The 72089-nt window shown below is 40.4% G+C and overlaps 1 protein-coding gene and 1 non-coding gene across 2 annotated transcripts; one reads left to right on the forward strand and one right to left on the reverse strand.

Moving 5' to 3' along the window:
* Positions 1 to 54256: 54256 nt before the first annotated feature.
* On the reverse strand, positions 54257 to 54812 carry LOC116749691 (FUN14 domain-containing protein 1-like). Its single transcript, XM_032624335.1, has one exon. It carries the CDS (start codon positions 54810 to 54812, stop codon positions 54345 to 54347), a length of 468 nt encoding a protein of 155 aa, XP_032480226.1. The 3' UTR covers positions 54257 to 54344.
* A 2599-nt stretch (positions 54813 to 57411) lies between these two features.
* Positions 57412 to 57518, forward strand: LOC116750035. Its single transcript, XR_004348781.1, has one exon. It is a non-coding gene; the product is annotated as a U6 spliceosomal RNA (small nuclear RNA).
* Positions 57519 to 72089: the final 14571 nt, after the last annotated feature.

The raw sequence follows: 72089 nt of genomic DNA on the forward strand, positions 1-72089 counted from the left end.
TACTGGGTTCCACGTTCTCACTAGTCTCTTCTCCTCCCTTCTACAGCACCCCTCCGCTCATGTCTTTCCTGGCTCAGAACTGTTATTCTTGGCCGTCCCCAATGACTTGCAGTTGTATCACATTGCACTCCTGTGCCCTTCCCAGACCACATGTAAAAGTAGCTCTTCCCCAAGCAAGCTCTGTGCTTGCCTGTATCTTTTCCAATGCAGTTTTCTCTGCCCAGAAGATTCTTCCTCTCTATCTTTACCAGGCAAAATCCTCTTCCCTTTCAGAGGACCAGTTCAGATGCTACTTCCTCCACAACTCCTTCATTAACTCTCCTAAATGAAACCTATTTCTCCCCTCTTTGTCTCCCTGCACTGTATACTGTGGACCTCGAGATTTTCGTAGATATCACATTGCATCTGACGTAATTCTGTAGTTAGTTATGAACATTCGGCTTCCTCCCACTAGTTTATAAGTTCCTGTAAGTCAAGGACCAGATCTCACTTACAGCCCCAGCAGAGTTATTTGCTCAGAGTAAACATTTTTATTAAAATGAATATAACAAAACAGAAACAAAATCACAGATAAAGAGAACAAGCTAGTGGTTACCAGTGGGGAAAGGAAAGGAGAAAGGGGCAAGATAGGGGTAGGGGATTAAGAGGTACAAACTACCATGTATAGCACAGGAAATATAGCCAATACTTTATAACAACTTTAAATGGAGTATAATCTATAAAAATATTGAATCACTATGTTGTACACCTGAAACTAATATTGTAAATTAACTCATTCAATACAAATTTTAAATTTTTAAAAAATTAAATTGGATTGAAATCCATTATTTTTAGAAACCCAACAGCATTTAGACATGCAATTCTAAAGAGCAGAATTTAAGTATTTTATATACTTCTATTCTTGATGCTCTTAGGTACGCTGAAGGGCATTTTTATCTCCTATAATGTGTCTTGGATAAAAATAGGGAGGATTATTTTTCCTTTGCTATTTACTTAGATCATGCTCAGCAAAAAAGTTCAACTAAACATATATTTGTTGAACATGTAACAATTGCCAATCGTTCCTGTCTGCTATTAAAGAACGTTACAATAGACTAATAGCTTAAGGAATTACCTTTGATTAGGAATCAGAAGACCTTGGGTCTACTTCAGACTATACCAAATTTCTATCAATGTGACCTTGGACAAATCAGTTAATCTCTATTCATCTTTCCCATCAGTAAAAAGGGCTGCTTATAAAAGGTGGGTTCTTTCGTGGACATGGATGCCACCCATCTAGCAACAAGGTTGTAGACCAATTTTGCAAACATAGAGTATGAGTTAAAGCACTGGTTCTCAAACTGTAGTCCCCAGACCATAGCATCTAGTGGGAATTTGATAGAAAGTCACATTCTCGGGCCCCACCCTAAATGGACTGAGTCAGAAACACTGGTTCCTTGGTCTGGGGAACCTTGGGCTCTGATGCTTCCTCTCCTCCAAGTGGAAGGTGGTGCTGGTCCTATAGGAGGCTGCGTTGGGGCAGTTCCTCTCTATCCTACCAGCTCATAGTTCAGGCAGTCTAGAATGATCTTGTGCATCATGTTTAAACAAGTCTGCTTACCAAAGGCACCATGGGAAAATAACATTTATCCTAACTTTCTTCACAGAGGTAAAGCTCTGTCTGAGGCTCAGAGGACATGATTGTGAAAATACCTTGAAAACTGAGAAGGACCATACAAATGTAAATATTGTTAAAGCTGCCAAGTCTCTGGGGGAGTTGTATAAGGGATGAAAACAGAATAAATGGAAGAGACATGGATGACAGATTATATAAACTACTCAGCTTCTGAAGAAATCATCATTTTGATTGTATACATAGCTTTCCTCCCTTGATTTTTATCCTGCTTGTCTGTTTATACTTGAAATGCAGGCATACCAACTGGATAGAGTGAAGACACAGCAATGTAAAAGGGAGCCCAATACCCCATGACCAGTATCTGGCTACTTCACTTGCTTCTGCAAAGAGAGATTAAAACCTCTAGCGCCCTCTTGAGGGTTCAACTGGAAGGAGCATGGCATTTGATTGTGGAGCAAATACTGTTTCCCCCCTATTTCCACAACTGCCTGTCACTTGAGTAAAGAATCTGAATTGTTTGCACGTAGTTCTGCTCCATAACCTAGCACAGACAAGAACCCCTCTTCAGTTTTGCCTAAGTGAGACAGATTGGGTCTTTTCCAAATGCAGAATTGCTTGCCCTCTTAAATTTTCCCCCTCCCTCCTCTAACAAACCTCCTGTGGGAACTACTTTCCAGAGGGAGCTGTATAATAGGGCAGCTAATGACCTTGAATCATAAAGCTGGAGTTTTAGTTAGGCCTCTGCTATTTACTATATGGCTGTGGGTAAATTCCATCTCTTGACCTCATTTTTCTCAGGGTGTTTAAGTGGACTGTTTGGTATTTGTTAACTACAAAACATTTACAACAGAAGGTGATATAATCGCACTGCTGTTAGCAAAGCATAGTAGCCAAGGAAAGTTATCTTGGTCAAGATCTGTTGTTTTCTAAAGAAGATAGTTTGTAGACAGAGAAGGAAGCCATGTTTATCTGCAGAAATTAAATGACAAGGGAACAAATCAAGACACCCATTTCCTTGCATGTCTATTCAAAACACGGTAGAATTAGTTATTAGTGGTTATTGGAGTCTCGTATCTGCTTTTGCATTCAGTCTGCTGTGAGATATTGTTTTGGCTGAAGTATGTGAAGAAAATCCAGCCTCACACAGAGAAGGAGCTGAAAATGAGAGAGGTATTTCAGCAGCTTTTCAGATATGCTGGTGGCTATTGATTTTTGTACTACACCAAACTGCCAAAATGATCGTTTCTTAAAGAGTAGCAACAATATGGAATCTGAAACCATATCAGTGACCTTTTTTGTACTCTGTTACACTAAAATCCACTGAGCAATCTTGTGGTTTGAATAAATCTTTTACTCACGCATAGGGTAATGGTGGTTCACTGAGTTACACAGAACTTCAAAATTTTCACACATTTCACTACGCAATACCAAAATTCATTAACATCACCACCAAATTCATCAGAAAAGTTTTCAAATACAGAGAATTTGTGAAGTTAACTGTGGTAGATACAAGTTTTCCAGATTTCTAATTTTCACTTGAATGCTCAAATTTTATCTTTGGCACAAATACTGATAATTGATTTCCTTAAAGGGATAAGTTCACCTTATTTTTGAGAAAGGATCTGCCAGATACTGAAGTCTGAAAAACCGTAATTTGTCTGCCAGATTTTTTTTTTGAAGTAAAAATGGTGTTCCAAAGAAAAGGGACTCTCATTCAGGTTATGCAAGTGCTTTCCTTCAAGGTGACCTTCCTACTTTGACATTCAGTAGGACTGCTTAATGGGTATTCCCGTTTTGTCACACTGAATAGTAAAAGGACATGAATCTAAGGGTCAAAATTTAATAAAATTAAGAATTTTACTGTTTGATCAAGGACATTCTTAGGTGAAACTGGTAATTAAAAAAAAATTATTGCAAATGTGTGATGGTGAAGAATACATTGACTACTAATAGTTTGGTGCCACTATCTTGATTCTTGCTAGGGTGCCAGCAGTTTTAACGACCATCGTTTTTGCACCGTTGGTTCTGACATCAACCCAGGGGAAAAGGCAAATAATGACTTGTTATTTATCTGAAAACAGTTTACTTTATGGGCTGCCTGAAAGAGTCTCAATGACACTCAGGAAACTGGGAACCACACTTTGAGAATCAGTAAGGTAGACAACCTTCCTGCCTCAAAGATTGCACTGTAATTTCCTCTAAAACTTCTCTTGAGAGAGTTAGCCTGAAGTAGATATAGAGAGAAAGCTAGAGAAGAACCAGAGGCCTAATAGTATTGATACTTCAGTAGACCAAGAGGCTTCTGAGGAAAACTTATCCTCTTCTGCTCCCTCGTGGTACACTGTCAATAATGCAACAGATTACACAAAGGAGGAGTATGGTTTCCTTGTGGATGTGTCAGTGGCATTATTTTACAGCCACACTCCCTACATTCACATTCAAGATCTAAGTGTGCTTGAAAGGGAATGTAAAAGAAAAAAAATCCCTTTTAAAATCATATCAAAAAATACTTAGGAATAAACCTGACCAAGGAGGTGAAAGACTTACATGCTGAGAACTATAAAACATTAATAAAGGAAATTGAAGATGATTCAAAGAAATGGAAAGATATCCCATGCTCTTGGATTGGAAGAATTAATATTGTTAAAGTGGCCAAACTACTCAAAGCAATCTACAGGTTTAATGTGATTCCCATCAAATTACCCAAGACATTTTTCACAGAACTAGAACAAATAATCCCAAAATTTATATGGAACCATAAAAGACCCAGACTAGCCAAAGCCATCCTGAAGAAAAAGAACAAAACAGGAGGCATAACCCTCCCAGACTTTAGACAATATTACAAAGCTACAGTAATCAAAATAGCATGGTATTGGCACAAAAACAGACATATGCACCAATGGACATGAAAAGATGCTCAACATTGCTAATTATTAGAGAAATGCAAATCAAAACTACAATGACATACCACCTCACACCAGTCAGAATGGCCATCATTAAAAAGTCTACAAATAGGGCTTCCCCGGTGGCACAGTGGCTGAGAGTCCGCCTGCCGATGCAGAGGACACAGGTTCGTGCCCCGGTCCGGGGGGATCCCACATGCCGCGGAGCGGCTAGGCCCGTAAGCCACGGCCACTGAGCCTGCGCGTCCAGAGCCTGTGCTCCGCCGCAATGGGAGAGGCCACAACAGTGAGAGGCCCGTGTACCGCAAAAAAAAAAAAAAAAAAGTCTACAAATGACAAATGTTGGAGAGAGTGTGGAGAAAAGGGAACCTTCTTGCACTGTTGGTAGGAATGTAAATTGGTGCAGCCACTATGGAAAATAGTATGCAGTTTCCTCAAAAAACTAAAAATAGAGTTGCCATAAGATCCAGCAATCCAACTCCTGGGCATACACCCAGACAAAACTATAATTCGAAGAGATACATGCACCCCTATGTTCATAGCAGCACTATTTAGAATAGCCAAGACATGGAAACAACCTAAATGTCCATCGACAGATGAATGGATAAAGAAGATGTGGTACGTATATACAATGGGATATTACTTTGCTATAAAAAGAATGAAATAATGCCATTTGCAGCAACACGGATGGACTTAGAGACTATCATACTGAGTGAAGTAAGTCAGAAAGAGAGACAAACACCATATGATGTCACCTATGTGGACTCTAAAATATGACACAAATGAACTTATCTACAAAACAGAGACAGACTCACAGACATAGAGAACAGACTTGTGGTTGCCAAGGGGGAGGAGGGAGGGGAGGGAATGACTGGGAGTTTGGGGTTAGTAAATGCAAACTATTATATATAGGATGGATAGACAACACAGTCCTACTGTATAGCACAGGGAACTACATTCAATATTCTGTGATAAACCACAATGGAAAAGAATATGAAAAAGAATGTATATATGTATAACTGAATCACTTTGCTGTACAGTAGAAATTAACACAACATAAATCAACTATACTTCAATAAATTTTTTTAAAACTTATCAAAAAAAGATCTAAATGTATTTAAGCTTTTAGTGACTAAAACCCAGGAGAATAAATTGTTATCGTGATAAAGGCTGAGGATAGGCTCTCTGGTGAAAATAACTGGCACCCACTTAATTCTCAGGGGTCCTCCTGCCACCCCTTTTCTCCCAGTGGCCCCAAGGCTTGGCTCCCTGTGTCAATGAAAATCTTTGCTACCCACCATTGAAGAACAAATTATTATCCTAGAGTTATTCTCTCTTCTATCCCCAAAGCAATCTTAAAAAAAGAGTTCTAAGGGTCTTCCTGTATAATAAGAATCGGGAGGTGGGCCAGGGATTACAAAGGCTGTCCTCTGTGCCTCATTCTGTTTCCATTAGGCTCTCATAGAGGCGGACAAAATCCACACACAGAGGTTCCAACACGGCCGTCTTCACACTTCGGGATGGAGTCGCAGATATGGATACGTGAGAGAAACCCGAAAGCCAGAGTTACCAGAGGCGTCATGTATCACAAGAGCTGGTGCGCAAGTGGAAACCTGAGCGGAACTGACGGACGGGGGAGGGGACAGGACCCGGGGCTGGCGGCCCGGGCGGCAGAGAGAGAAGCAGAGCCTGAGGTTTTTACTCCCCCTCCCTCTCCCTTCCCCTCTTGCCCAGCTCCCCCCGTGGCGAGGTGAGAGCTACTGCCAACCAAGCCTCCTGGACAGAGGCGAGCTGCAGCCTACGCAACTTCGAGAAAGCGAAGATAGAAAAGGGAGGAACAGCCCGGGGATTGGGTGCGGGGCGATTCGCTAGGTGGTCTCCAGGAGGCCGTTTCCGCGAGGTTATCCATTGGCAAGGAACATAGAAGGACGTGGAAACCCAGAACTCTCTGTGAGGCTGAGTTGAGAGAGTAGGGATTAAATAACGAGCTAGAAGAGAGCGACACCCGGAGTCTTTTGTCGCGAGCCTTGAATTCATCTCTGCCGGATTTTACGCCAACGTCTAAGGCAGAGGGTGGGGTCAGGTTCAGAGCTGGGGCCACCCCAGCTCCTTACTGCGCTGTTCCGTGCGGTCTCCAGGTGGTCCCGACGTGTTCTCCTACTGCCCCTCCTGGCTCCAGCCCTCCTGGAAATGCTCTAGCAAACAACCTGCCCCTCCCTCAACCAGTCATCTCGCTAGTCTCCAGGACCGGCCTCCACTGCTCCGCAGCCTCTCAAGAGTGCCCCCTGGTGGCGCTCCCCCCTCTCACCCATCAGATCCCGTCTGAGAGGTTCCCGACCGCCTAAGGCTGCGCCACCCCTACGTTCCCCAGGCGCCCTGCACTTGCTGGAGTTTTACGCGCGTCACTCACTCTACCTTGCATACCCTTGTTGGTCTGTCTATGCCAAACTGTAAGCACTGTGTGGGCGAGGACTCTGTCTACATCCCTGTTGTATTCCGGGTTCCCAGCAGTGTCTGCAGCTAGCAGGCAAACCGTGAAACCTAGGCTCCAGTTTTGACCGTGAACTCTTAGATCACCTGAGGATACATTCTTCTGAGGAATTCTTCTCCTGCTTCAAGACTTAGCTCAACATTTCGCCCTCCTTGAAGTCTTTCTTCCCTGACGTACCACCCCTACTAATACTTGGCCCTTCTTCTGTGTCTGTAGCCCCATTGTTGGTGCTGATAGTAGCATATATCCAACTGGCTTGGAAGAGATTTAGATCACTGTATGTGTATCTTCCCCACTGGAGTTCAAGCTACTTGAAGGCAAATGCCACTCCCAGACCTATTCCTTCATCGTCTACCTCGCATAGAAGTCACTGTAAAATACGCATTAATTCCATGTTTCCCAGGAAAGAAAACCAAGTTTTTCTCTCAGAAACAAGAACACTGGTGTGACGTTAGGCAGTTTGAACTTGAGCGATATCATATAAAGCACCACTTCGGGTTGTAATTTTCAAAAAGGATTTGACCCACGAAAGATGTTTAAAGTGGATTTTGCTAAATTAATCTATTTATTCACTGACTTTCATCATAATGTCAAAGATGCATTCAGATGGAAAACATTGTTACCTCAAGCTGAAGAGGAGGCTTGGTGTAGTAGAAAACTCACAGATTTTACAATCAGACAAACTTGCGTTTGAATCCCACCTCTGCTCCTTATTCCTTGAACAAATCACTTAACCTAATCATTGTTGTCAGGCTGGCAGAGAGATCAGGCATAGGTGGAACTACTGTTATTATTATTTTTTGTAAGCAGTGAACAGACAAAAACTGTTCTGTAAGTAATAAAACACAAAATTGGAGTATACCCAAAACTTAGGGATATATTCAAGTAGCATTTATAACTAGTATACGTGGAGTACTCTTTCAATTACAAAGATGAAAAGTGAATTCAAATAGGTTAAGCAAAAGGGAGAACTATTAAATCAAGTCAGGGGCATCCAGATGTGTGTCCAGTTTCAGGCACATCTGACCAGAGGTTCAAGCGACCTCCTCGGAGCTCTGACTGGCTCTCCACACCTTGGGCAGGCTTTCTCCATAGCATGGGTGAGAATACTGTCAGGAACCCAGCTGCTCATCTTATGAGCTGAGCAAATCCAGAAAGAAACAGAAATGAGTCTCTGTGGCCTGGGATGAGGGACCAGGTCAGAACCCCATGGAATGGGGAAGGGCCATTTCCCAAAGCAAAGCTGGGTGGTTTTACCAGAGGAAGAGAGCAAATGCTGTCTAGGCAAAGGCAAGAGATGCACACTACAACCAGTCTGAATTAACTGGGTTTCAGTTGTTCCCAAGTACTTTATAAGTATTACCTCATTTAATCCTTCCACAGCACAATGACATATGTGGTGTTATTCCCATCTTACAGTCATATAAGGGGAATTGATAAGAGTAATTCACCATCACTCGTATTAACTACATATATATATTTAAAAATTTTTATTGGGGTATAATTGATTTACAATGTTGTGTTAGTTTCAGGTGTACAAATACACCTGAAAGTGAATCTGTTACACAAATACATATATCTACTTTTTTTGGATTCTTTTCCTACATAGGCCATTACAGAGTATTGAGTAGAGTTCCCTGTGCTATACAGTAGGTCCTTATTGGTTATCTATTTTATATATAGTAGTGTGTATGGGTTAATCCCAATCTTCCAATTTATCCCATAGTAACTCTATATTAACTTATACTATCATAGCATCTGCTTTGCTCAAAAACTCTATTTGACATTATGATGAAAGTCAGTGAATAAAGCATGCCCAGAATGTTCTACTTTCTTATCTCCCAAGATCTTGGAGCTCACCAACCCCTTGATGCCTTTCCTAACAAATACACCATTCCTTTGAATTATGGTTATAATGACAAACACGTATTGAAGTTACTATGTGCAAGTGCTGTGCTAAACCCTTTACATAGATTATCTCCTTTCATCCTCCCCACTCTCCTATGAGGAAGTCACTATTATCTCCTGGATTCAGATGAAGACAGAGAAGCACAAAAAAGTGAAGTCAATTGCCCAAGGGGGTGGGGTCAGGATTCTAACCAGGGCTTCCCATGCAAGAGCTCGCCCTCTCAACCACTACCACGCCTGCATGTGACCCCAGGCACATTATACCATTTAGAACTTATTGCACGTACTTCTTTACACACTAGTCTCCAGCATCTAGCAGAGTCGCTGAGCAAGGCAGCTGTGATGGTAGTATAAGTTAAGACAGACTTAATGTAAGTGATGGTGAACTACTTTATCACTTCCCCTTTTATGACTGCAAAATGGCAATAATAAAACCAGGTATCACATTGTGTTGTGGAAGGATTAAACAAGGCAATATTTGTAAAGTAGTTGGGATAGGGCCTGACACACAGCAAGTTAATGTTATTGTTAGTGGCAGTATCATCACCATCGCCAAGCTAATCAATTATGCTGAAGCCTGGGGATGGGAGACCTGGATAAGAAGGGGTGTCTGTGTAGAACAAGTCTCTCTTGGATCTATGACAAGAGAGACACCCAAACATCTGGTTTTCTGTTTCCCAAGAGAAGGTTCACCACAGCCTGGGTGCTCCAGGAGATGCTAGATGGGTGTTCCAGAAGTGCCAGACCCAAAGGTTGGGGAATCAGGTCTTGCCTGAGGAAGCAGGTGAGCAATATTTTTTTCTCTTATACCTGGTCAGTGCAGTAAGCCATAGGTGAGATTTGAGGGGAAACTTCTGCCAGCACAGCCCCTCGCACCTCTGTCTGCCTCACACTGTTTGAAATTCCATCCATTAGTGGCTTATGTGAGTTAGTGAGGAGGACTTCTAGAGAAGCAGGAGTTAGTTACATCTTGGAGTGGCATCATTAAGTTAGACAATCTACTTAATACAAGGATCCTTAAGCTTTTTGTGCCCTAGCAACTCTGACAGCCTGGTGAAATTTTCTTAGAATACTATTTCTAAATGCATTTTTAAAAACAGAGATTACAAAGGAAAGCAATGACACTGAAATATAGTTAAAAATAATTTTGTAAGTTTTGATACAATATATGTGCTTCTTTATTAGTTTATAGCTGCCATCATTTCAAATTAGTGATAAGGGCTTATGATCTTTCAAGATGTCTGCAACAACTGTAATGTGCTATGAAAATATCTGTGCTTTCTAGGGTAAAGAATCACAGGTCCTGCTATTACTACTGGAGTGTGTTGCCTATGCTCGTAATGGAAGGAAATGCTTGATTTCAGTTTGAGGTTAATGAAAAGAAGTAAATATTTTCTTATCCAAGTTCAAAGAACTCTTAAATTTTTCTCTCCAAAGAGTCCAGATCCCTAGGTTTAAAACAAACAAACAAAAAGATGGTTGCTTTAAGATCTCAAATTAAGAATTTACCTCAAGAGCCTGATGTTAAGAAAATGGGAACTTGGATGGAAAGGGGCAGAGAAAGGGAGAACCCTCAGGCAGTGGTTCTTACATTTTAGAAAGTCAAAGAAACCTGGAAAGCTTATTGATGATGCAGGTTCTCCCTCCAGAGGTGGATTCAGCAGGGTTGAGGGTGGCATCTGGGATTCCTCCCAGGGCCCCTTAGCTAGGAAATGGTTCCACTAGCATCAAACCCAGGTTTATCTGACCCCAGAGCATGGGATTCTAATTAATACGCTCCCCTACTGGAACAAGACAAGGATGCCCACTCTTGCCACTTTTATTCAACATAGTATTGGAAGTTCTAGCCACAGCAATCAGACAAGAAAAAGAAATAAAAGGAATACAAATTGGAAAGGAAGAAGTAAAACTGTCACTGTTTGCAGATGACATGATACTAGCTAGACACAGAAAATCCTAAAGATGCCACCAAAAAACTACTAGAGCTCATCAGTGAATTCATTAAAGTTGCAGGATACAGAAGTAATATACATAAATCTGTTGTATTTCTGTACACTAACAACGAACTATAAGGAAGAGAAGTTAAGGAAATAATCACATTTACAATTGCATCAAAAATAATAAAATACTTAGGAATAAACCTATCTAAGGACATAAATGACCTGTACTCTATAAGGAAAACTATAAGACACTGATGAAAGAAATTGAAGACAACATAAACAAATGGAAAGTTATATTGTGTTCATGGATTGGAAGAATTAATATTGTTAAAATGACCATACTACCTGAGGAAAGCTACAGATTCAATGCAATCCCTATCAAAATACCAAATGGCATTTTTCACAGAACAAGAGCAAATAATTCTAAAATGTATATAGAAACACCAAAGACCTGAATAGCCAAAACAAACCTGAGAAAGAACAGAGCTGGAGGAATCATTCTCCCTGACTTCAGACTATACTGCAAAGCTGCAGTCATCAAAACAATATGGAACTGGCACAAAAAATGACACTTAGGTCAATGGAAGACAATAGAAAGCCTAGAAACAAACCCATGCACTTATGGTCAATTAATATATGACAAAGGAGGCAAGACATACAATGGAGAAAAGACAGTTTCTTCAATCAGTGATGCTGGGAAAACTGGACAGCTACGTGTAAAAAATGAAATTAGAAATTTGCTAACACCCTATATAAAAATAAACTCAAAATGGATTAAGGACATAAATGTAAGACCAGAAATCATAAAACTCCTAAAAGAAAACAGGTGGAACATTCTTTGACATAAATTAGAGCAAAACCGTTTTGGATCTGTCTCCTAAAGCAAAGGAAACAAAGGCAGAAATAAACAAATGGGACCTAATTAAGCTTAAAAGCTTTTGCACAGCAAAGGAAATTATTGACAAAATGAAAAGACAACCTACTGAATGGGAGAAAATATTTGCAAATGACATGATCAACACAAGGTTAATATCAAAAATATATAAACAGCTCATACAATTCAACATCAAAAAAACAACCCAATTTAAAAATGGGCAGAAGATCTGAATAGACATTTTTCCAAAGAAGATACACAGATGGCCAACAGGCACATGAAAAGATGCTCAACACTGTTAATCATCAGAGAAATGCAAATCAAAACTACAATGAAATATCACCTCACACCTGTCAGAATGGCTATCATCAAAAAGACCACAAATAACAAGTGTTGGCAAAGATGTGGAGAAAAGGGAACCCTCATACACAGTTGGTGGGAATGTAAATTGGTGTAGCCACTGTGGAAACAGTATGGAGGTTTCTCAAAAAACTAACCCAGCAATTCCTCCCCTGGTTATATATCTGAAAAAAATGAAAACACTAATTTGAAAAGATACATGCATCCCAATGTTCATAGCAGTGTTATTTATAATAGCAAAGATATGAAAACAGCCATGTGCCCCTATGTTCATAGCAGCATTATTTATAATAGCAAAGATATGAAAACAACTTATTATTTATAATAGCAAAGATATGATATCACTTATATGTAGAATCTACAAAATAAAACAAACTAGTGAATATAACAAAAAAGAAACAGACTCACAGATATAGAGAACAAACAAGTGGTTACCAGTGGGGAGAGGGAAGGAGGGAGGGGCAAGACAGAGGTAGAGGATTAAGAGGTACAAACTACTATGTATAAAGTAAATAAGATACAAGGATATATTGTACAGCACAGGGAATATAGCCAATATTTTATAATAACTATAAATCAAGTATAACCTTTAAATTTTTTTTATTTTTTAAAATTTTCATTGGAGTATAGTTGAACCTTTAAAAGTTATGAATCATTATGTTGTACACCTGAAACTTATATAATATTATAAATCAACTATATCTCAATAAAAAAAATACACACACACACACATTCCCCTACTAACCAGAGACAGGATCAGGGCCAGGATACTACCAAGGAAACCAGTGTTCCAGGACATTGAGAAAATTGTGCAAGACACGGCTAATGTGAAAGCCAGGCTTTGCATCCAGGACTCCAGATTCCTAAGCCCAGAGTGTACCGCCAGAGGGTCATAAAAGGGAGCCCAAAATCGACTGACCGTTTTACAGCCTATTCTACGGCTGACCTGGCCCTGTCTCCTACCAATACCTCCTCCACAGGTCACAGTTGCCCTTCTATCATCAGGCAAGTAGCCCAGCTATTCCTGACCCCATTTGCCCTGCCTCAGAGAAAAACAGGCCTGAGTCTTCACCCAGAAGACCACAGTTCTGCCTGTACTCATTGCTGGCCTCTATCAAATGGATAGCAAAAGACAGAGCCTTTTGCTGGCAGAGCCTTTTAGTTTCCATCTGCTGAAATAAAAGCTCAAATCGCAGCAGTGTTTTCACAGGGAACATTCCTATGCCTTGCTGGTCACATTTTGAGATGCTATTACTAGGCTGTGATGGAAACTAAAGCACATTCTTCACGGGATTCCCAAGGCAGCGAATTCAGTGGCCACTGCCAGTGGGGAGTTCAAGGTCCCATCAGTCATCTCCTGTCTCATTTCATTTCTAATACCTTACGAGAGCTGACAGACCAACCCTGAGTTCTCTCCTCACCTCTTCTGCTTCATACCCTGGGAATCCAATCGCTGACTGTCCCTTATATGATTTATTTGAGTTGTTAATCTTTTAGCAATGTCATTCCAAGTTTTTATTTATTTATCCCCTCGTGGAAATGAAAGGGGTTGCCAATCCCCTGCTAAGGGCAGATAAGCCTGAAATAATAACCAGGGCCGCTGAAAATTCCCCACTTTCTCTGAGGTCCTCTGCAGTCTAGGAAATGAGCCTTTTAAACCTCTGGGTCTTGAAAGTATATGGCCAGAAGGAAGGGAGGGAGAACTGGGCAGCGTTTCCAGGACCCAGGATGAAGTACCCAGCTGTCCTGCTCATACCTTGGTCCTTGTGTTAAGCCTTAGATGTGGATATTGCTGGAGGATTTCTACTTAAAAGAATACATTCTTTGTCCCACCTTTTCTAATTAGACCAACAGAGACTTTCTCTTTTAATCTTAAAGGTATTTCTCCAAGCCACTTCCTTGAAGAGACAAGCTTTCCCAGTTCTTCAATCATATAAGTTTCAAACATCATATATGGGACTAGTATTGGTGAACACAAAGATTATCTGTTAACCCTTTTCAGAGTTCTCTCTACTTCCTTAACATCAGGTTCTTAAAGTAGTGAATTCCTGCTTCCTCCATCTTCTCACAACCCCCTCACTTCTTTCCTCACAATCCGCCTCTACCTCCATCACAGCAAACTGCTTCCATGAAGGACAATCTCTTCCGATCTTCCACAGTCGTCACCTCTGATTTCTGCAGCATTTGGCATGTTTGACTCTCTATTTCTTGAGGCTCCTAGGTTCCCACACTCGGCCCTGTCTGGGTTCCAATCCTTCCTTACATCTGCTACATCCCCTCTGCAGGCTTCTCCTGCCTCTCCTGCCCACCTGCCAGAATGGCCCATTTCAGTCCTGGCTTCTTTGCTTTCTTGATCTCTGCGTCTCTGAAGCCATAGCTCTGTTCAGGGGACACCTGGCAGGGAACCACAGTGATAAAGAGGAAGCTCCAAGGCCAAGCTCATAGGCCCTAGGGAGGTGGCCTCCCTTTCAGAATCACCCTCCTTGCCCAGGAGTTATGTCTGGCCCTGGGGAAATGACAGTGGCCTGGACTGGTCAGGAAAGACTATGGCTCATGGGACAGTCCCCAGACAAGTTATCAGGCTCCTGGTGGCATCTCTGTTATTTTCACAGCAGGAATCTGCCTGGCAACCCTTAAACCAGTGGCCCTTTAGGGTCCTTCTGGATTTGCTGCCCTTCCCACCCAGAACCGTGCTACCTTGCAGCCTTTAGATATGTCTCTGTCCTCCCTGACTCTCCTCCCACCCATTCATTTTATGGAGTGGAAAGGATAATGAAATAGAGGCCAGAAATCTGAGGTCTAGCTCTGGATCTACCACCAATGAACTGTTTCCATAGGCCTCAGTTTCTCATCAGTGATATGAGAGGTGGGCCTATGTCATCTCTAAGACCCCTTTAACTCGTGGTCAGGAGGCCTCATCACCTTACCCACCTTGGGAATCAGGAGCTATTAGGGCAGATCTCCGGCAGACGTTGGCTAAAGGACGATGGAATTTTGTGGCTGAAGGCCTCCCAATGGAGGAGACTGTAAAGCTGGAAGAGCACTTTTACTGGAGGGCATAAAAGTTCTATAAGCGCTTAGAAAACAAGAGAGTCTGCAGTTAACCAAAAGAGCTGTGGGACCCAAAGAAAAGCTTACCCTCAGCTTTGCCAACAGTGGTGCACTGGTGGAAGCAGTGGGAACAGCTGAGCAAACATAATGACAATCACTTCCAAAGTCTGTACAATAATCATTTATAAGAAGGAAACAGCTCACACCCCTTGGGTCTCTGTGGGTAGAATCTAAGCCTAAGAATTTGATCCTGGATTATATTAAAAAGAACAACTGTAGTTTCAAAGCTTCTGCCAGTTCTTTTTATTTTTTTCATGATAAAGTCATAGAGCAAATAATTCCTTATTTAGCTGACCCCAAAATGAATTCTTACACTTGCAAAGTCAGGACAAAACCACATTTGGAATGGTGGGAGAGAACTACAATGCTTTACATGCATTTGGAAGTAGTTCTTAAAATAACTGGGTAGAAAGATGGAGGGAGCAATTCAAACGACATGCAGAAGAGAGTAGATTGCGTCAAAGAGATATTTTCTGGAGCTGGGAAGGTAAATCAGTAAAAAATGTCTTGCAATACTAATGTCTGATATTCAATTCTTTCCTTCCTTGAGCTGCAATTAACCTGCGTTACCTCATTATTTTTGAAAATAGTTATAACAGGCAACAATCTATTGTGATTGGAACTTTGAGGATGTGAAGAAAGAAGGGTGGTTCCCAATGTGGAATAGGGCACTGCAAGAAAAGGCAGCTGCTGGAGAAGGGATGGTTATGAATAAGAAATAGTTGAGACTTAGGAATTAAAAGGAGGGTGAGGTTGAAGATACAGAAGAGATAGAAAAACTGGTAGAAAAGTTTCCTGAGGAGATGCAGAACCTGTGGTGTTAAAGGAAGTATTCACGGGCTTCCCTGGTGGCGCAGTGGTTGGGAGTCCGCCTGAAGATGCAGGGCACACGGGTTCGTGCCCCGGTCCGGGAGGATCCCACATGCTGCGGAGCCTGAGCGTCCGGAGCCTGTGCTCCACAATGGGAGAGGCCACAACAGTGAGAAGCCTGTGTACTGCAAAAAAAAAAAAAAAAAAAAAAAAAAAAAAGGAAGTATTCACTTCAGCAATTGGCACTACCAATCTGAATCCATCCCCATTTCCAGGCTGCCACACAGGGCACCCTATCTGGGCACTCCATTTTTCAGACTTTTCCGTTACTATCTGCTCCTCCCCGTTCCTTAGTTAAAACACCTGTCTCGTGTCCCAGTCTCCCAAAGGCTTTATTTGCTATATTCCACATGCTGTCAAGCAGCTAAAAATAAAGTATCCTGGTACATACTGTGCAATGTGGTAGCTACTGGCTGCAGGTGGCCCTTGAGCACTTGAAATGTAGCTAGTCTGAATTGAGGTGTGTCCTAAGTGCAAAATGCACACCAGATTGTGAAATCTTGTATGAAAAAAAAGTGTACAATATCACATTATGAATATATTGACTGGGGCTTCCCTGGTGGCGCAGTGGTTGAGAGTCTGCCTGCCGATGCAGGGGACACGGGTTCATGCCCCGGTCCGGGAGGAGCCCATGTGCCGCGGAGCGGCTGGGCCCGTGAGCCGTGGCCGCTGAGCCTGTGCGTCCGAAGCCTGTGCTCCGCAGCGGGAGAGGCCACAACAGTGAGAGGCCCGCGTACCGCAAAAAATAAAAAATAAAATAAAATAAAATGAATATATTGACTAATGCTGAAATGATAATGCCGGGGGTATGTTGGTTTAAATAAAGTATATTATTGAAATTAATTTCACCCATTTATTTTTACTTTTTTAAATGGAGCTACTAGAAAATTTAAATTATGTGTGTTGCTCACTTTATATTTCTACTGGAAAGCAATAATCTAGACGAATGGATAGTGTACTGGACGGACTAGTAACAGTGCCTACCAGACCACAGCCCCTTCCAGGGGAAGGTGCAGAGGGGATTCTAGAGCCTGTAACCCCACACCCTCCGCCCTGGCCACTTCCTCTAACAGCTTCCAGAGGAAGAGCACATGATAGGTGATACTTTTGACTTTTTGCAAACAAAAAGTACCTTTATTTTGCCCTCATGTTTGATTAATGTTAGATAGTTAAATATCCTTTTTCACTCAGAATTTGGAAAGCATTACTGCATTGTCATTTACGCGTCAACACTGGTATTTTGAAGGTCGCTCCTATTTTGATTCCCAGCTCTTGGTGTGTGATGTGTTGTTTTTTGTGGACGTCTTCCACATCTGTTTGAGGCTCTTCTCTTTATCAGTATCACGGTATCGGAGTTTGGTGCAGGCCTTTGGTGTGTGTTTGTGTGTGTGTGTTGGACATTTTACAGGCCATCTCAACCTGGAAACTTATGTCTTTCATTCTCGTATTCTTTGCTGGATAATTTCCTCCCCCTTCATCTTCTCTGTCCTTTTTTTCCTTTGGATATTGAAATTCCTTGATTGAACTTCTATTTTTGCATTTTTGTTTCCTATTGTCCATTTCTTTAACAGTTTATTTTCTATTCTGAAAAAAATTCCTCAGCTTTATCTTCCAACCAATCTATTGAATGTTTAATATTCAGCATATTCCCGTTCTCTAATTGTTCCTTCTTATAGCAGCTATTTCTTATTTCATGGACATTTTATCTTTCTGAAGGTATGAATTATAGATTGGTGGGGTTTTCTAAGTTTTCTTCTGTTCTCAGCATCACTGCATACAAATGTATATAGCAAAATAGAAACAGGCTCACAGACACAGAAAATAAAGTAGAGGTTACCAGTGGAGGGAGGGAAGGAGAGAAGGGCAAGATAAGGGTAGAATTTTCAAGATTGCCTCAAGAAGGCAACACTTTATATTGTAATTTTGAGCCTATAGAGGCCAAAAATGTTAATAGAAACCTGTCAAAATGATTGCTGTGTACTGACAACATTTTCAATAGTTGAATACAAAAGATTTTTTTTTGACTTGCCTAAGCTATGAATGCTAGGTACAAAGTTCCTTCTAGAAAAACTATCAGTTTGGTGGATTTTGGCTCTGCTAGGCTGGAAATGTTACATGCAAAGGTAGTGTGAAGACTTACATTTGTTTAAATAGCTCCTTTAACAGTGAACAGTTTCTATTTCCATCTTAAATCGACAAGATGAATGAGTACATAGCACGGTAGATTGGATGAAGAAGGCTGACAGAAGTATTCCGCTCTCTTCCTAGTCACAGCTAAGATGTCTGATGCCTTACTCTGTGCTATAATTACTTTCTGAAGGCTGTGAACTGAACATCACATGCTTGCGCTTCCTAAATCATCAATCGCCTCCATCGTGGTCGTCACGTTGTCAACGACAATTGTCTGACCTTTTAATTCATGAGTTGTCCGTTGTAGAAATGTTTCTTCTTAGATTTACTCTGGATTTAGTTATGTGAGACCCAGAGCTTTCCTGGCAGTCGAGTAAAGTAAAAGCAGAGTTCAGCAATAATTAGCACTCAGCCACCAAGTGGTCACGCGGTACATGTCTGAGTATCCGATACAAAACTCAGAATTAGCACGCTGTAAAATAACACAGAGCAGAATATAATTCAAGAACTTTTTTTCTTTTTGGTAGCCTAGCAGGACCAACATTCATCAGTTTTCAGAGAAAGTAGTCAGCTTCCTGGAGTATGCTGAAGAGGACACCAAACTGCTATGCCTTGAGAGGATATCCTTTATATGATACCCGTAATAAAGGGCTTTCTATCCCTTGAATCCAGGAAAGATGCTGAAATTAGAGGGCATGCAATGAAAGCCGAGATACAGATGACAATTCAAAGAATTTTTTTAACTTTCAGAGGCAATTACCTTGCTCTCATCACATCTCTAGATGAGGGTTTAAGAACATGGTTCTTTTTGGTGATAAACCATTAAATGACTGCCTCTCAGAAAGAAAGAGGGGGGGGGAGAGAGGGAGGGAGGGAGGAGGAAGGAAAAAACGAATTAAAAGTCAGTGATATTAAGTCTGTTTCTGAAAATGTTCTTGCATCTTTTCAGGAAGTGGTTTGCTTCAGTGAAAGTGTATCATCACCATCAATCAAGTTTTAATGTGCAGGAATCAAAGAGGAGGTAACTCTTTACGTTAGGCAGTTACTATCAGAAAGTGAGAAGGACTTGATGACTTAGTGAAAACATCACAATCAGCAATAGCGTACACTGGTAGACTAGTCAAAACACCACTAGTACTAGTACTATTACCAGTACTATTGCTACTGCCACTACTTCTACTACTACTGTTGCTGCTGCTGCTACCACTACTACTAGTAATGCCCCTCCCCCACATCAGTCTTCAGTATCGCGAGTGTGCGATTGTATAGTATAGTGTAGTAGAGTCGAGTATCGTAGAGTGCCCCCAGGGGCCATCTACAGCCTGCAACGCTGAGAAATGTGTTTCTGCACAAGTGTCCAACTTCTAATATTTGACAGCTGACATTTTTATAGTACAATTGAAAGGAAAATTTGATAAAGTTTCACATTTCTTTTTTATCTCAGAAATTCAATAAATGATGATAATATTTGGTGTTGGCCTTGGCTTTGGATGAATACTGATTTTAACATTCAGCCATTTGGCTTCCATATGTGCTGCATATCCACTTTCCTTTTGTCCTTATGGACTTTTACTATTTAAAATTCCTTTACTGTCATTTTAGTGGGATTTTGAAGGGGAGCAAAAATAAATATACATTATTCTTAGGATACATCTTGGTTTTTTTTGTGGGTTTTTTTTGCGGTACGCGGGCCTCTCACTGTTGCGGCCTCTCCCGTTGCGGAGCACAGGCTCCGGTCGCGCAGGCTCAGCGGCCATGGCTCACGGGCCCGGCGGCTCCGTGGCACATGGGATCCTCCCACACCGGGGCACGAACCCACGTCCCCCGCACCAGCAGGCAGACTCTCAACCACTGCGCCACCAGGGAAGCCCAGGACACATTCTGCTTTTAAGCCTCATCAATTTCCTTAAGAAGAAGATCATAATAACAGTTAACACATACATGACCCAGAAACACTTCCACATGCTTTGCATGTAGTAACTCTTTTAAACTCTCAGACGAGGAACTTGCCCACTCTCACTCAACTAGTAAGTGGCAGAGCCAGGACTCAGACAAAACATTTAGGCTCTGCAGCCTGTGCTTTGAAGCTTTAGGCTATACTGCTTCCTGACCGACTTTCCTTACCACATTCTTCTGCAACACCATTTTCAGGTACTATTTAGCATTCTGTTGCACGAATAAATAAAAACGTATTTAATAAATCTCCTGTAAGTGGACATCTAGACTATTTCTATTTTTCCTCTATTAAGCAATGCTGAGCTGAATCTAATTATAGCCTATCTTCGTGCCATCTGATGATTTCCTTGAATTAAGGATGTGCATTTTCACCATGGCCACTTAGAACTGTTAGAACATGTAGCACTACTCACCCTCCTACCTTTAGGGCAGACCTCAAAGAAGGCCGCAGTTCCATCTTGCTTTGATATTTCTGCACTGACACCTACCAAGGTGTTCAATTTCCTGTCTTGAGGTTTCACATCCTGTCCCCTTAAATCACCCACGGTGCTCCACGCTTTGGGGCTCACAACTAAACAATGCATGCATACACACATAGAGCCCTGGGTCTCAGGCCAACAGACTTCTAATATAGCAGTGGGGGAAGGTGCGGGTAACAAACTAGGTAAATTACAGGTTCATATCACTAACTGACGCTGGCTTGAAGCATTTCTCAGCTCTCCTGGCACTTCTAGTTTTATCTCCTTCAGATGACTTTCCATTACCTGCCCTTAGACAGACACTGTCCTTTTTCTTAGGTTGAACTACAAGGGCCTGCCACTATTCAACCACTTGACCTACAAAAATGGAAATTTCACCTGGTTCCACCTAACAAGGCTGAGATGTTTATTTACCCTTTGGAGAACATGGCAACCATTTGTCATGCTGGGAAGCTGTCCGAAACCTGTGTAAACGCTTCCTCTATTGGGGGAAATTTCCATCTTTTAAATCCTGGGAGACTAAAATACATGAATGTGACCCAGTTTCCTCCAGTCAGTTGCAAGATTTTTGATGTAGCAGAGGACAACAGGAAGAGCCACTCTGCCTCTGATGAGAGGTGGGGACTGGCAGGGGGACAAAACTCTAGGGTGCTTTAGAGTTCTATTACTTGACCAGGGTGGTGGTTATATGGAAGCTTGCTATGTAATAATTCTTTTATGTTTTGTGCATTTTTTGCATGTGTCATTCTTTTTTAAAATTTTATTTATTCTTTTGCGGTACGCGGGCCTCCCACTGTTGTGGCCCCTCCCGCTGCGGAGCACAGGCTCTGGACGCGCAGGCTCAGCAGCCATGGCTCACGGGCCCAGCCGTTCCGCGGCATGTGGGATCTTCCCAGACCGGGGCACGAACCCGTGTCCCCTGCATCGGCAGGCGGACTCTCAACCACTACGCCACAAGGAAAGCCCCATTCTTTGTTTTTTAATAAAAGTTTTAAAAACTCAATTGTGGCAAACATAGGGGAGAGACATGGAGCTTCCAGAACGAGGCAGACAGAGGTCCTGGTATCCCGAGCCCTGCATCAGCAGTGTGAGTTGTAGGCCTCATGTCCAGTGCACTCCAAGGGAGCAATGCCTCAGGCAATTTGGGCATAGTTCTTGACATACAGCCTCCAAGACTGTTTCTCTGGCTCTCCTAGTGTTCTGTGATCTACCAAATATCGTTTAATAAATACTCTTCCTCCTCTAACTAGCTGGAGAAAGTTCTTGCTTGTTGACTGATACAAGGAAATTCAGGTTCTTTTCAGGTCAGATCTTGACTTGACACTAAAAATACAGTCCTCAGGGCCACCAGAATGCTAGCTTGGTGGTCCCTCCAGACACTGGGGATTCCTCTGTTTTACAGTCAGAGCATACAGGGTTGACACCATACATATCATGCTCTGCTGCTTTTGAAACCACGGGTAATTATTAGTTAAATCCACTTCACCTGTGATCTGCCTTCACTAATCAAGGTCGTTTTAATTGCTGCTACTAAAGACTTGAAGGTCCTCCAAGCAGCACACAGCGGCAACAATACAATGTTTGCCTGAGTTCTTTTCCAAGAACTTGGAGTCATCTGTGTCTAGCTCGAGTTGAGTGGCTAGGACTGGATAAGACCACCAACCCTCCAACCGGGCATGCACCAGTGTCCACTCAGTGACCTTTTGACATCAGAGGGCTGAAAACTCCACCCTCACGTCATGCTAAGCACCTCCATTTTTGAACATGCAGAGGCCTGTAGCTTAGTTACACCTGTGCAGAATGACGATTACTGCACCTTTTCCCTATTACCTTTCCCCAGCCCCCTCGCCTCAGACTGCCGTGCTTCTTTATTCTTTATCCCATAAATACCCTGAGCCCCTTGCCTCCAGGGAAGCAGACTTGAGACTTGTTCTCCCATCTCCTGCCTTGGCTGCCTTGTGAATAAACTCTCTCTTTGCTGCAAACCTCGGTGTCTCAGCATTTTGGCTTACAAAACTAACCTGGTTCACTAATACTTTCAATTGACTATTATTACCTGCTCTGAAAATCATCAATTTTTCTACATCGGTCTCCACTATTTTTCCTTTCCTCGCTGCTCCCTAGAAAATACATGTAGACACACATACACACCACCACTGCCACCACCACCAGTGCAACCCAGGATACCCAGGAATGTGTAAAAGCCATGACATACTCATGCAACACTAGAAAGTAAGCTTCATGGGCAGAGAGGTTGTTCTATTTTGTTCAGTGCTCCATCACAGCATTTAGAATGGTGCCCAGCACATATTAAGTACCCAATAAATATCTGTAAAATGAGAGAATACCCTGCCCTAAAATGCATTCATCTGCTAGTTCATCCAACAAAGAACAAGTGCTTACGGAGAGTGCCATGCTCGTGAAGGCACTGGTCTGGGTGTCGGGGAGATGCCATGGTGATTAAGGCACAACTCTGCCCATGAACAGTTCAGAATGAGCTGCTTATTCCAGAAACATTGCTACCAGCCCTCAGAATATATTTTGTCCCCTCTATAAGCCCACTTGGAGCTTCTCTTTAATGAAGATGTGGGACAGTGCAGATAGGAGGTTTTTTAAATCAAGAAGCAATATCTTCCCTCTGTGATCTCAGCTCCAGGCCAAGCAGGAAGGAGTAACAATGCAGAAAGGCAGATGAAATATTCAGGTATGCTGAATATTGGTCCATGCTAGTGCCCTGACTTTGGTCAATGGTTATGAACCAACTTTGACCCTGAATAAGGCAATATCAGGGTGGCGACCTGTAATCAGATCTTATCACTCTCCCCAGGGGCTTTTCTTCGGAATTGGAATTAAGCCAATATCCGATCTGGCCCCTATATGATCCTTACCCTAGATGATCTGGCCTTGCTTGCCTCTCGCCACCCTGCAGTTGCCTTCTCCTCACCAACCCCACTGGCCTCCAGCACAAACTTGTCCCACCCTCGTTCTTTCCTCAATCATTCCCTCTTCTAGGGATGTTCTCTCCACTGATGTTGCTCTTACTGGTTCTTTTTTTAATCACTGAAACTCAAATGTCACCTTGGCCACCCAAACAAAGATAGTCCTCCCACCATTTCTTTCACATTACCTCATTCACTGTGTGGTAATTTGGGATGCTTCCGTATCTGGCATTTTTCTTGTGTTTAACATTTTTCCTCTATCCTTCTTCCCCCTTCTTCTCTCCCTCCCTTTTCGCTTCTTTCCTTCCTTCTCTTTCTCTTTTTTGGTCCCCCTTCTCCTCTAGATTCTTAGTTCCATGAAAGCAGGAGCTTGTGGATCCAATTCACCTGTGTGCCCCCAGTGTCTGAAACAACGCTTCACATACAACAAACATGCAATACACATTTGCTTAAAGGATACATTCACCTGCATCTTTAAAAGCTGAGGCTGACATCACTCCCTGCCAGGGTAAACTATTACCTGCCACTTGTTAAGCAATTTTGGCAGAATTTTCACAATTGCAGAGAAACCATGCTTAATAACAGCTTCCTGGGAAAAGTGTGTGTTGGTATTTTGGTTTGGGTCATCACCGGTGGAAAGAATGTGAAAATAAGAAGTGGCCCAAACAAGAAGTGGCACGAACAAGGTAACAGCTAAAATTCAAGTTGATCAAGAAGTAAGTCAGCATTACATTGTTCAGAGCATCAAATGTATCCCTTGTTAATGTGAAAATTTAAAAAGTTCAATGTCCTTCACACACAGCTCAGGGAACAATCATCGAACAAATGTGCTCCCCTCTCTAAATGTTCTCCCACGCTCTACTGCACTTAACCCTCATAGCAGCCCTATGAGAAGAGCCTATTCCTTTTTCTTTTCAAAGTCTTAATCACAGCAACTTTAATTAATTTATTTTTGGCTGCGTTGGGTCTTCGTTGCTGTGCACAGGCTTTCTCTAGTTGTGGCGAGTGGGGGCTACTCTTCATTGCAGTGCGTGGGCTTCTCATTGCGGTGCCTTCTCTTCTTGCAGAGCATGGGCTCTAGGCACGTGGGCTTCAGTAGTTGTGGCACGTGGGCTTCAGTAGCTGTGGTACTCGGGCTCAGTAGTTGTGGCTCAAGGGCTCTAGAGCGCAGGCTCAGTAGTCGTGGCGCACAGGCTTAGTTGCTCTGTGGCATGTGGGATCTTCCCAGACCAGGGCCGAACCCATGTCCCCTGCATTGGCAGGGGGATTCTTAACCACTGCGCCAGCAGGGAAGTCCCTAGAAGGGCCTATTCTTTATCCCCATTTTTCAGATGAAGAAACAGCTTAGTGAAATCAGCAATTTGCTCAAAGATGCAGAGCCCAGTCTGCCTTCAGAGCAATTAGGAATTGTTACTGAGCTCAGAAATGAGCAACAATAATAATGCATGTGGGTTAAGAGGAGTCCTTGGGGACATTTTTTAAATTGCTTTTGTGTGTGTGTGTGTGTGTGTGTGTGTGTGTGTGTGTGTGTGTTTCACAGCACAACTCTAGGAAAACATTCCAAGCCAGGCCAAGGTCAGAAGATGATGTCTCTGTTCCTAGCTCTACAGCTGACCAGCTGTGACAGTGAAAGGGTCACTGAAGGTTATAGATGAGAAAGACTACAGACAATAGGGTAGGAAAGAGTCTGTTTGGCTCAAGATACTTTTCAGCAAAATGATGAATATAATAGCTCTTGGTGCATTCCTGGTTGATTTTCAAACATCAGCCTAATCAAACCAACAGTAGCTGAGCAAGAGGGAAAAAGAGTCTGAGATACTTACAGATGATATAAGAAACATTTCATGACTATGTGGCAGAAAAATAGCTCATATTAGGAAATTTTTAACACACTGTTTGGAATACGTGATCCATTTCCATGTACGAGAGGTATGGATTCACCATGACCTGAAAAAGCACAGGCACGTTTTTAAAGCCATGTACCCAATTTTGCATATGTTCTATATTTTATCTTAAAGAAAGACGCCACAAAATCCAATCAGTCTGTGCATGCCTCACATGGGAAGAAGAGCTAAAAGTGCAATAGCCCTGAGAACGCTAACAAAATTAGCCCTGCTGAGGGACTGTGCCTTTACGTTCCAAAGCTACTTAATTGTCTTCAGTCATGTTTAGCGTTAGGGTGGGTTGATGGGTTGGTTGGTGTGTTTATTAATTAAGCATAACACAAAAATGTATTTTTAGAGGCTAATTTAGGAGATTATCAAAATGGATTTCAATGGGACAAAAGTGATACTGTACTTTCATTTTAGCTATTAAAGCAATGAATTTGAATATGCTGTCAATCTCAGTTCATCCCCCAGGATTTTGTGATTTGAATTGTGTCTCACATAAAATAAATTCCATTCCTTTTTTTATTCTGTGACTTGGCAATAAATAAAAGAGAAGACTTAAAGGAAACACTATTGTATTATTAAAGTTATTCTAACCGAGGCCATTTTGCACAGAATTTTTTAAATGTTAAGTAATGTTCACACCTAGTTATAAAGGCAATGGATGGGGAGAATTCGCATTCTAATTGTTCCCAGAATGACGGGCACAACGTTGAGCAGGACACACCAAAAAATGACAAGAGAATATTCGCCTTGCCAGTCAGATTAGTAGAAATAGCACATCCAAAGGGTCATCACATCTAACAAAATGATGAATTAATAACTTTAGAGTCTATATTTTCTGAAAGCTTCTGCTGAAGTCAGAGAGTCATCAGAGCTTTATTCCCAGGACACTGGAACAGGGAACTTTGTTTTCCTTCTGGCCAGGCTAAATTGGGGAGTTCTCATGATCTTAGATTCATGGGTTGCTTTTGTGGGAGCTTAAGAAAGAGAAAAAAGAAAACATACCCTGTGCTCCCAGTACTTTTTCAATTTTGCTATTTCTTCTTAAAACCTGAGTGCTGTGTGCACGTGTGTGTGTGTGTGCACGCGTGCGTGTGGTGGTTGTGGGGTGGGTGGGATGTTCTGTTTGAAGCACAATTTGAATCCCAGATCTCGGTAAGAACTGCCTCATCTCCACCTAATCAAGATCTACATCACACTGCTTCCCTCCCTCCACTTCCCCAACTCACCCAACAAACCCTCCCCCATGCACACCTCACACTGTCTGTGGTTTATCTCTTCTGACCAAAAAAGGGGGAGGAGGATGAAGAGAGAAAGATACATAAGAAATGCTACCACCATGACCATAACCACCAACCAACAGTTGATGCTTCCCCCAATCCTGGGAAGAAAGGCACCCCCAGGGGTAGAGTTGGAGAACATTATCCCTTATTATTATAGATGCAAAAGCCCTTAAAAGTATTAGCAAACAGAATTTAGCAATATATAAAAATAATCTACACCATGACCAAGTTGGGTTTCTTCCAGGGATGCAAGCTAGTTTGATGTATGAAAAGCAATCAATTAACCATATTAAGAGGTTAGGGCTTCCCTGGTGGCGCAGTGGTTGAGAATCTGCCTGCCAATGCAGGAGATACAGGTTCGAGCCCTGGTCTGGGAGGATCCCACATGCCACGGAGCAACTGGGCCCGTGAGCCACAACTACTGAGCCTGCGCGTCTGGAGCCTGTGCTCCACAACAAGAGAGGCCACGACAGTGAGAGGCCCGCGCACCACGATGAAGAGCAGCCCCTGCTTGCCACAACTAGAGAAAGCCCTCGCACAGAAATGAGGACCCAACACAGCCAAAACTAAGTGAATAAATAAATAAATTTTTTTAAAAAAAGAGGTTAAAGAAGAAGGAAAAAAATCACATGATGTTATCAGTTGATGCAGAAAAATTATTTGACAAATTTAAAAATCATTTGCTCATTCATGATGTTAAGAAAAAACTCTTAGAAAAAATAGGAGTAGAGAACTTCCTCAACTTGATAAAGAGCATCTCTAAAAAATCTACAGCTAACATCATACTTAATAGTGAAAGACTGAGTGCTTTTTCCCTAAAATCAGGAACTAGGCCAGAATGCTCACTGTCATCAGTCTTATTCAACATAATGCTGAATTCCTACTTAGTGCATTAAGATAAGAAAAGGAAGTGAGATGTATACAGAACAAAGAAGAAATAAAACTGTTCCTATTTGCAGATGACATATGCAGAAAATCCCAAGGAACCTACAACAACAACAGCAAAACCTCCTAGAATTAATAAGTGAGTTCAGCAAGGTTGTAGGATACAAGATAAACATATAAAAATCAATTGTATTGCTATACACTAGGAATTAACACACAGACACCAGCATGTGTAATCACAAAAAAAAGAAGAAGAAGAAGAAATACTTAGGTGTAAAGCTAACAAAACATGTCTAAGACTTGTATGCTGAAAACTGCACAATGCTGATGAAGGAAGTCAAGGGAATTCAAATAAGCAAAGAGAAATACGTTCATGGATAGGAAGAGTCATTATAGTAAAGATGTCAATTCTCCCAAATTGATATTGAAGTTTAATAAAATTTCTATCAAAAATCTCAAAGAGAGTTTTGTAGATATAGGCAAGATTATCTTAAAATGTATATGGTAAGGAAAATCACTAGAATAACTAAAGCAACTTTGAAAAAGAAGAATAAAGGGAGAGGAATCAGTCTATCCAAGTTCAAGTCTTACTGTATAGCTACAATGGTCAAGACTGTGTGGTACTGAAGGATAAAAACATAGATCAACAGAACACAGTACAGGGGAACCTTCAAGATACCAGAGAAGTAAGACCTGGAGATCACCTTCTCACCACAGATACATCAAAAATACATCTACATGTGGAACAACTCCTACAGAACACCTACTGAACGCTGGCAGAAGACCTCAGATCTCCCAAAAGGCAAGAAAATCTCCATGTAACTGGGTAGGGCAAAAGAAAAAAAAAGAGAGAGATAAAGGAATTGGGACGGGACCTGTGCCTCTGGGAGGGAGCTGAGGAGGAGGAAAAGTTTCTGCACATTAGGAAGCCCCTTCACTGGGGAGGATGGGGGCGGAGCTTCAGAGCCTCAGAGGAGAGCGCAGCAACAGGGGTGCAGAGGGCAAAGCGGAGAGATTCCCGCACAGAGGATCGGTGCCGACCAGCGCTCACCAGCCTGAGATGCTTGTCTGCTCACCCGCCGGGGCAGGTGGGGACTGGATGCTGAGGCTCAGCCTTCAGAGGTCAGACCCCAGGGAGAAGACTGGGGTTGGCTGCATGAAGACAGCCTGAAGGCGCTAGTGCACCACAGATGAGGGAGTCTGGGAAGAAGCCTGGGCCTGCCAGAGAGGCAAGGGACCATTGTTGGGGGGGGTGCGCAAGGAGAGGGGCGGGCCCACCATAGGAGCTTCTTTCTCTGTGCACTCACAGATGGCAGGGAACCACCTACATGAGCTCCAGGGGTGGGCACAAGCCACGGCTGCTATCTCGGTCCCCAGAGGCAGGTCCTCTACCGCTGCCATCGCTGCCACCAAGTGTCCTGTGAGCAAGTGCAAGTCACTGCCCATACCTTCCTGGGAGCCTGTGCAGCCCGCCACTGCCGAGGGTCCTGTGATCCGGGGCCAACTTCCCCAGGAGATCACACAGCATGCCTCAGGCTGTTGCAACTTCCTGCCAGCTTCTGCTGCTGCAGGCACTCCCCGCACCTCCCAACTGTGACTGCCGTATCCCTCCCTCTCCCCGGCCTGAGTGAGCAAGTGAGCCCTAATCAGCTGCTGCTTTCACCCGCTCTTGCCTGGGCAAGGAACAGACTCCTAAGAGTGGCCCACATGCAGAGGCCGGGCCAAAACCAAAGTTGAACCCCAGGGGCAGTGCAAGCAAAGAAGAAGAAGGGAAATCTCTCCATGTAGCTGTAGGAGCAGCGGATTAAATCCTCATAATCGGCTTGGTAACCCTGCGTCGGTGGAATATCTGAATAGACAACAAGTGTTCCCACAATTGAGGCTGTGGACTTTGGGGTCAAATAAGACCAGGTCAGAGTCTGAGCTAGCCCCACAGTACCAACAGCAGGTCCAGAGACCTACCTAGAAGTACTGAAGATGTCCCGGGTAGGCAGGGATTGGTTCACTGTGGGGGCAAGGACACTGACAGCTGAGACTGCAGGAAAATATTATTATCATTACTATTTTTTTGTTTTGTTTTATTTTGTTCTGTTGTTCTTTTTATATAATTCTTTTAACTTTTATTTTTCATGCTTTTATTTTTAATATATATATTTTTTTAAACTTCTACTTTTTCATTAGATTGTTTTTACTTATTTTAGTTTTTTTCCTTTGTTTTAATCTTTTTTAACTATATTTTCTATTTTTACTTTACTTTTTTGTTGTTTTGTGTTTTTCCTTTTGTTTTCTTCTTCCTTTTGTTTTTATTCCTTTTTTGGTCATTTCTGTGTGTTTGTTTTATGGTTTCTTTGCCTCTTTTTTAGTTTGCTTTCTGCTTTTGATTTGTTTTTGATTTTTTGTTTTTGTTACTTTAGTTTTTAGTGTTTGTTTTCCTTTTGGGGTTCGTTTATTTGTTTGGTTGCTCTCTTTTGTTTTCTCGTGTGTGTGTGTGTGTGTGTGTGTGTGTGTGTGTTTATTTGTGTGTTTTTGTTGTTTGGTTTGCTTTTACCATTAGACTTGGGGTTTTGTTTGTCTGTTTGTTTCTTTTTTTTTTCCTTTTCTTCCACACTGTGCAGCTCGCAGGGTCTTGGTGCTCTGGCCAGGGGTCAGGCCTGAGCCTCTAAGCGGGGAGACCTGAGTCCAGAATGTTGGACTGCCAGAGAACTCCCAGCTCTAGGGAATATTAATCAACAAGAGCTCTCCCAGAGGTCTCCATCTCAATACCAAGACCTGGCTCCACCCAATGGCCAGCAAGCTCCAGTGCTGGACCCCTCACACTAGCAAGACAGGAACAAAACCCCACCCATTAGCAGACAGGTTGCCTTAAGTCATACTAAGCTCAAAGACACCCCAAAACACACCACCAGCTGTGATCCTGCCCATCAGAGGGGCAGGATCCAGGGCCAACCACCAGAACGCAGGTACCAGGAAGCCTGCACAAGCCACTGGACCACCCTCACCCACTGGCAGCAGACACCCAAAAAAATGGGAACTATGACCCTGCAGCCTGGGGAGAGGAGACAACTAACACAGTATGTTAAACAAAATGAGAAGACAGAGAAATATGCTGCAGATGAAGGAGCAAGGTAAAAACCCACAAAACCAAAAAATGAAGAGGAAATAGGCAGTCTACCTGAAAAAGAATTGAGTAATGATAATAAAGATGATCCAAAATCTCAGAAATAGAATGGAGAAACTACAATAAATGTTTGACAAGGACCTAGAAGAACTAAAGAACAAACAAACAGTGATGAGCAACACAATAACTGACATTAAAAATACTCTACAAGGGATCAATAGCAGAATAACTGAGGCAGAAGAACAGGCAAGTGAGCTGGAAGACAGAATGGTGGAAATAACTGCCACAGAGCAGAAAAAGAAAAAAGAATGAAAAGAGTTGAGGACAGTCTCAGAGACCATTGGGACAACATTAAACACACCAACATTCGAATTATAGGGATCCCTGAAGAAGAAGAAGAGAAAAAGAAAGAGTCTGAGAAAATACTGGAAGAGATTATAGTTGAAACCTTCCCTAATATGGGAAAGGAAATAGTCAGTCAAGTCCAGAAAGCACAGCGAGTCCCATACAGGATAAATCCAAGGAGAAACATGCCAAGAAACATATTAATCAAACTATCAAAAATTAAATACAAAGAAAAAGTATTAAAAGCAGCAAGGGAAAAGCAACAAATAACATACAAGGGAATCCTCATAAGGTTATGAGCTGATTTTTCAGCCTAAACTCTGCAGGGCAGAAGGGAGTGGCAGGACATATTTAACGTGATGAAAGGAAAAAGTCTACAACTAAGATTACTCTATCCAGCAAGGATCTCATTCAGATTCGACAGAGAAATTAAAACCTTTACAGACAAGCAAAAGCTAAGAGAATTCAGCATCACCAAACCAGCTTTACAACAAATGCAAAAGGAACTTCTCTAGGCAGGAAACACAAGAGAAGGAAAAGACCTATAATAACAAACCCAAAACAATTAAGAAAATGGTAATAGGAACACAAATATCAATAATTACCTTAAATGTAACTGGATTAAATGCTCCAACCAAAAGACATAGACTGGCTGAATGGATACAAAAACAAGACCCGTATATATGCTGTCTACAAGAGACCCACTTCAGACCTAGGGACACATACAGACTGAAAGTGAGGGGATGGAAAAAGATATTCCATGCAAATGGAAATCAAAAGAAAGGTGGAGTAACAATACTTGTATCAGATAAAATAGACTTAAAAAAAAGACTGCTACAAGAGACAAGGAAGGACACTACATAATGATCATGGGATCAATCCAAGAAGAAGATATAACATTGTAAATATATATGCACCCAACATAGGAGCACTTCAATACATAAGGCAAATGCTAACAGCTATAAAAGGGGAAATCAACAGTAACACAATAATAGTGGGGGACTTTAACACCTCACTTACACCAATGGACAGATCATCCAGAAAGAAAATTAATAAGGAAACACAAGTTTTAAATGACACAATAGACCAGATAGACTTGACATTTATAGGACATTCCATCTGAAAACAGCAGAATATACTTTCTTCTCAAGTGCACAGGGAATATTCTCCAGAATAAATCACAACTTGGATCACAAATCAAGCCTTGGTAAACTGACAAAAATTGAAATTGTATCGAGCATCTTTTCCAACCACAACGCTATGAGATTAGAAATCAATTACAGATTAAAAAACTGTAAAAAACACAAACACATGGAGGCTAGACAATATGCTACTAAATAACCAGGAGACCACTGAAGAAATCAAAGAGGAAAACAAAAAATACCTAGAGACAAATGACAATGAAAACACTATGACCCAAAACCTATGGGATGCAGCAAAAGCGGTTCTAAGAGGGAAGTTTATAGCAATACAATCCTACCTCAAGAAACAACAAACATTTCACAGTCTAACCTTACACCTAAAGGAACTAGAGAAAGAAGAACAAACAAAACCCAAAGTTAGCAGAAGGAAAGAAATCATAAAGATCAGAGCAGAAATAAATGCAATAGAAACAAAGAAAACAATAGCAAAGATCAATAAAACTAAAAGCTGGTTCTTTGAGAAGATAAACAAAATTGATAAACCACTAGCCAGACTCATCAAGAAAAAAAGGGAGAAGACTCAAATCAATAGAATTAGAAATGAGAAAGGAGCAGTAACAACTGACACTGCAGAAATACAAAGAATCATGAGAGATTAGTACAAGTAACTGTATGCCAATAAAATGGAAAACCTGGAAGAAATGGACAAAGTCTTAGAAAAGCACAACCTTCTGAGACTGAACCAGGAAGAAATGGAAAATATGAACACACCACTCACAAGCACTGAAATTGAGACTGTGATTAAAAACCTTCCAACAAACAAAAGCCCAGGACCAGATGGCTTCACAGGCGAATTCTATCAAACATTTAGAGAACAGCTACACCTATTCTTCTCAAAGTCTTCCAAAATATAGCAGAGGGAGGAACACTCACAAACTCATTCTATGAGGTCACCATCACCCTGATACCAAAACCAGACAAAGATGTCACAAAGAAAGAAAACTACAGGCCAATATCACTGATGAACATAGATGCAGAACTCCTCAACAAAATACTAGCAAACAGAATGCAACAGCATATTAAAAGGATCACACAACATGATCAAGTGGGGTTTATCCCAGGAATGTAAGGATTCTTCAATATACACAAATCAATCAATGTGATACACCATATTAACAAATTGAAGGAGAAAAACCATATGATCATCTCAATAGATGCAGAAAAAGCTTTTGACAAAAGTCAACACCCATTTATGATAAAAACCCTCCAGAAAGGAGGCATAGAGGGAACTTACCTCAAAATAATAAAGGCCCTATATGACAAACCCACAGCCAACAACGTTTTTTTTTTTTAATTTAATTATTTTTCTTATTAGTTATCCATTTTATAATTAAGGAAACATTCTCATTTACCATTGCAACAAAAAGGATAAAATACCTAGGAATTAACCTACCTAAGGAGGCAAAAGACCTGTACTCAGAAAACTGTAAGACACTGATGAAAGAAATCAAAGATGATATAAACAGATGGAGAGATATACCATGTTCTTGGAGTGGAAGAATCAAAATTGTGAAAATGACTATACCATGCAAAGTAATCTACAGATTCAATACAATCCCTATCAAATTACCAATGGCATTTTCCCCAGAACTAGAATAAAAAATCATAAAATCTGTATGGAGACACAAAAGATCCTGAACAGCCAAAGAAATCTTGAGAAAGAAAAACGGAGCTGGAAGAATCAGGCTCTCCAGCTTCAGACTATACTGCAAAGCCACAGTAATCAAGACAGAATGATACTGGCACAAAAACAGAAATATAGATCAATGGAACAGGATAGAAAGCCCAGAGATAAACCTGGGCACCTATGGTCAACTACTCTTTGAAAAGGAGGCAAGAATATACAATGGAGAAAAGACAGCCTCTTCAATAAGTGGTGCTGGGAAAGCTCGACCACTACTTGTTAGAACATTCCCTAACACCATACACAAAAATAAACTCAAAATGGATTAAAGACCTAAATGTAAAACTGGACACTATAAAACTCTTAGAGGAAAACAGGCAGAACACTCTTTGCCTTAAATCACAGCAAGATCTTTTTTGACCCACCTCCTAGAGAAATGAAAATAAAAACAAAAATAAACAAATGGCACCTGATGAAGCTTAAAAGCTTTTGCACAGCAAAGGAAACCATAAACAAGACGAAAAGACAACCCTCAGAATGGGAGAAAATAGTTGCAAATGAATCAACTGACAAAGGATTAATCTCCAAAATATACAAACAGCTCATGCAGCTCAACATCAAAAAAACAAACAACCCAATACAAAAATGGGTTGAAGACCTAAATAGACATTTCTCCAAGAAAGACATACAGGTGGCCAACAAACACATGAAAAGCTGCTCAACATCACTAATTATTAGAGAAATGCAAATCTAACTACAATGAGGTATCACCTCACACCAGTCAGAATGGCCATCATCAAAAAATCTACAAACAATAAATGCTGGAGAAGGTGTGGAGAAAAGGGAACCCTCTTGCACTGTTGGTGGGAATGTAAATTGATACAGCCACTATGGAGAACAGTATGGATGTTCCTTAAAACCTAAAAATAGAATTACCATACGACCCAGCAATCCCACTACTGAGCATATACCCAGAGAAAACCATAATTCAAAAAGACACATGCACCCCAATGTTCATTGCAGCTCTGTTTACAACAGGTCATGGAAACAACCTAAATGCCCATTGATAGACAAATGGATCAAGAAGATGTGATACATATATACAATGGAATATTACTCAGCCATAAAAAGGAATGAATTTTTGGGGGTCATTTGTAGAGACGTAGATGGACCTAGAGACTGTTATACAAAGTGACGTAAGTCAGAAAGAGAAAACAAATATCGTATATTAACGCATATATGTGGAATCTAGAGAAATGGTACAGATGAACCTGTTTACAAGGCAGAAATAGAGACACAGATGTAGAGGACAAATGTATGGACACTCAGGGGGTAAAGAGGGGGTGGGATGAATTGGGAGATTGGGATTGACATATAAACACTAATATGTATAAAATAGATAACTAATGAGAATCTGCTGTATAGCACAGGGAACTCCACTTTGCTGTACAGTAGAAACTAACACAACATTGTAAAACAACTATACCCCAATTTAAAAAAAAGAGCAGAAAACCAAGAAATAGACCCACAAAAATGCCCAAATGATTTCTGACAAAAATGAAAAAGCAATTCAATGGAGAAAAGATAGGCTTTTCAAGAAATAGCACTTGAAGAAATTGCACATTGATAGGCAAAAACAGAACAATGACCTAAACTTCACATCTTATTAAAAAATTAACTCAAAATGGGTCATAGGCTTAAATGTTAACATGAAACTATAAAACTTTTAGGAAAAAAAACGTAGGAGAAAATCCTTGAAATCTAGGTGTAGGCAAAGATTTCTTAATTTGACACCAAAAGCAAGATCCATAAAATGAAAAATTGATAAACTGAACTTCATCAAAATTAAACACTGTTATTCTAAGAAAGCTCTGTTAAGAGAATTAAAAGGAAAGCCACATAGTGGGAAAAAATATTTACAAACAAAGAATATATAAAGATAAATAAAGAATTCAAAACTCAACAGGAAAAAAAGCAAACAATCTACAGGCAAAAGACATGAAAAGACATTTCACAAAAGAAGATATACAGCTGGAAAGTAAGTACATGAAAAAATGTTAAACATCATTAGCCATGAGGAAAATGCAAATTAAAACCACAATGAGCTATCATTAAAGACCTATCAAAATGGCTAAAATAAAAAATAGTAACACCACCAAATTCTGGAAAGAATGTGGAGAAACCAAATCATTTTTGCATTACTGGTAGGAAGGCAAAATGTACAACTACTCTGGAAAACAGTGTGGCAGTTTCTTTAAAAAATAAAGCATGCCAGTAATCAAAGCAGTGTGGTATTGGCACAAAAACAGACATATAGATCAAAGGAACAGAATAGAGAGCACACAAATAAACCCATACACCTACAGTCAATTAATCTTCAACAAAGGAGGCAGAATATACAATGGAGAAAAGATAGTCTCTTCAGCAAGTAGTGTTGGAAAGCTGGACAGCCTCATATGAATCAATGAAGTTAGAACACTCTTTCAAATCATATATAAAATAAACTCAAAATGGTCTAAAGATATAAATATGACATGACCCCATAAAACTCCTACAAGAGAACACAGGCAAAACATTCTCTGACATAAATCATACCAATAGGTTTTTAGATCAGTCTCCCAAAGCAAAAGAAATAAAAGCAAAAATAAATGGGACCTATTCCAACTTAAATGCTTTTGCACAGCAAAGGAAACCATCAATAAAATAAAAAGACAACTGACAGATTGGAAGAAAATATTTGCAAATGATGTGACTGATAAGAGATTAATTTCTAAAAATAAACAAATGGGACCTAATGAAACTTCAAAGCTTTTGCACAGCAAAGGAAACCATAACCAAGACCAAAAGACAACCCTCAGAATGGGAGAAAACATTTGCAAATGAAGCAACTGACAAAGGATTAATCTCCAAAATTTACAAGCAGCTCATGCAGCTCAATAACAAAAAAACAAACAACCCCATCCAAAAATGGGCAGAAGACCTAAATAGACATTTCTCCAAAGAAGGTATACAGAATGCCAACAAACACATGAAAGAATGCTCAACATCATTAATCATTAGAGAAATGCAAATCAAAACTACAATGAGATATCATCTCACACCAGTCAGAATGGCCATCATCAAAAAATCTAGAAACAATAAATGCTGGAGAGGGTGTGGAGAAAAGGGGACACTCTTGCACTGCTGGTGGGAATGTGAATTGGTTCAGCCACTGTGGAGAACAGTATGGAGGTTCCTTAAAAAACTACAAATAGAATTACCATATGACCCAGCAATCCCACTACTTGGCATATACCCTGAGAAAACCAAAATTCAAAAAGAGTCATGTACCAAAATGTTCATTGCAGCTCTATTGACAATAGCCAGGACATGGAAACAACCTAAGCGCCCATCATCGGATGAATGGATAAAGAAGATGTGGCACATATACACAATGGAATATTACTCAGCCTTAAAAAGAAATGAAATTGAGCTATTTGTAATGAGATGGATAGACCTAGAGTCTGTCATACAGAGTGAAGTAAGTCAGAAAGAAAAAGACAAATACCGTATGCTAACACATATATATGGAATTTAAGGGAAAAAAATGTCATGAAGAACCTAGGGGTAAGATAGGAATAAAGACGCAGACCTACTGGAGAACGGACTTGAGGGTATGGGGAGGGGGAGGGGTGAGTTTTGACAGGGCGAGAGAGAGTCATGGACATATACACACTAACAAACGTAGTAAGGTAGATAGCTGGGGGGAAGCAGCCGCAAGGCACAGGGATATTAGCTCGGTGCTTTGTGACAGCCTGGAAGGGTGGGATGGGGAGAGTGGGAGGGAGGGAGACGCAAGAGGGAAGACATATGGGAACATATGTATATGTATAGCTGATTCACTTTGTTATAAAGCAGAAACTAACACACCATTGTAAAGCAATTATACCCCAATAAAGATGTTAAAAAAAAAAAAAAATACACACACACAAAAAAAAAAAAAGAGATTAATTTCTGACATATACAAACAGCACATACAACTCAATATCAAAAAACCAAACAACCCAATCATTAAATGGGCAGAAGACCTAAATAGACACTTCTCCAAAGAAGACATAGAGAGGGCCAACCAGCATATGAAAAGCTCAACACCACTAATTATTAGAGAAATGCAAATCAAAACCACAATGAGATATGACCTCACACCTGTCAGAATGGTTATGGCTACCACCAAAAATTCTACAAATAATAAATTTTGGAAGGGTGTGCAGAAAAGGAAACCCTCCTGAACTGTTGGTGGGAATGTAATGTGGTGCAGCCACTAAGGAAAACAGGAAGGAGTTTCCTTAAAAAACTAAAAATAGAGCTACCATATAATCCTGTAATCCCACTCCTGGGAATACATCTGGAAAAGATGAAAACTCTAATTCGAAAAGATACACGCACCCCAATGTTCACAGCAGCACTATTTACAATAGCGAAGATATGGAAGCAAACTAAATGTCCATCAACAGATGAAAAGGCAAGAAGATGTGGTATATATATATACAATGGAGTATTACTCAGCCATAAAAAACAATGAAATAATGCAATTTTCAGCAACATGGATGGACCTAGAGATTATCATACTAAGTGAAGTCAGAGAAAGACAAATATTATAGCAGAGACCTTCAAGATGGTGGAAGAGTAAGACATAGAGATCACCTTCTTCCCCACAAATACGTCAAAACTACATCTACATGTGGAATACCTCCTACAAATCACCTACAGAATACTGGCAGAAGACCTCAGACGTCCCAAAAGGCAAGAAACTCCCCAGGTACCTGGGTAGGGCAAAAGAAAAAAGAAAAACCAGAGACTAAAGAATAGGGACAGGACCGCACCTCTGGGAGGGAGCTGTGAAGGAGGAAAGGTTTCCACACACTAGGAAGCCCCTTCATGGGCGGAGACTGCGGATGGCAGAGGGAGTAGTTCGAAGCCATGGAGGAGAGCACAGCAACAGGGGTGCGGAGGGCAAAGCAGAGAGATTCCAGCACAGAGGATCGTTGCCGACCGGCACTCATCAGCCCGAGAGGCTTGTCTGCTCACCCGCCGGGGCGGGCGGGGGCTAGGAGCTGAGGCTCAGGCTTCGGTCGGATCGCAGGGGGAGGACTGTGGTTGGCGGCGTGAACACAGCTTGAAGGGGGTTAGTGCACCACAGCTAGCCGGGAGGGAGTCCCGGAAAAAGTCTGGAGCTGCCTAAGAGGCAAGAGGCTTTTTCTTCCCTCTTTGTTTCCTGGTGCGCGAGGAAAGAGGATTAAAAGTGTCACTTGAAGGAGCTCCAGACACGGGCGCGACCCGCAGCTATCAGCGCAGACCCCGGAGACGGGCATGGGACGCTAAGGCTGCTGCTGCAGCCACCAAGAAGCCTGTGTGCGAGCACAGATCACTACCAACACCTCCCCTCCTGGGAGCCTGTGCAGCCCGCCACTGCCAGGGTCTCGTGATCCAGGGACAACTTACCCGGGAGAACGCACGGCACACATCAGGCTGGTGCAACGTCCCGCCGGCCTCTGCCGCCGTAGGCTCGCCCCGCATTGCACTCTGTGCCCCTCCCTCCCCCCACGGCCTGAGTGAGCCAGAGACCCCGAATCAGCGGCTCCTTTAACCCCGTCCTGTCTGAGCGAAGAACAGACGCCCTCCGGCGACCTACACGCAGAGGCAGGGCCAAATCCAAAGCTGAGCCCCTGGGAGCTGTGAGAACAAAGAAGAGTAAGGGAAATCTCTCCCAGCAGCCACAGAAGCAGCGGATTAAGTCTCCACAATCAACTTGATGTACCCTGCAACTGTGGAATACCTGAATAGACAACGAATCATCCCAAAATTGAGGCGGTGGACTTGGGGAGCAACAATATATATATTTTTTCCTATTTCTCTTTTTGTGAGTGTGTATATGTCTGTTTCTTTGTGTGATTTTGTCTGTATAGCTTTGCTTTTACCATTTGTCCTAGGGTTCTATCTGTCCTTTTTTTTTTTAAAGTATAGTTTTTAGCACTTGTTATCATTGGTGGATTTGTTTTTTGGTTTGGTTGCGCTCTTCTTTCTTTTTTTTTCTTCTTTTTTTATTTCTTTTTAATATTTTTATTTTTAATAACTATTTTGTATTTTTATTTTAATAACTTTATTTTAAAATTTATTTTTCTTTCTTTCTTTCTCCCTTTTCTTCTGAGCTGTGTGGTTGACAGTGTCTTGGTGCTCCAGCCAGGTGTCAGGCCAGTGCCTCTGAGGAGGGAGAGCCGCATTCAGGACATTGGTCCACCAGAGACCTCCCAGTTCCACGTAATATCAAATGGTGAAAGCTCTCCCAGAGATCTCCATCTCAACGCTAAGACCCAGCTCCACTCAATGACCAGCAACCTACAGTGCTGGACACCCTATGCCAAACAACTAGCAAGACAGGAACACAACCTTACCCATTAGCAGAGAGGCTGCCTAAAATCATAATAGGGTCACAGAAACCCCAAAACACAGCACAGGATGTGGTCCTGCCCACCAGAAGGACAAGATCCAGCCTCATCCACCAGAACACAAGCAGTAGTCCCCTCCACCAGGAAGTCTGCACAACCCACTGAACAAACCTTAGGCACTGGAGGCAGACACCAAAAACAATGGGATCTATGAAGCTGCAGCCTGCAAAAAGGAGACCCCAAACACAGTAAGTTAAGCAAATGAGAAGACAGAGAAACACACAGCAGATGAAGGAGCAAGGTAAAAACCCACCAGACCAAACAAATGAAGAGTCTACCTGAAAAAGAATTCAGAGTAACAATAGTAAAGATGATCCAAAATCTTGGAAATAGAATGGAGAAAATACAAGAAACGTTTAACAAGGACCTAGAAGAACTAAAGAGCAACCAAACGATTATGAACAACACAATAAATGAAATTTAAAATTCTCTAGAAGGAATCAATAGCAGAATAACTGAGGCAGAAGAATGGATAAGTGACCTGGAAGACAAAATAGTGGAATTAACTACTACAGAGCAGAATAAAGAAAAAGAATGAAAAGCATTGAGGACAGTCTCAGAGACCTCTGGGGCAACATTAAACACACCAACATTTGAATTATATGGGTCCCAGAAGAAAAAGAGAAAAAGAAAGGGACTGAGAAAATATTTGAAGAGATTATAGTTGAAAACTTCCCAAATATGGGAAAGGAAATTGTTAATCAAGTCCAGGAAGCACAGAGAGTCCCATACAGGATAAATCCAAGGAGAAACACGCCAAGATACATATTAATCAAACTGTCAAAAATTAAATACAAAAAAAACATATTAAAAGCAGCAAAGGCAAAACAACAAATAACATACAAGGGAATCCCCATAAGGTTAACAGTTGATCTTTCAGCAGAAACTCTGCAAGCCAGAAGGGAGTGGCAGGACATATTTAAAGTGATGAAAGGGAAAAACCTACAACCAAGATTATTCTACCCAGCAAGGATCTCATTCAGATTCGATGGAGAAATTAAAACCTTTACAGACAAGCAAAAGCTAAGATGATTCAGCATCACCAAACCAGTTTTACAACAAATGCTAAAGGAACTTCTCTAGGCAGGAAACACAAGAGAAGGAAAAGATCTAGAAAAACAAACCCAAAACAATTAAGAAAATGGTAATAGGAACATATATATCGATAATTACCTTAAATGTAAATGGATTAAATGCTCCAACCAAAAGACATAGACTGGCTGAATGGATACAAAAACAAGACCCATATATATGCTGTCTACGAGAGACCTCTTCAGACCTAGGGACACATACAGGCTGAAAGTGAGGTGATGGAAAAAGATATTCCATGCAAAAGGAAATCAAAAGAAAGCTGGGGTAGCAATTCTCATATCAGACAAAATAGACTTTCAAATAAAGACTATTATAAGAGACAAAGAAGGACACTACATAATGATCAAGGGATCAATCCAAGAAGATATAACAATTGTAAATATTTGTGCACACAACATAGGAGCACCTCAATACATAAGGCAAATGCTAACAGCCATAAAAGGAGAAAGTTTCTAACTTAAACATGAGTTTCATCTTTCTTCAGGCAACCTCTGTATAAGGAAAATAATTTTTTAGCAGAGACATTATGGTTTCAAAGCTGTTAAAATTGGTTCAATATCCTGTTTGAATTCTTGTGTCAGATGTCAGAATAGATTAAACCTTTAATGTCATGAGTAATCTCTAGATTGATGAAACAGTAGATTGAATGTTGAGCCACTAAGCAGTAAACTTTAGTTTTGATACTATAGCTTTTACTCATTTGGAAGGAAAAAAATAGCATTTTTAAATGAAAAGGTCTAATGTAAAATACAAGATATGATATTGATCATCAAAGATAAGATTTGTATACATGCATACGTTCATTAAATGTGTATGATATTTTGGTTGAAACTACCCAGAGTTATAATTTCTTAGGGTATTAAGAAGATTTTGCATCTCACACTATGCATGCTCAGACACCAAACACCTGTAGGAAGCAGGGTTCACTTTTCACTTGAAAACTCTATAGGGAATCAAGATGTTAAAGTGTTCCAACCCAGATCTTGTTAACAAGAAAAACAGGGAAGGAATCCACAACAGCTCACAAAGATAACATTTACTGGGGGCAAATATCATGGGTTGAGCCCTGTGCTAAGTGTCTGTTTAATTTTTCCAGTTTTCTACTTCTTGTTTTAACAATGGTTTATTCAGTACTAATAAGTTTTCTATACTTTATTTTATGAGCTCTCACTCCACTTATTCTGCAATTTTTGCTGATCTCTGATTTTGTTCCAAATGCCCCAAATGTTTACTTTAGCGAGCACTTCATTTTATTTATTTACTTATTTATTATTATTATTTTTAACATCTTTATTGGAGTATAATTGCTTTACAATGGTGTGTTAGTTTCTGCTGTATAACAAAGTGAATCAGCTATACATATACATATATCCCCATATCTCCTCCCTCTTGAGTCTCCCTCCCACCCTCCCTATCCCACCCCTCTAGGTGGTCACAAAGCACTTCATTTTAACCATTGATTCCATCCAGCAACATCTAAGAACAATAAGCTGGCCCAATCAAGCTTTTTTTTTTTTCCTCACTTAAAGATGGGAAATGAAGTCATGATGTTTTTCCCATCACTGTGCACTGCAAAGGCCTAAATGGTCAACCTATGGAAATGAGAACAACTAACACTATCAATATCATTTCTCACTAAAAGGAACCTGGACTCTTAAATGGTGGATTCCAGTTCTGAAGCAGGAAATATGCAAGATAAATCTGGAACATCTTGTCACTTCAGAAGAAAGGAAACAATCAAAGAATGTTAGAGACAAATTGAAAAGTTTCCTACTGGTTGAAGATGGGCCAACTAAAGCATCAAAAATAATGCAAGGTTTGAAATACATCATGTTAGATCCCATGCTTCCATAATGATACATATTTTTTAAAATCAACGGTCACCTTTGGAGATTACTAGAACACTAATTCATTATACAAAAAATGGTAAATAAAAGGTTACAAGCGTTTATTCTGCCTTTCCTATATGAATGGAATTCCAGCTAATACAGGTAGAAGGAGTGATATAATTAAATTATCGCTCACTAATAACCCCTAATGAAATAATGGATCCTCACTGCTAAAGTTATAAGGTGGAAAGCTGATGAGGAACATTATAATAGATGAATTAGTCTAACCCACAGATCAATCTTAACATCACAAAGAGAAAGACAACTGGGCATAATTGCTTCCTGATGTGAAGCAACAGGAAGTACATATAGCACCGCCTATGAACCTAAACCACGAATCCAGAATGTGGGCAATTTTACAGGACAAATGACCTGCAGGGGGAACTGGTATAGATGAAAAGAAATTTTAAGAAACTTATCAACAAAGTGCAATGTGTGGACCTTGTTTGGCTCCTGATTCAAACAAACCAACTATAAAAAGACACTCATGAGACAGTTGGTAAATTTGAACAGTGAATGGATATTAGACAATATGAAGTATAATAGATATTAAGGAAGTTAAGAATATGTTTAATATGTTTATGTTTAGGGAAAATAGCATTGTGCTTATATTAAACAAAAGGGAGCCCTTGTCTTCACAGAGATACACATTGATGTATTAACAGAAGAAATGATATATCTGAGATTTGCTTAAAATAATCTAGTGGGGTATAGAGAATGTGAAGGTAGTTTTTGCATAACATGTGGGTTTATTATACTGCTTTCTCTCTTTTTTGAATATGTTTGATATTTTCCATAATAAAAGCTTTTAAAGACAGGCAAGAGAATTCCCCGGCGATCTAGTGGTTAGGACTCAGTGCTTCCACAGCCGAGTGCCCAGGTTCAATCCCTGGTCAGGGAACTAAGATCCCGCAAGCGATGAGGCCCCAAAAAAAGACAGACAGAATACTGATCCCATTCACTTCTTCTTTTGACACATACTTAAGCGTGCCCTATGTGTAAGGTTCTAAAACTGGTGCTGGACATAACAACAAGATAAAGACTCTGGGCATATTCCCTTCTCTTACGTATCTCACACTTATTTTTGGTAGGGGGAGAAGAATATCGCTAAATAAGGTGATAAAAACAGAGACAAAAATAAAGTGCTACAGGGACACAGACCAAGTAAGTAGTATTATGATGAGTAATGGCTATGTGGGTTCGAAAAAGTTTCTTACAAGAGATAACATTTGAACAGGGCCATGAAAGAGCGGTAGTACTTGAAAAGTTAAATCCTGTCTTGAAACAGTCGAGGGGACATTCCAGGGAGTTTCTCTTTATCTTCTTTTTTATTACATATAATAAAATTCATTTTTTACTGTCAGTTCTACGAATTTGACAAATGTATAAAATTATGCAACCACCATGACAATCAAGATACAGAATAGCTTTATCACCTCAAAAAAAACATCCTCCATGCTACACCTTTGTAGTCATCTCCACATTTAATCACTGAGTAGCACTGATCTCTTCATATCACAATAGTTTTGTCTTTTTCTTAATGTCATACAAATGGAATCATCCAGTGTGTAGCCTTTGGGTCTGGCTGCTTTCACTTAGCACTGAGATTCATTAGATATTGTTGAAAATATCAATGATTCATTCCTTTTTATTGCTGAATAATATTATATTATATGGATGTGCTACCGTGTGTCCATTCTCCAACTGATGGGCATTTGGGTTGTTTCCAGTTTTTGGCCATTGTGAATAAAGTGCTATAAACATTTATTTACAGGTTTTTATTTGAATATAGGTTTCCATTTTACTTGGGTAAATATCTAGAAGTGAAATTGCTAGGTTGTATTGCAAGTATATGTTTAACTTTAAAAGGAACTGCCAAAGTGTTTTCCACAGTGGCTGTGCATCTTAAATATCTACGTATGAGCGTTGCTCTGCATCCTTGCCAGCTCTTGGTATGGCAACTTTGTTTGGTTTTGCCATTCTGATAGGTGGGTAGTGATATCTCTTCGTGGTTTTAATTTGCATTTCCCTAAGGATTAATGCTGTTGGGCCAAGCAGACTGTTACTATAATCACTTTTCTCTCGCTAGTTTCAGAAATCTACACTAGCTATTTCACCAGCCTCCAACTCTGCTCCATTCCCCATCTAGTCACCTAATTCTCCAAGAACATAGAACAGGTGGTTCTATGTAGAATGAAGTCTACAGGTTTCCTCCCTCATACTTCCAAACTTTAAAAACAATTTTTTTTTTGGTCCCCAAATCTTTTTCAGAGAGGGCGACATCTCTCCTTTCCAAAGCCTGTGCCCTTCCCAGCTCCCATCTCTAGGGATCTCAATATTAACTTCTCTTTCTCTTTCTGTCAGTCTCTCTGCTCTCTGCTGGCCGACTCCCTCTGTGCTAGGCCGTTTTGGTCTTTGTACCCGTGATTCTCAGACTTTCGCATACACCAGAATCACCTGGAGAACTTGTTGAAACATTACTGGGCCCCACCACCCAGGTCTGGGGTGGGGCTGAGAATATGCATCTTTAACAAGTTGACAGGTGATGTTGATGCTGCTGGCCAGGGACTACACTCAGGAAAAGGCTGCTTTAGAGTAACTAAGGAGGTAAGAGTTTCAAGACACCAAGAGAGAAATCAAAGGGTTTCCTTACTATGCCTTTTAACTCTACCCAAGAGAAAGCTATCTTAAGCCCTCTGTTAGCAAGGTGAGAATATTTTGACTGTCTGGAAAGAAGGGTTAGGCACAGATGACTCTGTTGCAACACAAACTCCAAGAGTGATACCAAGTGGGGAGGGCTTCTGACACCTGTTTCCTTCCATGGCCACATCCAATCATAACTCCATCAACTCATTTGAGGCTGGCTCAATGGTCAGCTTCTCTCTAAAGTACCTTAAATCAGGAAAAATGAGCACATCTCATGGGCATTTCCCAAGCATTTGGGTTTCTCGTCTCATTGCAATATGTATAATTTGTCTTCCAGAAAAGATGCACACAGGGCTGTATGTGACTTACTTTAAAAAAAAAAGAGAAATCAATGGTTACACTTTGTTCATCTCATTTGTTTTAAAAAAGAAAGGAGGAAGACAGCCTGAGGGGGCTAGTGTACCACAGCTAGCCGGGACGGAGTCTGGAAGAAAGCCTGGGCCAGCTGAAGAAGTAAGAGACCATTGTTTTGGGGTGCATGAGGAGAGGGGATTCCTTCCCCGTGTGCCCACAGAAGGCAGAGCACCAGCTTAAGCAAGCTCCAGAGACGGGCGCGAGCCGCGGCTATCAGCTCCGACCCCAGAGACGGGCATGAATGGGCTAATGCTGCTGCCGCTGCCACCAAGAAGTCTGTGTGCGAGCACAGGTCACTACCCACACCCCCACCACTGGGAGCCTGTGCAGCCCGCCACCGCCAGGGTCCCGGGATCCAGGACAACTTCTCTGGGGGAACACGGCGCCCTCAGGCTGTTGCAACATCATGTCGGCCTCTGCCGCCGCAGGCTCCCCCCACATTTCAATTATGACTACCATACCCCTCCCTCCCCACGGCCTGAGTGAGCCAGAGCGCCCTAATTAGCCGCTGCTTTAACCCCGTCCTGTCCGGGCGGGGAACAGACACTCGAGGGCGACCTCCACACAGAGGCAGGGCCAAAACCAAAGCTGAACTCCAGGAGCTGTGTGAACAAAGAAGAGAAAGGGAAATTTCTCCATGCAGCCTCAGGAGCTGTGGATTAAATCAACTTCATGTAGCCTGCATCTGTGGAATACCTGAATAGACAACAAATCGTCCCAAAATTGAAGCAGTATACTTTGGGAACAACTATAGACTTGGGGTCTGCGGACTGTGACTGAGTTGTTTCTGATTTTTAAGTTTAGCTTAGTTTAGTTTATAGCACTTGTTATCATTGGTGGATTTGTTTATTTTAATAATTTTTTTTGTTTTAAAAAATTTTTACTTTTATTTTTCTTTCTTTTTTCTCCCTTTTCTTCTGAGCCATGTGGCTGACAGGGTCTTGGTGCTCCAGGCTGCTGTCAGGCCTGAGCCTCCAGGGTGGGAGAGCCAAGTTCAGGAAAATGGACCACCAGAGACCTCCCGGCCCCATGCAATATCAATCACTGAGAGCTCTCCCAGAAATCTCTGTCTCAACACTGAGACCGAGCTCCAACCAATGGCCAGCAAGCCAAAGTGCTGCAAGGCCCATGCCAAAAAACTAGCATGCCATATAATAAACAACCCCACCCATTAGCAGAGAGACTGCCTAAAATCATACTAAGTTCACAGGCACTCCAAAACACACCACCGGATGCGGTCCTGCCCACCAGAAAGACAAGATCCAGCCCCACCCAACAGAACACAGGCACCAGTCCCCTCCACCAGGAAGCCTAGACAAGCCACTGAACTAACCTCACCCACTGGGGGCCAGACACCAAAATCAATGGGAACTATGAACCTGCAGCCTGTGAAATGGAGACCCCAAACACAGGAAGTTAAGCAAAATGAGAAGACAGAGAAATATGCTGCAGATGAAGGAGCAAGGTAAAAACCCACCAGACTAAACAAATGAAGAGGAAATAGGAAGTCTACCTGAAAAAGAATTCAGAGTAATGATAGTTAAGATGATCCAAAACCTTGGAAAAAGAATGGAGAAGAAACAAGGACCTAGAAGAACTAAAGAGCAAACAAACAATAACGAACAACACACTAAATGAAATTAAAAATTCTCTAGAAGGAATCAATAGCAGAATAACTGAGGCAGAAGAATGGATAAGTGACCTGGAAGATAAAATAGTGGAAATAACTACCGCAGAGCAGAATAAAGAAAAAGAACTGAGGACAGTCTCAGAGACCACTGGGACAACATTAAATGCACCAAGGGGTCTCAGAAGAAGAAGAGCAAAAGAAAGGGACTGAGAAAATATTTGAAGAGATTATAGTTGAAAACTCCCCTAATATGGGAAAGGAAATAGTCAATCAAGTCCAGGAAGCACAGAGTCCCATACAGGGTAAATCCAAGGAGAAACACACCAAGATACATATTTATCAAACTATCAAAAATTAATACAAAGAAAAAATATTAAAAGCAGCAAGGGAAAAGCAACAAATAACATACAAGGGAATCCCCATAAGGTTAACAGTTGATCTTTCAGTAGAAACTCTGCAGGTCAGAAGGGAGTGGCAGGAAATATTTTAAATGATGAAAGGGAAAAACCTACAACCAAGATTACTTTACCCAGCAAGGATCTCATTCAGATTTGATGGAGAAATTAAAAGCACCACCAAACCAGCTATACAACAAATGCTAAAGGAACTTCTCTAGGCAGGAAACACAAGAGAAGGAAAAGACCTACAAAACAAACCCAAAACAATTAAGAAAATGGCAATAGGAATATATATATCGATAATTACCTTAAATGTAAATGGATTAAATGCTCCAAACAAAACACATAAACTGGCTGAATGGATACAAAAACAAGACCCATATATATGCTGTCTACAAGAGACCTACTTCAGACCTAGGAACACATACAGACTGGAAGTGAGGGGATGGAAAAAGATATTCTATGCAAATGGAAATCAAAAGAAAGCTAGAGTAGCAATACTCATATCAGATAAAATAGACCTTAAAAAAAGGACTGTTACAAGAGACAAGGAAAGACACTACATAATGATCGAGGGATCAATCCAAGAAGAAGATAGAACAATTGTAAATATTTATGCACCCAACATAGGAGCACCTCAATACATAAGGCAAATGCTAACAGCCATAAAAGGGGAAATCAACAGTAACAGAATCATAGGAGGGGACTTTAACACCCCACTTTCACCAATGGACAGATCATCCAAAATGAAAATTAATAAGGAACACAAGCTTTAAATGACATATTACACAAGATGGGCTTAATTGATATTTATAGGACATTCCATCCAAAAACAACAGAATACACTTTCTTCTCAAGTGCTCATGGAACATCCTCCAGGATAGATCATATCTTGAGTTGCAAATCAGGCCTTGGTAAATTTAAGAAAATTGAAATCAAAGCAAGAATCTTTTCTGACAACGATGCTGTGAGACTAGATATCAATTAGAGGGAAAAAAACTGTAAAAAATACAAACACATGGAGGCTAAACAATATGCTACTAAATAACCGAGAGATAACTGAAGAAATCAAAGAGGAAATCAAAAAATACCTAGACACAAATGACAATGAAAACACTATGACCCAAAACGTATGGGATGCAGCAAAAGCAGTTCTAAGAGGGAAGTTAGAACTCCGCAAAGGACCACCAACTGAGAAGGTACTGAGAGGTTTCTGAGAGTTGAGATCAGGGCGGATTTTAATCATTCACTTTGCTACTTTGGGAACTTGTTAGTGAATTTCTCCAAAGAAGATATAGAGATTGCCAACTCATCATTGACATCAGTATATATAATTACATTTAAAAATCTTTATTTAGCCAAGGCTAAAATCCTAATCATCATCACCCAGAGAAAAGCATAACAGACCAAGTTACAGATTAATCAATCTTGAGTTACTGGGAACGCATACCTTACTGAGGTTGTTCTGAAGTTGATCACACTGGGAGGGGAGACCAGAGTGTCCCAAGAAGGCTACTTGGTATCACAACCTAGGCAGGATTCGTGCAAGGAAGACCCAGCCATCAAATTTGGCTGAAAGCCAACCTGGCAGTGCTGAGAGTATTAGTGTACAAGACCAGTAATTATAGATTAAGATGTTGTGGAGAAGGATGGGGAAAATACGATTAAGTAAGGCATTTGGTATTAATCAAGGCTAAAACATAGAGCATCTTTGAATCAGAAGACAGTGGAGAGTTCCCTAATTAGACCTCTCATTGAATCAGGAGGCTCCCGTCCCAGATTCCCCACAGGTGGCTATCTAATCTGAAGACCACAAAACCAATAGAGCACAATAAGCAACAAATTCTCCTTGTGTCCCTTGAGCTTTTTAAAAAAAATTATTTTGTAGATACATCAGTAACAAACATCCAGTATCCTGAGTGTGGCTGAAGAAAATCACCACACTGCACAGATTGGTGCCCCATCAAAACATCTGTCTCTAACCCTTGCTGGGCCCTCAATGCTACATGACCAGCCTTCTTATAGCCTCTTCCCTCTCTCTCTGCTACTCTCCTTGAAACCTTTCTTCAACCTCATTGCTCTTCTAACACCCTCACGTTACTCGCAGCGGATGAACTCAGCTTCCACTGTATACCATCCAATGGGGTGCATCCCAGATTCCTGAGCCCCAACAATCAAGTTTACACAATTGTATCTGGTTTCACCACCCCATCAGCATGGAGGAAGCATTTGCCTTTACAAGTCTGGCTTTTTCACCTCTGCTCTGATTTCCATTCCCTCCCGTCTCCTCAGGAGCCTTCCTTTAGACATCAGCACCTTGTGTCTTTAACGTGTCTTTTCTGCTGGTGTTTCCGTCAGCATTAAATATGTGCTTTGACCTTCTCATATTTAAAAAACAAATTTGACCTACATTCCACTCTACTTAGCATCATCTCTTTCCCTTCATATCAAGCCTCCTGAAAGCTTTATTTATGCCTGTCTTAACTTCCTCAAGTCTCATTTACTCTTCAATCTCCTGTGATCCGGACCCAGTCATTCCTTCCTGCCCCCAGCCACTACCACCAAAGCTGCTCTCGCAAAGCAGTTTACTGAGACTCTTCTTGTTGAATCCAATAGTCTTGTTGTTTGTAGCCCTCTTCTTATTTGACCTCCCTGCAGCACTGGTCGTTGTTAAATAATACCTCATTTTTGAAACTCCATCCTCCAGGGACTTGCATGATTCAACTTCCTCCTGATTTCTTTCCTATCTTTATTGTGCTTATTAAATACATGGGTCCTGATTCAAAGCAACTGTGAAACAAATTACAACATTCATGAGACAACTGAAAATCTGAACACTACTTTTTTTTTTAATACAAAATACACATACTATGTATTCATATATATGTAGAAAAAATTCCAAAGGCTATGTATCAAAATATGGACAATGATTATCTCTAGGTACATCATATTATCGACATTCTTTATGCTGCTGTATTTTCTATAATAAACGTATTTCATTCATATTGCATTTGAAATAAGAAAATGTTAAAAATCTTTTTTTTTTTTATTTTTTATTTTTTTTTGCGGTACGCGGGCCTCTCACTGTTGTGGCCTCTCCCGTTGCGGAGCACAGGCTCTGGACACGCAGGCTCAGCATCCATGGCTCACGGGCCCAAGCTGCTCCGCGGCACGTGGGATCTTCCTGGACCGGGGCACGAACCCGTGTCCCCTGCATCGGCAGGCGGACTCTCAACCACTGCACCACCAGGGAAGCCCCACACATACTCAAGTTTTAACAAATCTTGCAAACAACCTTTACGCCCTCAAACATAAAAGTCCCCATTTTAGACAAAGGCAAGCTATAGGCTTTTCATTCAGGCCAAGCCCCACCAAGTCACTTCTTTTTTTTTTTTTTTTTTTTTTTTTTCCAAGTCACTTCTGATGGAGCTTCTGATTCACGGGGCTGCCATACAGAGAAGACTTCCTATAGGTTGACACCAACTCTAGCACAGTCATATGCTTTTCACATACTCATTCACAACATCAGCTGAATACCTATGGTGAGCAAAGCATTACACAGGGTGTGTCACAAGTTATAGATTAATTAACACCACACACGACTGCCTCAAGTAGTGTACAACCTCGTGGGGAAACGGCACGGACACGAGGCAGAACAAGGGGCACTAACAGAGAGGAGAGCGTATGGAGAGAACTGATAATATTTTACACTGGTATACAAATATTTTCAAACAAATCAACAAATACTTGGAAATGTATAGGTAAAAAATGAAGTGCTCTTTTTCACTTTTCATTCACGTTTGAACTCTGAAAGTAGTTATCTCTACAACTCATTTGCCACTAAATCGTACGCCAGGTTCTCCTATATTAGTATGTAACTTTTCATATAGGAATATTTAGTCTTTATTTGGGGGCAGATATTTTTGTGCCCCTCACTTTCCCAATGTATCAGACACAGAACAAGCACTATAAATATTTCCAAAGTGAACAAACTGAGCCGGCTCCTAGAGCCCCTCGCAGTAGCCTACCACACTGTATCGGATGAAATGTATCACGCAGATATGGCACACAGAAGCGCGGCTCAGGTTCTGCCTAACATAGAATATTTTTCCCTTTTAAGTGTACAGTCATGAAAAGCTAGGCAAGGCAGAAACAGAGAAAAGCTCAAAGAAGAAAAATGAAGTATTTATAAGCAAAATCACTTCATATTAAGAAAGTCGAGTTTTATTTAGCATTTTATCTGAGGCGCTGAGAGTAAAGGAAGAAAATGAAGATCAATCCCACATTCAATTTTAAGGAGTCTTGCAAAAATGAAAGCACACAAACTGTAACAATCTTGAAAGCATGAAATGCCTTATGTTTACAATACACAAAAAATACTACAGGGACTTCCTATCAAAGGAGATAGTCTGGGGCTTCCCTGGTGGCGCAGTGGTAGAGAGTCTACCTGCCGATGCAGGGGACACGGGTTCATGCCCCGGTCCGGGAAGATCCCACATGCCACGGAGCGGCTGGGCCCGTGAGCCATGGCCACTGAGCCTGCACGTCCGGAGCCTGTGCTCTGTAATGGGAGAGGCCACAACAGTGAGAGGCCCGCGTAAAGCAAAAAAAAAAAAAAAAAAACGGAGATAGTCTTAATATCTGCAAAGTCTTTCCAATCTGAAGATTCCAACACACGTTGTTCTGCTGTTTTTTGCAATTCCAACGTAGAACTCTGGACAAAACAAACAATACAAAAAGCTTTTCTAGGCCAAGGACCCTCTGAGGGAGTGTGATATCGGCCCCGAGAAACAAGTCAACTGGCCTAGTGTTGGGACCAACATAAAATGCTACCTAAAAAGCTGAAAGCCTCAGCATTTACATCTCAGACTAGATCAAAGAGATGATTCTCTTTAAACTACAATTTCATGATTATATAGAAAATCACTGTTCTTCAGACAATAAATTCATACTATACTACTAAGTATTTTAAGGTGATTTTTACCTCTTTGTAAAGAAGGGGTCAAAATAATAATTAGGATTTTTTTAAATGAAAAACAAGGTTCACTCAAAGTTAATAAAATGAATCAGTGACCCAACTATATGTACCCTCAAAATAATTAATTCTACCCAGGCTGCCAAGATAAACAAATGAATAAAAAAATTAGAAGCTTATATACAAGAAGATACTTTTACAACTATAGACATCAAAAAAAGAAAAAGAGCTTTAGACATGTAGTATTTCCCTAGAAGAGCATTTCCCTAGAAGAGCATTTGCTACAGTTATTACATAGTAAGCAAAGTAAGAATTGCAGGAAAAAACAACCTAAAAGTTGGTATTAAATTTGTTTAATATCTTTAATAATTCTATTATTTGTAAATTCTTCCATAAAAGGGCATTACAGTTCTTCAGTTTACTGCAAACATATCTTTAAAAAAAAGACAGCCCTACTGTTGAAGCTATAATACTAATTTTTAAATTATTGGCACTATACTAAAAAGCACGATGGAGAACATCTTATTTAAATAAAACGAGGATGATACTTCACTGGGGAATATAGCCAACAGAGTTTTTTCTCTCTCCATATCTACATCCAACGGTGGTGTTTTATAGGCAAATTTTAAGCAAATGCAAGTTTTTAAAAAATAATGAAAGCCATGTTTTGCTCAGGAATACTATTACACACAGATCATATAGATTGTTTTATAGCAGATACTAGTCTGCCAAATTTCAGATGGCGAAATGCTAAGCAGTGAGTTTGGTACTGTCCAGCTAGTTGTTTCTTGTCATCCTGGAGAATCTGTCAATGGGTAATGTTGAGACCATCTTGTCACCACAATTTCTCTTCTCAGAGGTGACTCCACTATGATAGAACATTCATACCCTTAAGATGCAAGGCCTAGCAAAAAGCCTCCCACAAATCCACTGGATATCACAATGTTCTGTTTAACAAATTCTGTTGCTTCTTCTATTATATTGTTGATTTCAGGTGCTGCCTTATTTGCTCGTTTCTTAATCTGTCTTTTTGCTTTGTTTACACCTTTTTCAACTCTCTTCCAGCCGATCAGCACATAGCCACTGTGACTGGCAGTCTGAAGGAGAAGAAAGCCACCATCTACTGTAGTTGCTGCAAGTTTTCCAACTTTCTGGAACAAAAATCCTGCACACCAGCCACTCACTCCACCCATTACAATCTGGGTGGCTACTGAGTATTTTTCTACCATAGGTCCAGAACTGTGGCCAAACACTTGATTCCACCAGTGGTATCTTCTTTCATACTCAGTTAAATCCAACACTTTGTAAGAGTCATCATCACTTTCATATTCTTGGGGAGGGGCATTCTGGGTCTCCATGATCTACTTTTTTTTTAAATAATGCAAGCTACTCAAACCCAAGATAATGACTTTTAATATGAGAGTACAAGATTTTTAGTTATAGAACAAAGATGGGGATAAGGGGCCTGAAACAACACCTAGCCCAACTTCCTTCCATCAGACCCATTTTATAGATTAGGAAATGGAGGCACCAAGAAGTTAACTGAATTACCCAAGAACATATAAATAGTATTCACCTCTTACCTTTTATGAACACTTACTCTTTATGTGATTATATTAAGGAATTATTAACTCATTAAAGTATGAAAATGGTATTGTGGCTCTAGTAAAAAATCTTATTTATTGGAGATAAATACTGAAATATTTGTGGATGAAATGATATGATGGTTAATATATGCTTCAAAATAAGATAGAAGTGAGGTGATTGAATGAATAGGTATAGATGAAACAAGATTGACCATGAGTTGCTAATTATTGAAGTTGAGTGATCTAGGATTTCATCTCACTCCTCCATCTTCTTTTATATGTGTTTGAAATTTTCAATCATTAAACAACTTTTTAAATAAAAAACTCTATAGTGGATTTTGTTTTTAACTATGATAGACTAAGTGGTACCTGTGGTAAACAAGCATAAAACTAGAAAAATATATGAAACAATCATTTCAAATGTTGGACAAGAGGCAGTACAGGATTATGATCCCTGATGGAACGGAAACAAATGATTTAAGTCACACATTACCCTTGTTTTCTGACCAGAGATAATTTTCCTTACCATGATGCAAAGATGGGGAACCCAAACAGAGCTGGTAGTCTCACTGAGCTGAGGAAACATAGTTCAAACGTGTTGAGATGAATGGAATTTTCTCAGAAAGGAGGGAGCTTCAGAAAGATACTCTAGAAATCTGCATGAAGTTCCCCTTGTAACTTCTACTGAGTTCTTAGCTGATCTTGCACAGTCCAAGACTCCTGAAGGCCAAGCAGGAAACCATCACAGGGGTCCTGCAGCTTACACAGGGCTGAGATACATGGAGTGCTAACCAGTCGAGAGGAGAGACCTCTGGTACTCAGCTGATAGCCAAGAAAGGCCACACCTTAGTACAATGGATATGCTAGCTCTAAAATAAAGACTAGATCTGCCCTAGCCAAGTTAAAAACAAGATTCAAAAGTACTGTGTCAATTCACAAGTAAATTAACTGCCATCAGAACAAAATTCAACACCATCTAAAAGAAGACAATAAAACCTAGACACTTAACAATATACTATACATAATCCAGCATAAAATTTAAAATTATCAGGTAGAAAAAGATCTCTCTGTGCTTTTCATTCAATTTTTCTGTAAGCTGTTCTAAAAAAACACTTGATATCGGGACACCACCAATATCAAGTGATATAGCATATGTGTAATTGGTTTTATAGGATAGAGTGAGAAAGAACTCTATCCTATTAACTATCAACTCTATCCTAATAGCTCTATTATTTGGAGGAATAATGCCGATTTTTTTCTTCAAATTTGATGGAAAATATCAGCACACAGCTCTAAGAAATACAACAACAAGAAAGATAATCACAAAGAAAATAACACCAAGACTCATTGTAATTACATTGTTGAAAACTAATGATAAGAGAAAATATTTAAAACAGCCCAAGACACATTACATACAAGGATCTATGATAAGAATTATTACTGACTTGTCATCAAAACCAACGCAAATCAGGAGACAATGGAATGACATTTTAAAAAATTACTAGAGGGGGAGGAAAAGGGGACCCATCAACATTTATTAACCTGTAATTGCATATCCAGCAAATAGATCCTTTAAAAAATTAAGGTGAAATAAACACATTTTCTTACCAGGAAACCTGCACTGCAAGAAGTGTTGAAGGAAGTTTAGGATGAAGGAAAATGGCATCAGGAAGAAAACTTGGATTTATACAAAGGAATAAAGAGTATGTGAAATGGTAATATATAAAATAGAAAAATCTATTTTTGAGTCTGAAAACATAATACATATCTGAAAAATCCAAATGTAGATATTTTAGGTTGTCAGTATGTCAATGGCCACCGTGGCTTTCCAATTTTGTGCTTTAAAAAAATTACAGCATTGTCCTTCTGCCAAGTGAGATTACAGTGAGAAGATTGTGGTCTATGAGGAAGCAGGTTCTCACTAGACACTGAATTGACCATCACTTTGATCTTGCAAGTCCAGCCTGCAGAACTGTAAGAAATAAATTTCTGTTGTTTATAATCAAAAAGAAAATTTACAGCCTTCATTAGATTGTGTATGAAAAAAACTGGTCATGAAATATAAATACATGGCAGTTACCTAGTGCGATCTCTGCTATACCATGCTTCTCATTTTCTGATTCCTTTGGATAACTTATTAGAATATTATATTAAAATGAAGCAGAAGTATAATAGGTGTATGTTAGCATTTAAATAATATTTTGATAATAATTTCTTCTCTTTTTATAATCTCCTATTGATTTACCTACTATATCATTCTTCCCCACTCCCACCCCCAGCCAACCTGCTGAGTTCACTTTTCCTCATATGTACTTTCAAACTGATAATTAAAAAGAGGGTATAAAAATAGTGTCAAAAAAAAATCTAGAAGGTACTCACTTCAGCAGCACATATACTAAAACTGGAATGATACAGAGAAGATTAGCATGGCCCCTTCCCAAGGATGACATGAAAATTCGTGAAGCATTCCATATTTTTCAAAGAAGACATACAGATGGCCAAAAAGCACATGAAAAGATGCTCAACATCACTAATTATTAGAGAAATGCAAATCAAAACTACAATGAGGTATCACCTCACACCAGTCAGAATGGCCATCATCAAAAAATCTACAAACAATATATGCTGGAGAGGGTGTGGAGAAAAGGGAACCCTCTTGCTGGGAATGTTGGTGGGAATGTAAATTGATACAGCCACTATGGAGAACAGTATGGAGGTGCCTTAAAAAACTAAAAATAGAGCTACCATATGACCCAGCAATCCCACTACTGGGCATATACCCAGAGAAAACCATAATTCAAAAAGATACATGCACCCCAATGTTCAGTGCAGCACTATTTACAATGGCCAGGACATGGAAGCAACCTAAATGTCTATCACAGAGGAATGGGTAAAGAAGATGTGGTACATATATACAATGGAATATTACTCAGCCATAAAAAAGAACAAAGTAATGTCAGTTGCAGCAACATGGATGGACCTAGAGTTGTCATACTGAGTGAAGTAAGTCAGACACAGAAAGACAAATATCATGTGATATCGCTTATATGTGGAATCTCAAAAAAGGTACAATTGAACTTATTTACAAAACAGAAGTAGAGTCACAGATGTAGAAAACAAATTATGGTTACCGGGAGATGGGTGGGGGAGGGATAAATTGGGAGACTGGGACTGATATACACACTACTGTATATAAAATAGATAACTAATAAGAACCTGCTGTATAGCAAAGGGAACTCTACTCAGTACTCTGTAATGGCCCATATGGGAAAAGAATGTAAGAAAAAAAAGAGTGGTTATATGTATATATATAGCTGATTCACTTTGCTGTATACCTGAAACTAACACAACATTGTAAATCAACTATATTCCAATAAAAAAATTTTTAAAAGGTAATTAAGGTAAAATAAGATCATATAGATGGGTCTAATTCAATAAGACTGGTGTCCTTGAAAGAAAAAATTAGGACATAGAGACACACAGAGAAAACAATCATGTGAGACACTGGGAGAAGAGTGCTATCTACAGGCCAAGGAGAGGGGCCTCAGAAGAAATCAGCCCTGCTGACACCTTGATCTTGGACTTGTAGTCTCCAGGATTGTGAGAAAACAAATTTCTGTTAAGCCACCCAGTTTGTGTATTTGTCATGGCAGCCCTAGGAAACTAATACATCCTCTAAGAAAGAAACTAATACACCCTCTAAGAAAGAAACTAATACAAGATAGTACATCAAAGAAAAAAATCTAGAAGGAAGAATCATATGTATTTCTACCTAAGTTCTTTCTGCAATTTGGGTTACAGGCATATATTTTTTAAATTGATGTAATTATGCTATAACTTTGTATCCCACTTTTTTACTTGATACTATACTGTAAATAGTTTCCAGTTTTTTATATACCTGTGTAATATTCCATGTTTCAGCTTTTATTCTTTTATTCATTTTTTTTAAGTACTTTATTTCAGTTTGGACATTTTGGTTGAAGAGTGGATACTTTTAATGGATATCTCTGTGTTCATATGTTTTTGGTTTTATTTATTTTTGTGTGAATTGTCTGTTTCTGATATCAGACTGGTACTTGCAATATCTCTTTGCAACTGAACAATCATTCACATCACAGAGGTTTATTTTTTCAACTTTCTCCCTTTTCTTGCATCTCCATCCCCCAAAAGTATAATCTCATCCATCCCACAGGGTCCAGTTCAGATCTTAACCTCTTTACTGAACTTTATCTGAACTTCTTGGATCCTCTGTAGTGCAGGATATATAGTGATAGTCAATAAATACGTGTTGACTTAAAATGAAATTGAATCTGGGACTAGTCATTTATAACTCAATAAAAATCAGTTTAATGACATTATTTTATTGGAAGTTGTGAAGGTTTGAGAAAACTGTAATAATTTAGCCATTAACTTTATTTTCCTTTTTGTGTATGCAAAAGAGTATTATATGTAAAAAAAATCTATCTAAGTCCAATTCTAAATGATTTAAAATTTTAAATTAAATGAAAGCAGTGTAATATAATTTAATTGACATGATTTTTTCATAGTGGTACAAAAATAATCGTATATTTTGTAATCTATAGCATCTTGAATTCAATAAATACACACTTGAGGTCAGATATGGTGGCAAGGAGAGTATATATTCTGGCTACCTGGGAGGTTAGAGAGGAAGACCCAGGGAAAAGGAGAGGAGCACAGAAATGAGGAATTGGAAGATGTCAAAAGCAAATGTCAAAATGTCGTGTCAGGACAGTTCTGTATATTTCAGAGTTAACACTGAATTACATACTCCCTTGCATGATTCCCTCATATTCCTTGTGTGCTGGTTCTGTCTTCCCAACCAGATCATACATTTTGCAAAGGGAAATGTGGTGTAATCTTCTCCCGTAGAGCTGGCAAAGCACTTGAGCTGCAAATCTCTGGTTGGTGTTTAGTGATTGTGCTTTGTTTCATCTAAGCATACACCCATCAGAAAGATATTTCTGTTTTGGACTCTAACCAGAAAATCAAATTATTCTTTTATTTTTCTGGTCTTATGAGTTAATATCAATCAGAATCTTATTAGTATATAAAAGATGCTATTCTTTATTTAAGACCACTCTGCTAACTAGACATCCCACTGACTGCACTCTCATGCTTGTTTATGAATATGGGAATATCACAAAAAGAAACCAACACAACTTTGCTAATGACAATATATAAACTGATGCTAACAAAGAGGAATAGAAATCTTTAAGTTTACCCCTTAATTCTCTTATGGTATATATAATGAAAAAACCTTAGTCTTCCATCTGCCTATGTAGGGAATAACCCAGCTCTTCCTACTGTGTGTTTCTTTCCTATGTGTCTCCCTTACTAGGTCCCACAGAACACTTCACTCTGGTAACCAACCATGTGGAGGTTTTTCCCCACATCAAGGAATTCTCCACGATACCAGCTGGGTGTTCTACAATCTAACTCAGTTCTGACACTGCCTATCTGGACTTAGCATCAGATCCCTCAGGTTAAGGGCTCAGTCCCACAAGATTGCCCCTCCTACCACACTTCAGATGCCAATCACTATTAGGTCCCCAGGTTACCCACAACTTCTGTCTGAGTTTGCCTACAAATCAGAGGTTCCAGTGACACCCCTCCTCAGGTCTGATTAATTTACTAGAGCTCCCAGAACTCAGGGAAACACTTACTGACATTCACCAATTTCTTAAAGGATATAATAAAGGACAGATGAACAGCCAGAGGAAGAGATACATAGGGCGAGGTCTGGGAGGGTCCCAAGCAAAGGAGTTTCTGTCCCCATGGAGTTGGGGTGCATCAGCCTCCCTCATAGATGTGTTCACCAACCAGGAAGCTCTCCACACCCCATACTTTGGGGATTGTATGGAGACTGTATTACTTAGGCATGATAGATCATTAACTCTATCTTCAGCCCTTCTTTCTTCTCAAGATATTGGAGGGTGGGGCTGAAAATTCCAGGCTTCTAATCATGGCTTGGTCTTTCTGACGGCAAGCCCTCATCCATGAGCCATTTAGCAGTTCACTCAGAGTCACATCATTGGAACAAAAGATGCTCCTAGCAGTCTTAACACTTAGGAACTTACAAGGGTTTTAGAAGCCCTGGTCCAGGAACCAGGAGCAGAGACCAATATATATATTTTCTATTATTTCACAGTATACTATACAGATTTATTTTTAAATTTTTTCAAATATTTTAAAAGATTTTTAAAAACTCAACACATAAATAGGGAAAAATAAATAAACAGGAGTCTGGTGGAAGAGAAAGTAGTACAGGTGAAGAAAGCAAAGAGAGGGCATGATCCTAATGTCTGGTAGTAATGGATCAAGGTTGTTTGTGGATTTGCTCACTATTGACAATTGTAACCATACTAAAACATTTTGCTTTGAACAGAATGAGATTTTGGAGGAAAGGTCAGTCCCCAGATTTCTCATGCACTGGAAGTAGCCTCATTTTCAATTAAACCTTGAAGGCATATTCTGACAATAACACTGTTTTCATTACTCAGTGTACTTTAAAACATGAATGTGACTCAGGAAACAGATGTTATTAAAGTTTTTATATTTATCTGTACTAAAAGTGTCCATCCACTACCGGAGCTTATTTTTAAGCCAATGTTCTCTTCATAGTAAAATATTTTCATCAATTTATAATTTTTTCAATACAATATTTGCTCTGCAGATTTGGCAAAAGCGCGGAGGCAGATAGGGAGTTGGGAAAGAGATCTCAGAGTATTCAGGGCAGAAAAGGAAATATGTATGATGAAATGGAGGGAAGAAACAAAGCATATGCTCTGTGAATCTCAATTCGAAATGTCCAAAAACTTGATTCATCATCCACTACTACTTCGGTGGAAAGATGAAAAGAAGAGAAAAGTGGGGGAAATATTTAGAAAACTAAATTACCAGAACTTAGAGAAAAATATGGCACCGTGGAGAGGACACAGTCTATGGAATCACACCTGATCTTGAAGACCAGCTCTGCCACTAACCAGCTAATGATGACCCTAGGCAACTTAACCTCTTGGAGACTCTATTTTCTCATCTGCAAAATGTGTACATTTATAATACCTACGTCATTTGGCTGCCAGGAATGTTAAAGAGTTTTCTCTTTTTTGGCCACGCCGCATGCAGGATCTTAGCTCCCTGACCAGGGATCAAACCTGTGCCCCCTGTAGTGGAAGCGCGGAGTCTTAACCACTGGACCGCCAGGGAAGTCCCTAAAGAGCTCTTACTGGACTCTACTGATGATCCCTTTCCTGGGGCTTCAATCTCGTTATCTCTTTAGGCTCCTTTCCTCAGATATTTTTCCAGTCTCATGCTTCTCTTTGTTTTATTGTCCTTCATCTTGGATAACGTGATGCCAAATGCTGATCAGCACTTTCCCAAACGATTTTCATGGAGCCCAAATTCCATAAACGTTAATAGAACAGGATTACTTCCCTGTGGTCAAATAAATCTAGGTAATACTAGGTTAGAAAAAAATTATCAAGGTTCTTTTAGTGAAGAATTTCTCAGTCTTTAATATACTCATCATAAGTCTCCAAGAGAGTGCCTGTGGTTTTTCACACACTTAATTGACATTATGACTCTTTATCTTGAAGAATCATATGATGCTAGTATTACCCCCAAAATATTTTTTGGCAGTGGGACACAATGGCTCAAACTCTCTTAACGGTTACCACATCCTTTTTTTGACTCACTCCCTACTTTTTGGGAAATCCTAGCCTGGAGTTTCTCTCTCCAACTGCCCTCTTGCAATTGTCAACTGGGCTATAATTGGCTGAGTTAAAAAGATGTTCATTTAGTACAAGAAGTCCTGTCACTGATCATTAACAAGGCTGGGATGAAGAAGGTTCATCTAAATGGCAAAGGCTTTAAAAGATCAAACCTTGTTGATTCATAGTCTTGGCAGTAGAAAAACACAAGGATAAATGTACCATTCTTGTGACGGATGTTGCTAATGAGGCTTTGCATAAGTAGGGGTAAAAGGGTACACGGGAAATCCATGCCTTCCACTCAACTTTGCTGTGAACCTAAAATTGTTCTAAAAATAAAGTCTATTTTTAAAAAAACTGAAGAAACATAAAACCAAACATAAGGAGCATTCTGACATTGTGAAAAAGGACCGCTGGTGCTAGTAAATGTCAGATAAACAAAAGTTTTTCTTTATGGATTACTTTTAAATCATTTTAAGATTTCTATAATAACCAAGAATTTATATCATTTCGTTTATACCATTTATACTATTTTACATCATTTATCTACCTCATGACAACTTAATTATCCCAGTGACAGGATTATAAGTTAATACCAGGTGATCAGTTAGAATTTTGAATCTTGTGGTCTAAATCCTGGGTGACTTGAGAGATTAGCTAGCAGAACTATTCCAAGTCTTTAAAATATGATTCTGGGATGACATGAAGGGGGAATTATTTAATATTTTAAGACCGATTTTAGCTATCTTGATGTGATTTTATGATGAGCATTTTATACATGTAAGCATGTTTAACATGTTACAGCAAATTCATTTCACCAACATTTGGATAAGAGAATAGAAGAATTGTTCAACAACTTCCCACACCTCTTAAATAAACAGACTTTAACTAACACCCAAACTCCTGTCATTCTTTACCTCTTCTCTTGATGTCCCTATAAGCATATTCTATCTTCTCTATCTGCAGATTTCTGAGCTAGTTTTTCTGGGCAGATTTCTGGGCGAAAGATTTAACTCTACCATTGTAATAGGTGTCTTAGCTTGACAAGAAGCTGGGACCCAGACTCTCAGGACCCAGGGATTGGGAACACTTCTCTGTGCACCTGGCCTGGGCGGGGGGAAGCTCACAAAGCTCCTCTCTTCTCCTAGTTCCTCTCCCTGTTTTTTTGCACACCAGGGAGAATGAATATGGATCTGGTTTGGTCGGTTGTCAGGGCACTGTTTTGACTAAGTTTTCTAATGGGTACATTCACAGGGTTTAAAAGCCATAAGATTATGCCTCTCTTTCAACTCCTTTCTCCTCTTGGCTGGAGTCCTATGCCAGGGTCTGTTCCCACATGGTAGGAAAAATACTTATCTCCCCCTGCCCCACTCTTCTATACAGCTGCTGTGGCCTCCGCCAGCTCCATGCTGGGGCAAGCACATCTGTGCTATTCCTCTCTGTGGTGTCATCTGACCAGGTGCTGGCAGGTGTCCTTCGCCCAAACATTGGAGGAATATTCAAAGATACTGAGGGCCAACAAAGACTGACACGAGTCAACTCCACAGCTGACACTAGAGCCTCAGTTAATTGGAGACAGAGACAAGATTTGAACCCAGACAATTTGGTTCTCAAGCCTGTATTCTTGCATACTAGAGAATTCTGTCAAGTAAGTGATCTTACCTAGGACCGTCTTCTTGGGCAGAGATGAATAGGACTGAAGAGAGGGACAATTTTATTTGTAACACTTTACATTTTGATTAAAAATATTTGAAGCAAATATGATAAAATATTAAGTTATCCATTTGGAGTTGTGAAATGTATATAAAGTTTTTTTTCCAAAGAAAAGAAGATGGAGGAAAGAAAGAAGAGAGGAGAAAAAGGAGAAGGATGAAAAGGGGGAGAAAAGATGGATCTCAATTTCCAGATAGAAGACAAGAAGAAATTCCTCCCAGATGTCCTGTCTCCATCAAGCCCTTGCACCCAGCTCAGGTGCACAGCTCCCACCTTACGGGAACTCCAGCCCAAACTCATGGTCAGCAGACTTGGTTTTGAACAACTTAATTTCTCTCTGCTTTTCAACCCTGTTCATTCTTGTTCCGTGATGCTTTGCCCTTAGAGCTTGTCATCTTCCTGGTTTCAACCTGGATCTTCCTGATGATGCCCTGTTCTCCTCCCCAGCAGTGCTGTCTCTGCTACTTCTGCCCAGTCTCCCTTCCGCAGCTTCTGTCTACCCAGGTGAGGCATCCACTCTTCTCCCACCAGGTTTGTTTTGGCTCCGAGAGGGAGTGAGATCCAGGCAGTCACCCAGGAAGAGGGACTGACTTGGGGCAGGGTTTTCCCAACACTCCCCTTTGAAGTCACCGCAAATCAGTTGGGAGGTGCTGGCTTTGAATTAAGAATTTTCATCATTGAGGAAAATCCATTTCAGAAGAACATAATTATGGCATATTTGGAATTGGATTGAGTTGTATATTTGCAAAGAGATGAGGTTATTAAATACTCTGAGAGAAAGGGAAATTTAGAACACCAGTGAATTTAGTATTTTCCTGTTTCAATGAAAGTAGACCTCTACTGAGGCTGATGTTATTTTGTAGTACTGAGGAAAAAAATACATATGACTTCTTATGTTTGTCATAATTGTCTTCAATTTAAGCAACAACATGGATTAAATAGGATTTCGTGGGTTAGGGTGGGGAGTTAATCACTCTGTTTAAAATATTCCATGGAAAATTTATTTTCAAATTCCAGAGAAGTGAATCACCAACTAATTTGTATAATGTACTTTTTACTTTTATCTTATGCTAGATGACCAAGAAAACATACAGCACAGCCCCAATTCTCAGGAAACTTATTTCTGTGTCAAAAATGGACAAAATAGAATTTTTTTAAAGTGTTTTTGAAATGAGGTTGCTTGCTTGCCTTGGGCGTTTGAAATGAAGTCTTCCTGGATTTAAATTAGTCATGTTTCTAAGCAGCCAGTGTGTATGAACAGGGGCATGAACACCGGGTGGATGAGAAATGTTAGGTATGACCTCAGCCCAAGTAAACCTTTGAAAAAGTTGTTGTTTTCAGGCATACAAAAATAAAATAGATACTACTGCAGCTCTTTGATCCCATTTCCCTCTCTCCACCTTCAAAGGTAATCACCATCCAGAATTTGGATCCCGTAACTTACGTGTGTATCCATAGACATTATATGGTACAGCTTTAACGGCTTTAAATTTGATACAAATGGTGTTATACCATATACAGTCCTCTGCGACTTTCTTTTTCCCATTCCCTTATTTGTGCAATTAAGCCATGTTGAGGCATTTATTGTACTGCTATACATTCCTACTATTACTACTAATACTACTTCTATTGCTGTTGTTGCTATTAATAGATTTTACTTCTAGATCACATGGCCAATAAATTAGTATGAAGACATCATCATTTATTTATTCATTCTCCTGCTGATGGACATCAATGTGATTTTCACCTATTTGCCATTACAAATAATGCTGCAGTGAGCATCCTCTATGTGTCTCCTTGTGTACCTGTTCAAGAGTTTCTAGGGTAGACACCTTGAAGTGAAATTGCAGCATTATAGCAAATACGCATTCTCAACTTTACTAAATTTTGCCAAGTTGCTCTAGTGATCATTCTAACTTACTCTCTCCTCTCCCACCCCAGCAATGTTGATCCATATTGTCTCCACCCACTGGGATGGTCAGACTTTTAAATTTTTACCAATATGACAAGTGTGAAACGGTACCTCACTGTGGTTTTCATTTGCATTTCCTTGATTACTCTTAAGGTTAAACCCCCGTTCCTCCATGAATTGCCTATCTATATTCTTTGCCATTTCTATATTGTGTTAACATTTTTTTTCTTTTTAGGAATCATTTACATATTAAGTACCAATTCTGTGTCCATCGCCTGCACTGTAAATACCTTATCCCAGTCTGTAGTTTAACATTTCCTCCATGCTATCTTCTGTAATACGGAATTTTGAAAAAAATCTAGTCAAATATTCCAATCTTTCATTTATGGTTTGAACTTATTTTGTCTTTTTAAAAAAAAATTTTCACACCCTAACATATAGAAATTTTCTTCAATTTTCCTCCAAAAGAGTTAAAGTTTTGCCTTTGGACGTCAAGGTCTAATTCAGCTTGGGTCACCTCTTGTATGTGGTGAGATATGGAGCTCTAGTTCTATTTTTCCTCCTGTGCTTAACTATTTTCCCCAGAACCATTTCTCACATAGTCCATCTTTCTCCTGCTGATCTGTATGGACATCTCTTTTATTTATTTAGCAAGTTTTCTTACTTGCATGGGTCTGTTCCTGGACTCTCTAATCTGTTCCATATTCCATTTGTCTATCTCTGTACTTACATCACACTGTTTTAATTACTTAACATCATTACAATTTTGATATCTGATAAGGCACGTCTCCCTGCTTATTTAATTTTTCTTGGCCGTTTGTTCTTTTGTACAAAACTTAGAGTCAGCTTATTAAATTCCACAAAAATGGAATTTTTATTGTATTAACATTTATTAATTCAAGATTTGTTGTATTAACATTATTAACTTGGTAAAAATAAACTTTTTCTATTTAATCTACCTATTTACAAAATAGTAATAAACCTTTCCATTTATTTAGGTCTTCTTTAACATCTTCACCTCAAAGATCTGGTACCTATTTTGTGATATTTGCTTCTCAGTGCTTTCTGTTTCTTATCGGTCTTAAAAATGATATTTTTATTTTAAAAAATTACATTGACCTAACTTATTGGTGTAAAGTAATGTAACTGATTTTTTTTAAATAAAGTTATTCATTTATTTATTTATTTTTGGCCGTGTTGGGTCGTTGTGTCTTCATTGCTACGCACGGGCTTTCTCTAGTTGCGGCGAGTGGGGGCTACTCTTCGTTGCCGTGTGCGGGCTTCTCATTGCAGTGGCTTCTCTTGTTGTGGAGCATGGGCTCTAGGTGCGTGGGCTTCAGTAGTTGTAGCATGCAGGCTCAGTAGTTGTGGCTCGAGGGTTCTAGAGTGCAGGCTCTGTAGTTGTGGTACACGGGCTTAGTTGCTCGGTGGCATGCGAGATCTTCCTGGACCAGGGCTCGAACACATGTACCCTGCATTGGCAGGCAGATTCTTAACCACTGCACCACTAGGGAAGTCTCTGTAACTGACTTTTGTATAAGGATCATTTATCAAGTAATCTTGATGAATTCCAATAATGTGTCTGTCAATTCTCCTGGATTCTCTTTGTACAGAATTGTTTAATCTGCCATTAGTGACAGCTTTTTTCTTATCTTTTTATTTCTTATATGTTTTATTTGATCAATTGATTGATTGATTGATTGCCTTATTGCAGTGGCCAGGATATCTGCTACCATGACAACAAAATAGTGGTAATGTGATAATCCCTGATTTTTGTTTATTAAGCTAAAAATAATGTGCCTAACTTTTCTCCATTTAGAAAGAAGATTACCATTAGTTTATGGTATATAGACTTCATGAAATTAGGGAAGCTCTCATTTATTCCTTCTTTCCTTAGAGTTTATTTATTTTCTTATTTATTTTAGGTGTTGAATTTTATCAAGTGTTTTTTCTATAACTATTGAAATAAACATGTGATTTTTTCTCTTTTACTGCATTGAAGTAATGAATTACATTAATAGATTTCTCAGATGTTAGACCATTCCTGCATTCTTGGGAGAAACTACTTTAACCTAATATATTTCAATATATGGTTGGGTTTGATTAATATTTTACTTATGATTTCTATGTTAATAAGTGAAAATGGGCCTGTAACTTTCTTTGCTTTTCGTTTCCTTATGCAATTTTGAAAACAAGTGTAAACCAGCCTCATGAAAAGAGCTGGGGCATGTTTTTTGAAACTACTTGCACTAAACAGCATTATCTTGCTGTTTATCCAAACCTCTGTCTATATCTATACCTATGCAACTGTTTAAGCCTGGAGCTTTTAGGGTGACTGGGGGATATCTCTGATGACTATAATTGTAGTTACTTTAATGATTATTGGCCTGTTCAAGTTATTTTTTGTGACAATATTAGCTTTCTATTTTTCTCAGAAATTCACTTTTATAAATTTCAGGTTTATTAGCATATAGTTGTTAAAAAATATTCTTTGTCATATGAATGCTACAAAGGAGGCCGGGAAATTCAGTCTTTATTCTGGGTAATCATGTGTCCAGCTAAACACGGGTATTCTTTTTTCATCTTGTGAAAAAACAAATATTAGTAGACAATTTGCAGTCATTTCCACAGCTGCCTTGATTAGCAACATGCTCCTGGCTGATGCCAGGGCCTTAGCTTGTGCTTTCCCAGCAGGTCTAAGGGGCAAGAATGAGGGCAGACCTCAGTGCCTGTGGTGCCCGGATTGAAATTACCACTCCTACTTTTTCTCTTCATCAGGTAACTGGGCCCCTCAGGAATCCCTACTTATCTCTTCTACCCAGAGGCTGTTCTATTTAAAAGTTCCCCCTTTTTATACTCTCCTTGGCCTCTGGGAATGGAGGGAGAGGAGGGACATTCAGGGAGTTGGATGTCTGCCTGCATATGACCAGCATTCCGTCCTTACCTCCCACTTACCAGGCTATATTCCCCTTATGGCTTCCCATGAGGGTTTCACTCAAATTTTCCCTTTATTTTTTTTTTACTTTTTTCAGCTCCGTACACCTCCCTCTCTCTCTGAGGTCCCTCCAGGGATGGGTTTGGAGGAAGAGGCCAGCAGCCTGAGCTAGTCTCCTACTTGTCAAAAACCAGAAGTGCCTTGTTTGTGTTCTAATTTGGGGGTCCTGGAGGCCTCAGAGGAAGTTATTTATGTCCCTCTGTGGGAAGAGGTACCTGATGTTATCAAAGATGTTTCCCATCCTAAAAGGAAATGAGAATTCAACCAGTGGCTACAAAGGGAGATGTAAAACCTGATATGCACAGCTTCTGAGAAGAGCCTGGACCCAGGCTGTTTCTCCTGCAGGCTGAGCCCCAATGTTGTAGGGTTGATTAGGACTTTCTGATGAGTTTGGGGGGCCTCAAGAACAGAGTTTTGTACTTCCCTTCCCTGGGTAAACTGAGAGAAGGGCCCTAGAGGAGCCCCAAGTCCAGCCTGACCCAAGGCAATGAATTAGCAATGCTGAGTGTGGTGTCCATGTAAGTAGCCCTGACAGCAGCCCCAAAGAGGCCCATGCACACCTGGGTGGCACAGAAGAGCCTCTGGAATTGGCATTTGCCCTGAAGAACAGAGAGCTGAAAAGGAGGAGGGCTCATAACTGCGACAAAGAGGAAGCAATGTGCGTGGAACTTGCTGACTACAAGCCAAGATGGAGTTGCAGACATCAGCAAGGGAGTCGGGTGGACACAGGACAAGGTCAAGCCCAGAGAGAGGACACCAGTGAGCGCAGAGGCTGGCCCGCTCACAGGCATCCCTCCCTCACAGTCAGGACACTGTGCAGCCCCTAGAGTCTCAGGCTACCCCCAGGAAGAAGGAAGACGGAGAATGTTAAAAGAACAGAGCAATTAGACAAAACTGATTGTTTTAAACTGGAAGGACTGAGTTAAATTGAATTGGCAAGTTTAAGTTTTCTACCATTAGCAAAAACTGAATTGAGCCTACTTATGGAGATATAAGGAAAGCTCCCCCCCACTTCATTTTTTTGCACACCCAAACTGAAAAAATGAATATCATACCTGAGACAACCCTCACTTTTTTAAGATTTTTATCTTAATAGTTTAAACCTTTTTTTTTACTATTTAAACCTTCTCATTCTATATGCTTTGCTCAGTTTATTGCTCACTAAATATTATTTCATTTTTAAGCTTTTCTGCCTTTCCCCCATGTCTTCTATTATTGATTCATCTTTATTTTCCCATTTATTATTTATTAAAATCTCACTTTCTTACGTTTTTAGAGCTACATATATTTGCAATGAGCAGCAAATACTATATACATCTATAAGGTAATATCTTCAACCCACCAATTTAACACTTTTAAAAATTAAATAGTGTAAAAATATTTAAAATGGAAGACAAGCCAGGCAATTTAAGATACATCTGTATAAGCTTAAATAGCAAGTAAAACAGTTTGACCTTTTATATTTTTATAGCCAAACTTAATATCCAATATAAAATTTAAAGTAGAGCAGCAGGGGTGTGCTGGGAAGATGGCGGAAGAGTAAGACGCAGAGATCACCTTCCTCCCCACAGATACACCAGAAATACATCTACACATGGAACAACTCCTACAGAACACCTACTGAACGCTGGCAGAAGACCTCAGACCTCCCAAAAGGCAAGAAACTCCCCCACGTACCTGGGTAGGGCAAAAGAAAAAAGAATAAACAGAGACAAAAGGATAGGGACGGGACCAGCACCACTGGGAGGGAGCTGTGAAGGAGGAAACGTTTCCACACACTGGGAAGCCACTTTGCGGGCGGAGACTGCGGGTGGCGGAGTGGGGAGCTTCGGGGCCACGGAGGAGAGCGCAGCAACAGGGGTGCTGAGCACAAAGCGGGGAGAGATTCCAGCATAGAGGATCTGTGCCGACTAGCACTCACCAGCCCGAGAGGCTTGTCTGCTCACCTGCCGGGGCGGGCGGGGCTGGGAGTTGAGGCTCGGGCTTCGGTCGGAGCGCTGGGAGAGGACTGGGGTTGGCGGCGTGAACACAGCCTTCAGGAGATAGTGCGCCACAGCTAGCCGGGAGGGAGCCCAGGGAAAAGTCTGGACCTGCCGAAGAGGCAAGAGACTTTTTCTTCCCTCTTTGTTTCCTGGTGCGCGAGGAGAGGGGTTTAAGAGCGCTGCTTAAAGGAACTCCAGAGACGGGCGCGAGCCGCGGCTAAAAGCGCGAACCCCAGGGACGGGTGCGAGCCGCAGCTAAAAGCACGGACCCCAGAGACGGGTGGGAGACACTAAGGCTGCTGCTGCCGCCACCAAGGGGCCTGTGTGCGAGCACAGGTCACTATCCACAACCCCCTTCCGGGGAGCCCGTGCTGCCCGCCACTGCCAGGGTCCCGGGATCCAGGGACAACTTCCCCGGGAGAATGCACGGCGGGCCTCAGGCTGGTGTAACGTCACGCTGGCCTCTGCCGCCGCAGGCCCGCCCCGCACTCCAAGCCCCTCCCTCCCCCTGGCCTGAGTGAGCCAGAGCCCCCGAATCAACGGCTCCTTTAACCCCATCCTGTCTGAGCAAAAAACAGACGCCCGCCAGCGCCCTACACGCAGAGGCGGGGCCAAATCCAAAGCTGAGCCCCTGGGAGCTGTGAGAAAAAAGAAGAGAAAGGGAAATCTCTCCCAGCAGCCTCAGAAACAGCGGATTAAAGCTCCACAATCAACTTG

Source organism: Phocoena sinus, chromosome 2 (genome assembly GCF_008692025.1).
Source record: "Phocoena sinus isolate mPhoSin1 chromosome 2, mPhoSin1.pri, whole genome shotgun sequence".
In the NCBI taxonomy this organism is placed as follows: Eukaryota; Metazoa; Chordata; class Mammalia; order Artiodactyla; family Phocoenidae; genus Phocoena; species Phocoena sinus.

Coding starts and splice junctions, on each gene's coding strand:
- LOC116749691 (XM_032624335.1), bottom strand. CDS start 54,812: ATGGAGACCCAGAATGCCCCTCCCCAAGAATATGAAAGTGATGATGAC.